Below are 72,089 nucleotides of genomic sequence, written 5' to 3' on the forward strand. Positions count from 1 at the left end.
TATGTAAATTATATCTGTAGCCTTTGTCTTTCAATTGTTAAGTGTGGGTCTGTATTGCTGAAGACACCACAAATTTAGAACACATGACTTGGATGCTTGGATCTGACCTGAAAACCTCTTTGCTGTGATCCAGCTTCCATGGCTCTGGAAAATACTGTACAAGCTCCTAAGGAGGGGAACAGTTAAGCAGCAGTCTTACCCAGCTGTAACACCCATGCACTATGAGGACTGCAGGCATGGCAAGAAGGATCACCACGTGTGAGTGGCAGCCAAGAGCTCTCTAACTGGAGGTGGGGTTCACTCAGCAGAAGGGAAATCATTCTTGGTACTGGAAGCCTAGTCAGCTTCCCGAGAAGAAGCAAACCAATAAGCAACACAAGGCTATCTTCTTAGCTCTTGAATTATTGATGATTTAAGATCTAGGTGTACCCCACTCTGAGAGGGTGCTATACATTTAGTTTTTTTCTAAGGAGGCTTCCACTTTTTGTCCTTTCATTTTTGTTTTTGTTTTGTTTGTTTTTGTTTTGTTTAGTTTAGATTTTTGAGCTTCTTGTGGTCTGTGAGTTGTTTCTTGGGTATTCAGGGCTTTCTGGGGCCAGTATCAGCTAAAGAGTTCTTATCTTTTGGAGGAAACATGTAATCTTACTTTTTCAATGTCTTGTTGTCAGTGCTGTGACTTTTGAATTCTTTGGGTTGGATATCTCTTCTTTTTTCTTTCTTTTTCTCCTTGGAGGAAGGGTCTTCTTATTGAGGGTCCCTCTCTTAAATCTCAATTCTCATTAGGCCCATTATGAAATAAACTGCTTTTGGAAATGGTGTCTGCACCAACCGCTGTGCTCTACCTTCTTCTCTGCGGGATTTTTCACACTGTGCTGTGTGCTCTAGTGTAGTATTAATGTGAGGTCATGAGGACATCAAGAAGGAAAGAGATGTCTTGAAGTGATGTGGTTATGCATCGGGTTGATAAGTGGTAGACTTGTGACAGCTATTGGTGAAGCGCCTAGCTCAATGTGATTACCACCTCTGGGCATGTGGATCTGTGTGATACACATCTTTTTTTTTTTTTTCTGCTTCCATTTGGCTTTCTTCTCCCTCTAGTGTTTCATGTATTCTGTTTTACCATTGAAAACTATATTTATAGAAGTTTAAAAATTATTAGAAGTCTGCTCGTTTTTTTGTGAGTTTCTACTGTAATATTTTCAAGCTCAGTGACTTAACCGTGCCTGGTTTATCCATATATCTTCTAGAAACATTGCTTATGTCTTCCACCGTGGTTTTGATTTCTAGTCTTTTCCTCTCTCCCCTTCACATAGAATTTTATCTCTACCTAGTTTGTCCATCTCTTCTTTCCTAGTATATGCTCTGTCTACTACAGCCTCTTGTATAATAACCATAGCTACTTTAAGACTCCAAGTTTTAAAGACCAACATCCCTAGCAAATTTGAATCCAATCTGTTTGCCTTTGCTCTTCAAGGTGCTTTCTTTTTCATTTATTTTGTCTTGTTATGTGTTTATAGAAGTTGTGTTTCTCTCTTTTGATATCTAGATAAAAGATTTTGGGGGAAATCTGCTGTGAATAATGAGGTAGTAGATGATGAAGAGGCAAGTGTTCTGTCCTACAGTTTAAGTATCATTCTTTTAGCAAGGTTGTGCCCTGGACTCTGAACTTCACAAGTACACCTCAGTCTCTCTAGTGCATACCACTTAGGTATTGCTAAAAGATGCAGGGTTACCTGCTTTCCTTCCTTGGTTCATTGGTTTATTTGCTTGTTTGTCTTGAGGCTGAGACTCTCAAATACTAAGCTAACCTTGAGCTCTCTATGTAAGAGGGTGACCTTAAATTCCTGATCCTCCTGCTCCCATTTTTCAAGCAGTGGCATTATAGGTGTGTGCCGCCATGCCTAGATTGGGCAGTGTAAGGCTATGTACATAGTAGGCAAGCTCAGTCCATTGGGCTTTTTAAAAATGTCAATAGTTTAGTTCTGGTTGATTTCTCCTGAGGGTAGACCTTGGTAAAAAAACAACAAAACACTATAGCACATTTCAAAAAAAAGAGCCTTTTCCTCTTTCACTGCTGAACTCTGACATGACCTTACACTCATATTCACTATGAGAACCAGATGCAGCCTTAAGAGACACAGTTTGCATGGGGAAACCAATGAAAGAGTTAGAGAAAAGACTTAAAGAGCTGAAGGGGTTTGTGATCTCATAGAAAGAACAACATTATCAACCAAGCAGAATCCCCAGAGCTCCCAGGGACTAAACCGCCAACCAATGAGCATACATGGAAAGACCCATGGCTGCAGCTGCATATGTAGCAGCGAATGGCATTGTCTGGCATCAATAGGAGGAAAAGCCCTTGGTCCTGTGAAGGCTCATCTCCTTAGTGTAGAGGAATGCCAGTGTATTAAGGTAGGAGTGGGTGGGTGGGAGTGGGAGCACCTTCATAGAAGTGGAAGGAGGAGGGTGCTAGAGGGGGAAAGGGGATAACATTTGAAATGTAAATACATAAAATATGCAATAAAATGAGAGATACGCACCCAGGTCACATAGTCATGGGGTCCTCTGATAACTTGGTTTCTTCAGAGGGTTTTGAGGTTGTTGTTGTTGTTACTGTTTGTTCGTTTTTGTTTTGTTTCTTTGTTTGTTTTCGAGACAAGGTTTCTCTGTGTAGCCCAGGCTGTTCTGAACTCACTCTGTAGACCACGCTGGCCTCTGAACTCATAGATCTGCCTGCTTCTGTCTCCTTAGTGCTGGGATTAAAGCTATGCTTCACTAGACCCAGCTTCCCTGGGTTTCTAAGGATGAGGTGAGTACACAGAATTCCTTCAGGAACTTGTCACTTCCATTTGAAGTTTTCTGGTGCAGTTTCATGAAGAGTTCTGTGTACCTGTCTCTCTGGTGTGTGTGCGGTGGCAATAGTCTGCTTTCAGTTCTCTTAGAAACATGCATTGATCTTTCAGTTGCTTTTGCTGTTGCCTTGATGTTCACATGGAATAAAGACTTCCAAGCTTCTTACACACCAAATATTAGAAGCCTAAGGTCCTATAACAACTTCTCATCTGCTTAAGCTGCTATGGCTGTGGGTAAGTGTACAGCAAAAGAAGCCACACTGAGAGGAATTCTTTCAAAATGCTTCTCTTCTCTGGAGAATTGGAGATGAGTCGGGTTCTAAAGTGCTTTAGCTTTCTACTCCTCCCAGTGGGTATGTAAATGGAATTTCACACCAACTCAAATAGGCAGAGCTTGAGCACGCTTTGGACTGGAAACATTGGCTCTCACGGCACAAATGCTGTAACACCATACACGTATGCCTGTGACTTGTCTGTGAATGATGTTTGTGGATATTAAGTAAAACCAAAATGGGGTAGGGTTGAGCTGTCTAAAAGCAGAAAGGGTATCAAGTGTGATTATTTTAAATTGATTTGAACTGGGGAGAGGGGTTGTGAGATTGACAGACTGGTCTGGTCACAGCTCTCGAGTGGCTCTGATTGCTAATTGGTTTGGAATAGGGCGAATTGTGGATTTTGAAATTTGTGTTTCCCCAAAGCCATTACCATCTTAAAAACAAAAGAGAGCATGGGCTTTAATGAAAGCACTAATAGCTTTTGGCAGAAATGGAATCTAAAACACACACAACCCTACTGAAAGAGCCTTCTCCTCACTGAGGTAAGGGCACCCATAGGTGCCTCCACCAGAACTACTGATGGGCATCCCTGGGGCAGGGAGGCTGCCAAGTTCCCTGAGGAATGGGCTGTGGAGGCCAAATGGGATGAATTTCAGGAGAGAGAAAACAATGAACATCAGGGACATGATTATGAGTGTTTGGCTTCTCTTCCTGCTTCTCCTAGTTCCTGATTCAGAAACCTCAGATGAGTAATAGGAAAGTACCTGGCACATCATGGCAGCCACTTCCAAAGTGCATTCTAGATATCTTGGGCCACACCTCCGCACTACACCATCTCCTGCCTCCGTTTCTACATCCTCACTTATAACCAAGTTCAGTCTCTAGTCTCCCTAGCACAGTTGAAATGAAAGAGGTCAGGTTGGAATTTGTTCCTCCCCCTTGTACCTGAATGGGTTTCATCTGGGAGAGAAGACAAGGAGAAAATATATGAGACCCTGGTTATCAACTGAGTATAACATGCTGATACGGCCCTTGCCTCACACATCTGAGCCCCTGGTCTTTGCAGGATTTCCTGCTCTGTATGTTCTTTGAAGCTCTTTGAAGACAGAGAAGCCTTCTATCCCTTGCTCGGGAAAGTTCCACATGCAAAGCAGTCCTTTCAAGTGAAATTTTAATCACCCCAGAAACAAGTGTGCCCCATGGTTTCCGGTATGTGGCTGGCATACACAGGACATTCATTTTTAAAGGTTGAAGATTTTATTTTTTGATTCATGAAGAGTATGTGTCGAGAGACCCCAGAAGGGAAGGGTTGTGCTGATAACCATATTAAAATCATAAAAATACCATTATGCCTTTCAAGGTAGAGTCAGGTTTAGTTCATCAGAATTGGTTTGCAAGACTCCATTTGTTTTCCATGTTTAAAATAGTGTCAGGTTGACAAGTCTTTTGTTCCTACAGTATCAGAGTGGCTTCTGTTCTAATCTGTGAGACACTGGAACAATACAGATAAGATAAACGTGGCTTAATCAATTCTGACTCCACTGATCTGACTGATATTTTCCCAAGGATTTTGATTAATCAGAAATGTATAGAATATTCATGCCTCATCTCCCAGTTATGACAGGTGCAGACTTTGTTTTCCTATGTTCAGAACGATGCCACAATTCAAAGTGTCCCTTTCATCTGACACACCACTAATTGAAGGATTTCTTTTGTGAAATAACAGAATAGCCTCCTGTCTTTGTACTTTTTGAAATGGGAAATGCGGTTTAGAGAAAGCTTCTGCAAAGCGTTAGAAAGCTAAACAAATTTGTAGTGATATGATTTTTTTTCAGTTTAGGAAAATTCTGGAGGATTTATTGACTCGATGATGTGAACACTAGGAAAACATAAAGGACTTTGTAGCATACATCTAAGGGTGGAAATCAGCGTGGATGGTGCACTTTGTTTACCTGGAGAGAAATCAGGACCTATTATTACAAATCTGTGGAAATCCCACCAAAGAGAAGACTGACATGTGGAATGACCAAACGAAACTTAGCCTCAAACACACATCAGACTTGTGATGTCAGTCTCACAGAGAAACAGGGGGACTTCTTACTTGAAGCATGAGCTGAAGGACATTATGGTTCATAAGAACAGCAACAAGCAACGGCAACAATATACAGCACATACACACACGAGTGCAAAAAGACACCAAATAGTAAGTCCATGGGCATTATTTGCCCTATTAGAGATCTATTAGATATAGCAGAGTTTGTTGGCCAAAATATTAGAATTCCAAATATTTTCTCCCCTAGATCGATGAAGCTGAAATCACCTTGATAAGGTTGGAGACATGGCTCAGTGCTTGCAAGTGCTCTTAACCTCTTGCAGAGAATTCAAGCTTGGTTCTAAGAACCCATATTGAACACTCATGCTCCATGTTTTCAGTTCCAGAGGATCTCATGCTACCTCGCACACACACATGGTACATATACATATACTCGTGTGTGTGCTCACATGTGCTCTCAAGTACACACATATAGAATAAGTCCTTTAAAATTAATTTACCTAAAATCATTAACAAAATGATTTTAAAAACCTGAGTATAGTTTCTAATGTAAATGATATAGAAAATATAGAACCTCTTGAGTGTCACACACTTGTATATTCCTTCTTATTAACCCCAGTGTGTGTTCTCGCATACAAAAATAATATTGGGTTTTGAGAAAGCATCCACAAAGGCCATGTTTTCTGGAGCTGAATAACAGGACTGTGGAAAGTGGGGCTTTCCATCAGTGTGATGCCTGCCTACGACCTCTCCCAAGAACAAATTCTTAAACTTATCAAAGAAGGACAGCAAGCACTATTACCCTTAGTTGCTGTGAAAACTCATTGCAGCCAAGGAACAAACAGATTATAGTCTTACCAGTAAGAGATTAACATGGGCTACATAGTGAGATGCAGGTTACATAATTAAGACCATCTCTGTCTCTGTCTCTCTCTATATATCATCTAAATCTACATCTATATATTTATATCTATTTATTTATCTCTGTTTCATATAACTATCTACCTATATCTATATCATTTATATCTGTCTGTCTCTTTATTTCTTTCTCTCTCTATATATAGATATAGATATATAGTTATATCATCTATGTCTTTGTCATTGATATATTTTAAAGTTAAAAACGCCAAAAATGTAAATAAACTCCCCTATATAACCACATCACATCTAAAATGCTAAAATCCAAAATGAGGGAAAGAGCTAAAAGTGGCTGGGAGAAAATAAATAACATTACATATTGACAAAAATATGAATTACACCAGATTTATTTTTGGAAACTATAAAACAAATATGTATTAGAACAATAATAATTCAAAGAACAAGAAAATGGTAGCCTAAATACTATCCTTGGAGAAATATCATTAAAGGATGAAGGAAAAATAAATATTTTTGATAATAAGAAAAAATGTATGGCATATTGCCAGTATATTTACCCTGTATGAAAAGTTACCAAAGGGCTTAGGCAGAAAGAATAGCGCATTAGACAAAAACTTAGATTTATACAAAACTAAGTGTTCTGGAATGGAACAATTTTTTCCTTTAAATTTCTAAAATGTAATAGAGTACCTAAAAGAAAAATAATAATTGATTGTCAGAATTAGTACTGATACTTTTAAAATTTTCAATATCTACTGTCATTTTTAAACTTGTGTTCTTCAAATACTAAAGGTAACTTAACGGAGACTACAGCTGGCAACGCAAGCGAAACTCAGACGCCTTTCTTTCTAAAATGCAGGCAGCAGGCAGCAGGCAGCAGGCAGCATCATTCTCATCCACACTCTGTATCACTAAAAGTTCTGGTGTTGCGACAACTGTTATCAAAGCATGAGACCAGTTCCGGCGCCTTACTGCTCCGTGCGCCCCTGGCTCTTTCTGAGCCGGACCTGAGCCGGACAGTCTGCCGACACTAGTTCCGGCTCCATCGGGTCATATGGAACTTGCACTCATTTATCTCAGCCGCTCCACGCTGACCCCAGGGTTACTCTGACCTGCAAGCTGTTCCAGCGTGGCGCCTTGCCACACAGCTTTCACTCAAAATTCCATTGGCGGGTTGTTACCACGCCAGGCTCACACATCCTGATTTCGTGGTGGGCTTGGTGTGTGTCCCGCCACTACACCTTCTCTTGGACTCAAACAAGTCACTACATGACAGAAAACACCACACAATAACCTCTGATCCAATTGATCTGATATAATCCTGTACACACCCATTCCTTATGAAATATTCATAACAACCTGTATCTATATGCAAAGAAGGATGCTCACATCTGCCTCTGTGCTGCTCCCAGATGCTCTTCCTAGCCTAGTTGGTGAGTTCTAGGTAAGGGATAAACTCTGTTTCATTGTTTCTCGGAAATGGTGAATAGTGCCTGAAGAATGAGAGTTGAGATTGTTTACTGCTCTGTGCACACACAAGCCACAAGTGCATGGTTGCATGCATGCATGAATGCACACACCAAGACACCAACAGGAGGATACCACCCATATATCTGTATGTGGTCACTTGAGGAGGAATGACAGTAGGAGTCTTCACTGAAAATAGTGCTGGTTCCTATGCAAATGGAGGATAACAGAAAGAGAATGGAAGAGCAAACCATGATCCAAGCTTACCTTATAAAATTAGGAGAGAAGAAAAGTTTTCATTACCATGCATCAAACCCAAATGCCTAAAAACAATAACAAAAGAATGCAAGTGAATATATTAAAGGACTTAATTATTTTTAAACTGGAAAACTAGGTCACCTTTAGGCAAACTGGCCCAACGATAGAATGAAAGACAATTCACCAATGACAAATGATGACACAATGGCACAGGTGAATCACAAATGTATGCTGCTGAATGAGAACTGTGACACTCTGGGACAGCAGTGGTTCCTGCAGAACAGGCCAGTGTTAGGAGCTGCAGAGGGCCGTGAGGGAGCAGAGGGAGGCAGTATTTTGCTGTTTGGAGGCTGTTCTGAGTCCCTGGTATTCTTTATCTTCAGTCCCGTATCCTCTGTACAACACTGCATTTGTCAAAACCCTTAGGTCGGTGTTCCAGGAAGATTGGATTTTACTATCCGAAAGCTTAAAAATAAAATTTGAAATAAAAGAATGCTGTAGCACCCATCACTGTTCTTGATGACACACCTCTTGGTGCTTCTCCAACATACCTGTGTTCCAAATCATGGATGTAAATTATGAAGTCCTGGGGACAAAAGAAGTTAAAAGATGCTACTTGCATGTTTATATTGATTATACATGAAATTACACATTGATGTATTGGGTTAAGTAAAATATGTCTACTTCTTGTCATTACTTTTGAAAATTTTAATATATTTGTTGAGGCTCATATTCCATTTCCATGGGACATCCATGGAAAGATTCTGAAGTGACCATCCAGCTCTGATTCTCCTAGACTATGAGCCAGGGATCTTCAGAATACACTGAAATTGGATCCTGTGGTTGCTTCTTGAATTGTGGATACTGCTTTCCTCATTAATCACCTCTTCCATTTTTCCTTACCCCTTCTCAAAAATACAGTAACAGAAGGAGTGATGATGGTACCTACCCTGCTGAGTGTTTCGTTGGAGTAACAGAGTGTTTGAATGTTTTCAATGGGAGACGGTCCTGTCCTCACATAACCACCTATAGAAATTCCCTATACAATGTGAGTCACTGCAATAAACCATATGCCAATCTTTTATGACTGTTTTGGCTCAAGAACTAGGGAAGAAAGGATTTTTCTTCATTTTGTTGGCAAAGGTTTCTTCTGGTCTCAGAAGGGCACGAGAGGTTGATGAGAAGAGGTAGCTAAGCAGCCATTATTCATTGGCTGCAGAAGAAATTTGAGGTCCTAAATTCCAAGTCAGACTGGCTCCTCAGCCTGTAGGGAAGATGTTCAGGGTGGGAAGTGACTTTCCTGACATGGTTTGATAGCTTCAGGGGCTGGTTCTTCCCACCCCCCACCTCTTTCTCTCTCTGCACCTGTTGGTGGCTGGTCTGCTGCTATTCTATACTCAAATACTAAATTCTGCACCCCACGATATGATTGCCCCAAGTTGTATTAATTCCTATGTATACCAGCCTTAGTTGTCCAACCCTTGCCCCCCCAAGTCAAAACTATTGGTTAAGTAAAAATGGATACAACTTATTACTGGAGAGAAGAGAGAGGTGAAGCTACCAGGCTGGGGGTTGTAGGAAAGGACCATGAGGAGATAGAGAGCAGGAAGAAGGAATGAGGAAAAGGGAAGATGAAATTAGAGGTCTCCATTAGACATGATTGACCAAAAGCATGAGCCAGAAGGAAATTGAGCCTGAGGACAGGCTAGTGGAGCAGAAAAAAATAAAAATAGGAAGACTCAACACGGCAACTGGGAAGTCGCCAGTCTAGCATATAGAAATATAGATCAGGGGTAACCCCCCAGAAATTGCTCAAAGCTAAATCAATAAGTCACAATCTGAGTCTCATTCATTTGCAAACTAGGTTGAATAAGGTATAATGCAGTTAAGTTACAGGCACAACTGCAAACAAACCTGCCTTTACGTGGATGCTTTGCAGAATCCTGCAGGACTCCAGCCCAGCACTTTGTCATCAGTCAACAAGTAGAGTCCCCTGATGTGATTCTCAAATGCCAGGGAATGTGTTTCATAAACACCTTCCACTAGCCCTCCCTGGAGCTACTTGGCACAATTCATTTCAGCCTGGCTTCATCTCTCCAGTGCTCATCTCCTGGGCTGGGGGAAGTTATTTTTACCCAGACAGTTTGTTACGAATTCATCTCTGCACAGTTGGTCAGGTACTGTGAGCATTTTGTGCTACTCTAGAGCCAAGTTCCTAGAAACATCAATGGTGGGTTGTGGGTCTTCTTTTTCTGTTCTAAAAGTCTTACATCTCTTAGTTTCCTCTCTGCATCTAACTTATGGTGGCTATCAAACTTGGCATATGACAGTGCCCCAACAAATACTATTTTCCATATTTTTTCCAAACCTGTGAAGCCCTGATTTGCTATTAAATTGTCACTCAAGTCACTGTGCAAAAAGGGAAGTCAAAATAGATGTTAAGCTGTATCTTTGCTTGACTGGCTGTCCTGTCTTCTTTATGCCATTTTGTGTCTGACGTTGGCTGATGAATGTTCCCGAACTACTCAGATTTACTACGAGGTGCAAGTTCCTGAACACAGAACACCCCACCTTGATCCTTAGAACCGTATCTTCACATGCAGTGTAGAACCAGTCTACCGGTGTCTCTTTGTGATTCCCACACCTAATTTTGCAAATAAAAATTTCTGAGCCAAATCAGATCTTTATCAAGATGAGACATGTTGTTAACACCTTCTAAATTTCTCCTTCGTCTACTCATAACTCAGAGGGGTGGGGCACTATTGGAATGGTTTGTTTCCTTGAAATTTAAGCCACATACTGTTTTAGACATCTCTTTCCTTGTGATTAGGGATGTACATGAGTGCACACAGGCAAATGCACATTATTGTGGTTGCAGGGATGCTTACATCATAACAGGATCTCCTCCTTCCTTCTTTCACAGGAGATCAGGCTGTGGCTCGTATTCACAGCACTTGACTTGGCATAGGCTCCCTAATTCCAGGCCAGGCACTCCGCCTGCATCTCAGCTATCACAATGTGACTCTTACCAAACATGAGACACATCCTAGGACCTTCAGCTACCCTTCTGAGCGATCCAAGCCCATGTCAAGGAGGTCTCTGCCCTCCCACGATTCTTTCCAGACACTCAGAGAGAAGCCTGAGATATTCTGGATTTTCTTATTACTGGAAATTCTCTTTTTGGAGATTTCCTGAAGATATACAGGGTTTTTTGAAATAAAAAGAAATGCAGAAATCAATTTAGAACAGAAGTGCTGTCTCATTTACATGTGTCCTGAAATAAATTGAGGGAAGGCGACTAGATATTTAACTTATTTTTATAGCTCATCTTTTAAAGACAGGAAATTGAGTTTATTGAGTATCCATCCTACTCAGCCAACCATTCTGTTAGCTCCCATTTAGTTCATGTAACCCTAATGTATGTTTTATTAGCTTCCATTTATAGACAACATTACAGACACTGCAGTTACACCATTAAGACCCAGGCCACAAGGCAAAGGGTGGGGCTGTGAAATATGTTCAAACTCTGTAACTTCAGAAACCTGTCATTTCCCCAATCCATGCTGGCTTTATTTGGAGAAAGTCCTTTCTACACCACAAATACATCTCATAATTACTGTGAGTCCAGCTGCCTCCCTTGTAGAGTGAGGAAGTTGGAATAGCTCATTGCTAAATTTGAAGAATTTGATTGAAAGATCATGTTGTATCTTCCAAGAGGGGGAGCAGTGGAACAGAGAAGCTGGGGAGAAGAAAAAGGTTACCCCTCCAGCCACAGCTACCCAGGAGGCAGAAATGGAAAGATGACTCAAATCCAGAAGTTCAAAACTAGCTTGAGCATTATAAAGAAACCCTAAACAACTAATTGAATGTAAAACTTAATGGCTTCCCAGGTGCTAAGTCTAACCTGGGGTCTCTGTAGTTGTCCAAGTAAGTTCTAAGAGACTTCCATGGAGAACTCTGGGTTTTTATCAATAACTTTTAAGGAAGGGGGGGGGGAGACGGAGACAGGGAGTGTTTGCATGTAGAGACTAGAAGTTGATATAAAGCATCTTCCTATGATGCTAGATACCTAATTTGGAGAGAAAATTGCTAGATATCTTATTTGGGGGGACAGGGTCATTTGTGTGTGTGTGTGTGTGTGTGTGTGTGTGTGTGTGTGTGTGTGTGTTTGCATGTGTAGAGAAGTTGATATCAAAACTTTTTCTACATTGTTAGATACCTTACTTTGGAGGACAGGGTCATTCAATGTCTTCTCCCACTCCCCTCTCTCTCCAGCACTGAAATTACAAATATATGCTACCATGCCTAGCTTTTAGGTAGGTGCTGGGATTCGAACTCAGGTCCTCATACTTACATAACAAGCACTGAGCTGTCCCCACAAGTCTCCCATTGAGGATTCTCAAACCTTTAGGCCTAGACTTCTGAAAGACAAGATTATGTCTCCAGAAATCATCACTGAAAGAATTTAAACTATTCTGTTATCCTCCTTGGTTTACATGCCTCTCAATTTACATGTACATAGCAGAACAGAAATGTGGTCATATGATCAGTTCCTTTGTTGGGAGGAAAGTAATCCACAGCTGTGAAAACTCTGATGCCTGAACTGAATACCTGCATTGTCAGTGCCCCCCCTTGCTCACTCTCACCCTCTCTCTTTTTCCTTCTTTGCCCTTGTTCCTCCCCCCACTCTTCCTCCCCCATCATTCCTCTCCATCTCTCCCTCCCTCTTTTTTCTTTCCTTCCTTCCTTCCTTTTTTTTTCTCTTCCTTTCTTCCTCATTACTCCTCCATCCTACTTTGGGGAAAGCGTGCAAGATGTTACTTCTAGAGCTGCTATTTCCTGATTTGTAGTTCATACAAAGCAGTAATGTATTTCAAAGAATTCCTTGGGTATCATTTTACATAAACATTCTCTGTATTTCTATGAAGTGACGTCAATCTGAATTCTGATGCCCTGTGGATGGAACAAGATGGAACCTTACACAGCTTGGCTGCAATTAAGCATTATCAGTTAAATTTCTGTGAATATTTTGAGGAATCGAGAAATGTACTATAGCTGGTAAAAACTCAGGACCAAATTATTCCTTCAATCACACTGTAAAATATATGTATTTCTGAACTCGGAGATTCACGTAATTGACTTGATTGAACTAGAAACTCTAAGGAAGAGCTTGATTTTTGGTCCATTACCCAGGCCACAGAGATTTGGTTGAGCTTCTATTAAGTACAGGGTTCCAGGCTTGAGAAGCTTCTCATCAACAGTGAAGGCATGCTGTCACTGACAGGCAGAGGGGCTTCTCTGTCTTCTCACCTCCACTGTCTGAGCCATTGGCCAGCAGGAGAATAGCATGGTAACAAACTGTGCCAGCCCATACACTCCTCGAATGTCTGCATGGCTGCTCCCTTCAGATTGCTGTTCTGAACCAGGAACACAAAAGGCTGGGAAATCTAAGATCACAAATACTACTGCATGGTTTCACAGCTACAAAGTGGTAGTTATGAGGTTGCTAGGAGTCTCCGTTTTCCTACCCTTGAAAAGGGAGTAATAGTTACTGATCTAGTGTAGTGGAAAAAATTAAGAAATTAAAAAAGGAGTAGTTTGTTGCAAAGGCTCAGCAGGTAAAGAGGCTTGCTGCCAAGCCCGACGACCTAAGCTTGAGTTCTAGGGTACGATGGGTGTGTGCATGGGCACCTCTCCCCATTCCTCTCTCTATCTCATTCCAAATGACTATAAATACTGTATGTATCTTCCATTATCAAAATATATGTCTTACTCACAAATATGGCCAGACTGTTTCATGTCTTACTAGTCAAATAAGACCATCTTGATTTCCAAAATGCAATGTCTCTATAGACCCAGCTCCCACTTTTAGTCCTTAAATATTTGTATACCCAGAAGTGATTGCTTGTTCTTCAGGATAGGTCCTGACCCCTGCATGTTTTCTGAGCAGCCATGTGTCCCCAACCCCTGCATCTTTCCTGAGCAGCCATGTGTGTCCCCAAGGCTGAAAGCTGCCCTGGAAGAGCTGCTGGCTGACCTTCTGCTCCTATTGCACCTGTGAGTCACAAGGCTCTGAAAAATCTCAATTTCCTGGGCCATTTGTTGCTTCAGCACTGAAAGTCCCCATCCCTAGGAGTTTCTTCAATCACACACACAGTGGAATGGTTTGGTCACCCCAGCAGAGGAACTAATTGGAGTGCTGGATCCAGTAACATTTGGAATTAAGACTGTGGCCTCTTTCTGATGATAGTTCTTATGGTTAAGCTTATAGTTGTTTTTATAGAAATGCGTCTCAGAATTGTTCTCCTCTGAATCTTCTCTCCACTAGGGTCATCTTCACCAGATTTACCTCTGAATGAGCACCTTCAAAAAGGGTTTTTGGGTTGAGCAAGCAAGGACCTAAGTTCAATCTCCCAAACCTTCCTCAAAAAGCAGACAAGACAAGCTGCGTGTGCCTACAACCCCAGTGCTGGGGAGGTAGAGTCAGCAGGTTTTTCAGAATCTGTTGGTCAGGTCAGCTAGTCCATTTGAGTTGATGAACTCCAGTTTCAATGAAAGACCCTGTCTTGAAAAGTTAAGACATAGTGACTGAGAAAGAAACTGACATTAGCCACTGGCCTGTGCACTGAAGTATACCCACACACAGACACACACACACTCAAAAATGAATGAAAGAATAAGGCTTTCAGACACTTTGTCTTCAAGGGGCTCTTTAACTCCTCAGTTGGTCTGATGTGGACCCCCTAAACCAGGAGTATGGGAGGCTGGATGTTGCCTGGTCCTGTTCATCGAACTTCAGAACTTCAGAATCCTGTTGCCTTCATCTAAACTGTACAACAATGAGCATCATTTCCTTAACCCTCTGTAAATGAATATGATTGGCCCTAAATGTAATTCTTTTTTTTTGATATAATACCAGTTTCCCTTCAGAAAGTCTATATCAGTATACTTTTGGGGGCTTTTTTTAAAACCTGGCAACATATGTCTAGAGCAAAATGAACGTTTCCTTGATTCTAGAAGAACGTACTAGAAAGTCCTTGCCTGGGGGACAGAAGAGACAGAATTGGAGGACTGGGAGGAGCAGGTCAAGAGCGGCCAGAACGGGCATGAAGCACCTTATGCTTGACATGTTTGCTTCCAGTGCAGCACATTCTCCTAGACTGTCCACGCCGGCCCTCCTCACAGCATTTCCTGTCACATCTAGATTTCCTGCCATCCTCAGCCAAGGCATTAGCACTTGGAAGAAAACTAAGAGACTGGGGAAATTCCACTCTGACTTCGTGCTGTACCCTAAGTATAAATGCCAAGAAAGCAAGGTCCAGGTCAGCACTTAAAAAACAAAACTGTTGTCTAGTTGGTTGCAAGCTGATTGAGATGAGATGGGACTTCTACATAAGAGGAAGTTCCAGAAACAACGGGGAGACTAATGAGGTGATTGGCATTATGTAACCTGCTCACCAGGCTTTCCAGCTGGTTGGACCCAGCTCCTAATGAAAAGCTGTCTTATACTTCCCAGGACTGGGAGTAGGTAAAAGCAGGGAGCATGAAGCATGCCAAATGATCTCACTACACTCAGCATTCTCAAAACACACTCTGGGATGAAACCCAAAAGGCATGCGCATTGTGACGGTTAGCACCGACTGCCAAGTTGACAGGAGGGAGAGTCGCTTGAGTGACCAACCTCTAAGAATGTCTGTGAAAGAGGTTTTTGTTGTGATTGTTGTTGTTTTGGTTTTTAACTGGGTTGAGGTGGGAAGGCCCGCCCTAACTGTGGCAGCACCATTTCAAGGCTGAAGAGAATGCTGAGAGCCAGCATTGGTCTTTCCCTGCTTCCTCACTGGCTCCCAGGACTGCCCCATCTTGATGGACTCTAAACTCAAACTGTGGGGCGAAAGAAACCCTTTTCTCCTTAAGTTGCTTTATTTGGATATTTTGTCACAGGAATAAGACAAGTTACTAGTTTATCAACCTCACCATTTTTCAGTTTCGAGTTTAAAAAAAAGGTACGATCATTTAAAATAGAGAGGTCACCAAGTTTGCACAAATTCTTTGTAACTGTGCACATGCAATGTCCTAGCAATAGCCTGCTCTCATTGGACGGTACAGCTAGCAGACCAATGTCAATATTAGATCAGGTATACATATTGAGTGTGTTCAATAAATATTTATATAATCAACTCTCCAAACTAACAACAACAAAATAGGAGATCTTATTCCCTCAATGAGCCTACAGATCCCTAGGTAGACAGGTCTGTCTAGTCATAGTCATAGTCCTGGCTGACTACAGTTTTCCAACTAAGAGGTTGAGTTGCTGGGATCATCAGATTTGCAAAAATCTATGTTGGGATGCCCTGGATGGGATAATGCTTTCAGGTGGCTGCCTAGCTCTCCTCTACCTCACAGGGGAAATTTTCATCATGAAATTGGGTCTAATCCCAATGCTTCTAATTACAGGTCCTGCTTTACTAAGACTTTAAAATTATGAAACTGAGATGGGGGAAGGGAAGAGATGGTTCAACAAGTAAAAGTTCCTGACACCAAGCCTGAATGATCTAAGTTTGATCCCTGGGACCCACATGGTAGAAAGAGAGAATCAACTCATACAGGCTGTTTTCAGACTTCCATAGCATGTTTTGGTATGCCTCACCCTCCACCCCCAAACACAAGCACAATTTTAAAATTGGAAATCAGAAATTAAACTATATTGCTTCACAAGATCATCCTCTTCTAATATCATCAGCAAAATAATTCTCACTAAATGAATAACCTATCAGGCCCTGGCAGTTCATGCCTTTGATCCCAGCAGTTTGAAGGCAGAGGCAGGGAGATCTCTGTGATTTTTTTTTTTTTTTTTTTTTTTTTTTTTTTTTTTTTTGAGGCCTATTTGGTCTATGTAGTGAGTTCCAGACAAGTTAGGGCTATAATGAGAATCTGTCTAAAAACAACAACAAATGAAGCTCAGTTTAAATCCAGAATTTGAATTTCTGCAGTTCCTCTGTAGAAAGTCACAGGCTCAAGTTCACTTCCAGCCCTTTGCGGTTTGTCGCCAAGGCTGATATAGGGTGATAGCAAGAGTCCTTGGACACGTACGAAACCATGGCTGACCACTGCAATAGCCAAAGGAAGCATAGCACTGCATTTCTGTAGCTTGTTTTATGGCTTCATGAAGGACAGATCCACTGTCCTTTACCCCTTCACTCTCTGTACTCTTCCTGTTTATGATTTCCTGAAGTATCTCTTGCATTTTCATCTACAGTCAGATGATAGATTGACTGCTACTTTCTCCAGACTTAGACCAATATTCTGCTAAAGGACCATCTGAAACGCACACATTTATTTATTGTAGCAGTGTTGTCTGGAATCCCAGTTCTTATGGGGTCAGCTTAGCATTTCTAGTTGTCTTCTTGTCTCTTGGTCATTTTGGCCAACTTTATTCTGTTTTTGAAACAGCAATTTCTGATTATCACCTCAATTTTTGGTTGAAATTTAAAAATTATTTAATGACTGTGCTCTTCAGAGAGGCATTACTTTGCAGCATTCTTCATTTGGAGGTTTTAGTTTGTGTGGTAGTATACATCTGAGTACAAATTCTCAAAGTTAATGCCCAGGCAGACAAATGACAGTGAGACAGATTCTCCCACTGACAGTGTAGCCCATGAAGGGTAAGGTTCTCAGCGTTCCTCATCTCCATACACATGCCTGCTGGCCATCAAGGACCTCTTTATGCTTAAGTGAGTGTTAGCTGCATTGCTTTTGATTTCTATTCAAACATTTTTCAGAACTTCTCCCTTCAACATATGGAAGCTATTATCCTCCTCTTGAATGAGATAGTATTAATGACTTGCTTCTAAGAAACAGAAAAGGATGGATGTGATAAGGTACAGCTTGGGTTTCCTCCTAGCTCTTCTCTCCCAGGGAAAGCCAGCTGCCACATTGTCAGGGCACTTCCTTGGCTCTTCTGGGAGATGCATGTGGCTTGAAGCCTCCCATCAGAAGTCATAAATATGTGTGTGCCATCTTAAAAGCATATCTTTCAGTACCAGTCAAACCCTCAGGACATTGTAGCCTGGTGACCTCAGTCCCTGAGTCAAACACCAAATAGCTTACAAAATCCTGACCCATAGAAACCTTGAGATACTGTTTACTGTCTCATATACCAAGTTTTAAAGTAACTGGTTACTAAGCACTAGCTTACATCCTAGAATTCTGCTTTATTGTTATTTCTGGTTCTAACTATTTATTGATGAAATAGCCTTGTGAGTTGGTTTGAATGAGAATGTCTCTCAAAGTCTCGGGCATTTGAACACTTGGTCTCCTTTGTTGGTACTTTTGGGGCAGGCTTAGATGGTACAGCCTTACTAAAGGAAGTATAAAGGAGCTTTGAGATTAAAGAGCCTTGAGCCACCTACTGGTTGCTTTCTGCTTTCTGCTTGCAGTTGAAGACATGTGCTCTCCGTTTTCTGTTCCAGCCACCATATTTATATGCCTCCCTGCCTCTTACCCCTGTAGAACCCTAAATCAAAACAAACCGGTGTCTTATCACAGGAACAAAAAGGTACCTAATTCACCTAATTTAAAAGAAAAGTTACCAAGTTCCTAAAGTTTTAAAGACTAATGAGTAGGAGATCTGGGCAGCAAGGGAGCAGAGAGATGTCTGCGGAGTGCACATGGAAAGCGAACCCCCGCCCTGCCTGATCCAGGGACCAGGAACACAGCATTGGAACCTCTGTTTCCACCCAGCTACTTTGGGGCACAGAACAGGGCTCGGACAATCTGCCACCTGGACCAGTGGAGATCCAGGGACACAGACCAGATACAAGGGAAAGGCAAGAACATATCACTGACAACAAGATGGAAAGAGGAAAGCGAAAGACTATATCCCAAGGAAACCAGGACAACCTGGCAACACCAGAACCCAGCTCTCTCATAACAGCAAACGTTAAAATGCCAAACACTCCAGAAAAAAAAGACGAAAACCTAAAATCATACCTCAAGACTCTGATAGAGATACTTAAACAAGAATGGGAGGAAAAGCAAAAAGAATCAGAAGCTTTTAAAGAGGAAACAAGAAAAACACTCAAAGAATTCAAAGAACTAGAGGAAAACAGAACCAAAGAAATGAAGGAATTTAAAACGGAAATTGACACAATAAGAAAACACTAAAAGAGATAACCCTAGAGGTAGAACACCTAAAAAAGAAATCAGGAGTCACAGAAGCAAGCATTTTCAATAGACTACAAGAGATGGAAGAGAGAATCTCGGGGGCAGAAGACAACATTGTAAACATAGACAAAACAGCCAGAGAAGATGCAAAAAACAAAAAGCTCCTAACCCAAAATGTCCAGGAGATCCAGAACACAATGAGAAGACCGAAACTAAGGATAATAGGAATAGAAGAGGGAGAAGAGTATCAACTAAGAGGCACGGTAAATATCTTCAACAAAATAGTAGAAGAAAACATCCCTACCCTTAAGAATGAGATGACCATGAGCATAAAAGAAGCCTTCAGAACTCCAAATAGATTGGACCAGAAAAGAAATACCTCCCAACACATAATAGTCAAAACAACAAGTGCCCAAAGCAAAGAAAGAATACTAAAAGCAGTAAGGGAAAAAGGTCAGGTAACATATAAAGGCAGACCAATCAGACTCACACCCGATTTCTCAACAGAGACTATGAAAGCTAGAAGAGCCTGGACAGACATCATTCACACCCTAAGAGAGCACAAGTGCCAGCCCAAGCTGCTATACCCAGCAAAACTATCAATCACCATAGATGGAGAGATGACGATATTTCAAGACAAATCAAAATTTACACAATATCTGACCACAAACCCAGCACTACAATGAATTATAGGTGGAAAACCCAATACAATGAGGAGAACTACATCCTAGTAAAAACAAGAAAACTCCTAAGGAAGAAAACCAAAAGAAGAAAAAGGAACAGACACAACTCAACCTACAAAAGCAATAATAGCAGGAAACAGAAACAACTATTTCTTGATATCTATTAACATAAATGAACTCAACTTCCCAATAAAAAGATATAGGCTATCAGACTGGATACATAAACAAAATCCAGCCTTTTGCTGCATACAGGAAACTCATCTCAGAGACAAAGACAGACACTATCTCAGAGTAAAAGTGTGGGAAAAAAACTTCCAAGCAAACAGTCCCAAGAAGCGAGCTGGAGTGGCTATTCTAATATCGAATAAAGTAAATTTCCAACCAAAAGTTATCAAAAAAGATAAGGAAGGACACTTTTTACACATTACCTGGTAAATCTGTCAGGAGGAACTCTCAATCCTTAACATATATGCTTCAAATAAAAAAGCACCCACATTCATAAAAGAAACCCTACTAAAGCTCAAAAAATACATTTCACCCCACACAATAATAGTGGGGGACTTTAATACCCAACTCTCTCCAATGGACAGATCATGGAAACAGAAACTGAAAAAGGACACTGTAAAACTAGCAGAGACTTTGAACCAACTAGAATTAATAGATATCTACAGAACATATCATCCTAAAGTAAAAGAATACACCTTCTTCTCAGCACCCCATGGCACCTTCTCGAAAATTGACCACATAATTGGACACAGAACGAGCCTCAATCTATATAAGAAAACTGAAATACTCCCATGCATCCTCTCAGATCACCATGGCCTATGGCTGGTCTTTAACAACAACAAAGACAACAAAAAGCCCACATACACATGGAAACTAGACAATAAAGAAAGCAATTAAGGATTTTCTAGAATTCAATGAAAACAAAAACACAACATACCCAAACCTATGGGATGCAATGAAAGCAGTACTGAGAGGAAAACTCATAGCCCTAAGTGCTTCCAAAAAGAAACTGGAGAAAGCATACATCAGCAACTTGACAGCACAGCTAAGAGCCCTAGAACAAAAGGAAGCAGATACACCCAAGAAGAGTAGACAGCAAGAAATAATCAAATTAGGGCAGAAATAGACCAAATAGAAACAAAAAGAACCATTGAAAAAAATCAACAAAACCAAGAGCTGGTTCTTTGAGAAAATCAACAAGATTGATAAACCCCTAGCCAGACTAACTAGAGGGCAAAGAGAGAGTATACTAATTAACAAAATCAGAAAGAAAAGTGGAGACATAACAACTGAACCTGAGGAAATGCAAGAAAGCATCAAATCCTACTACAAAAACCTATACTCCACAAAGTTGGAAAATCTGGAGGAAATGGATGAATTCCTAGACAGATACAAGATCCTAAAGTTAAGCCAGGACCAAGTAAACCATCTAAATAATCCCATAACAGTTAAAGAAATGGAAGAAGTCATTAAAAGCCTCCCAAAAAAAAAAAAAAAAAAAAAAAAACCCAGGTCCAGATAGGTTCAGTGCAGAATTTTATCAGACATTGATTGCAGACATAACACCAATACTCTGCAAACTATTTCACAAGATAGAATCAGAGGGAAGACTACCTAACTCATTTTTTGAGGCTACAATAACCCTCATTCCTAAACCTCACAAAGACCCTACAAGGAAAGAAAACTTCAGACCAATCCTACTTATGAACACTGATGCAAAAATACTCAACAAAATCCTTGCAAACCGAATCCAAGAACACATAAAAACGATCATTCATCATGACCAAGTAGGCTTCATCCCTGGGGTGCAGGGATGGTTTAATATAAGAAAATCCATCAACGTAATCCACCATATAAACAAACTCAAAGACCAAAATCACATGGTCATCTCACTAGACGCTGAGAAAGCATTCGACAAAATCCAACACCCCTTCATGTTAAAAGTCCTGGAAAGAACAGGAATCCAAGGCCCATACGTAAACATAATAAAAGCAATATACAGCAAACCAACAGCCAACATCAAACTTAACGGTGGGAAACTTGAAGCAATCCCACTAAAATCAGGGACAGGACAGGGCTGCCCACTCTCCCCCTACCTATTCAACATAGTACTGGAAGTCCTGGCCAGAGCAATTAGACAGCAAAAGGAGATCAAGGGGATACTAATCGGAAAGGAAGAGGTAAAAACATCACTCTTTTCAGATGACATGAAAGTGTACTTTAGTGACTCCAAAAATTCCACCAGAGAACTCCTACAGCTGATAAACAAGTTCAACAAAGTGGCTGTATACAAAATTAACTCAAACAAATCAGTAGCCTTCCTATACTCAAAGGACAAACATGTGGAGAAAGAAATTAGGAAAAAGATACCCTTCACAATAGTCACAAAAACTATGAAATACCTTGGTGTGACTCTAGCTAAGCAAGTAAAGGACCTGTGTGACAAGAACTTCAAACCTCTAAAGAAGGAAATCGAGGAAAATCTCAGAAAATGGAAAGATCTCCCATGCTCATGGATTGGAAGGATCAACATTTTAAAAATGGCCATCTTACCAAAAGCAATATACAGTTTCGATGCAATCCCCATCAAAATTCCAACCCAGTTCTTCACTGAGTTGGAAAGATCAATGTGCAATTTCATATGGAATAACAAAAGACCTTGAATAGCGAAATCCATCCTCAACAACAAGAAAACATCTGCAGGAATCACTATCCCTGACCTCAAGCTATATTCCAAGGCAATTGTGCTGAAAACTGCATGGTACTGGTACAGAAATAGGCATGTGGATCAATGGAATAGAATAGAAGATCCAGAAATGAGCCCTCACGTATATGGTCACCTGATTTTTACCAAAGGAGCCGTAAACATTCAATGGAAAAAGTACAGCCTATTCAACAAATGGTGCTGGACCAACTGGCACTCAGCATGCAGAATGAAAATAGACCCTTTCTTATCTCCTTGTACAAAGCTCAAGTGTAAGTGGATCAAAGATCTCCACATTAAACCAGGTACACTGAAACTATTAGATGAGAAAGTAGGGAAAACCTTAGAACACATAGGCACAGGAGAAAATTTTCTGAACAAAATACCAATGGCTCAAGTTCTAAGGTCAAAGATTAACAAATGGGACTTAATGAGATTGCAAAGTTTCTGTAAGGCTAAGGACATTGTCAAGAAAACAAAATGGCAGCCAACAGAATGGGAAAAGATCTTTACCAACTCCACATCTGATAGAGGCCTAATATCCAAGGTATACAAAGAACTCAAAAAGCTAGACACCAGAGAATCAAACAACCCTATTAAAAAATGGGGTACAGAGCTAAACAAAACGTTCTCCATTGAGAAATATCGAATGGCCGAGAAACATCTGAGAAAGTGCTAGACATCCTTAGCCATCAGGGAAATGCAAATCAAAACAACCCTGAGATTCCACCTCACACCAGTCAGATTGGCCAAGATCCAAAACTCAGATGACAGCAGATGCTGGCGTGGTTTCGGAGAAAGAGGAACACTTCTCCACTGTTGGTGGGGTTGTAAACTGATACAACCACTCTGGAAATCAGTCTGGTGATACCTTCGAAAATTGGACATAGTACTACCTGAAGACCCAGCTATTCCACTTCTGGGCATATACCGCAGAGACACTTTAATATACAACAAAGATACATGCACCACAATGTTCATAGCAGCTCTATTTATAATAGCCAGAAGCTGGAAAGAACCCAAATGTCATTCAATAGATGAATGGATACAAAAATTGTGGTACATTTACACAATGGAATACTACTCAGCCACCAGAAACAATGACTCAACCAAATTCTTAAGAAAATGGCTGCATCTAGAGAATATCATCCTGAGTGAGATAACCCAGTCATAAAAGAACAGACATAATAGGCAGTTACTGATAGTGGCATGCTAACCCCAGAGGCGCGCATGGCCCCAGAAACAACTCACAGACTGTGTGAAGTCCAAGAAAAAAAGAAAGCAAAACAAAACCAAAAAAAAGTTGAATTAGAAAACCTATAATAATTTTGGTCATATGTAGAAATGTGTATTTTTGATTCATTAGTTATAATTTCATTTCTATTTATTTGTTTCTTCTTTGCAATATTCATTCATTAAAGGTTATTATATCATGGTTATAAAAATAGAATCTGGTATGACATGTAGCTAGTCTGTCCTGAATATTTGGGGCTGAATTTATAGGTTAAATTTCATGCTGTATTACGTATAGAATTCGCACTCATGTTCCAAATATTTCTTCCAGTAGATTCACTTTTGTTAAGTGAAGTTCATAAGGCATAAATTAAATGTATAATAAAAAATGAATTTTGTTTTATATTTGAATAAAGTTATAGGATGGGAAAATTTATCATATAAAAAATTTTAAACATTTTTGCATAAATGTATACAAATAAAAAAAGAAAAGTTACCATTGTATATGATAGTTTTAGTAATTCTTTACTGAGTGTTATCTACTGATCTAGCCTGCCTCATCTCCTAAACCAGTATCTTAATAGTTTATTTAATCCTCTTACTAAGTCTACAGCTGATGTAGTAGACTCATCAGCCTCAATGTAGGAAGACCAAGGAGCCAGATCCTCCCTTCAAGGTCATTTTTTTTAGAAAGGATAAATGTGAAACCGGTACCCAGACATGGAAAATCCCAAAGTCTGAGCTTTTCTGACTTGACAAGCTATTCTTCATAGATGGAATTGAAAATACTGTTGTCTTCCAATCCAGTTGTTAATTCATTGGGGGTGGGGGTGGAGAGAGGAAGACATAAAGTCAGGCCTATGAGTGATGTGCTAGGCTATGGACTCTCATGAGTCTTGAGTGGACCTCCAGTTGTTCTTCTGGAAAGGGATTAGTATTATAAATGTCTTCTCTCCATGACAGCCCAGAAGATTCACTGTGAAATGGGGTCACACCGTCTCGAGAAGACTTGAACACAATCCTCAGTGTTCGTTCATAGGCAGCTCTATTTTCTTTACAGAGCCGCACCCCTCAGCCTTTTAGGGGCTCATCAACTGGTTGGATAATGAAGTGATGGACTTACAAGTTGTTCCACTCAGGGTTCCAGTCCTAAACTGATGCTCATCATCCAGAATGGAGTCAGAACCATCTATCCCTGCCCCCAAGTGTACTTGCTGTGAATACCAAATTCCATTCTAGTGATCAGTCCAAAGTACAAACTAATTAAATAATAATTACCCAGAAAGCTTAACAAATTCACTTCCCATTGGTTTGGGGGCATACCACGTGGTAGAGAAAGGATCACTTTTAAAATGTGTTTTGCGGTTTTACATTCCATTGTAATACAAATGTAATTTCTGTGAGTGAGAATATTCAAAGCCTTTCCTGCAGTCTCTACCAACACTGTGATTTCCACCATTAACAGAGCTACTTAGCTGATTGAGGGCTGCATGTTTGCAGATCAGATTTTAAGAATGGAAGCCCAGTCATAACCTAACAGTCTAAACAAGCCTGTAATTTGATGTAAAATTGTCTCCGCATTGTCTCAGTTCTTTCTGCCTTCTCTCAGCCAGTTACAGGGCTGCTTCCACAGGCTCTCTGACCATGGCTGTAATAGCTGGGACTTCAGGAGGAGAAGAGGCCCTTGGCTGATCACTCATTTCCTAGAGTGTTCAAAAAATTCTGTAGCTGTATTAGTTATGTTTCTGTTGCTCAGATAAAATACCATGACCAAAACATCTTATGGAAGAGTTTACTTTGATTTATGGTTCTAGAATGGGAGTTGACCATGAGGAAGGCCTGGCATCAGGCAACCAGAGCTGACTGAACACATCTTACCTGCAAACACAAGGCAGACAAAGTGAACTTGAAGTAGGATGAGGCTATAAACTCTCAAAGCCCACCCACAGTAACATACTTCCTCCAACAAGGCTCTACTTTCTGAAGGTCCATTACTTCCCCAAACAGTTCCACTGACTGGGGACCAAGTATTTATATACCTGAGCCTACGAGGAACATGCCTTATTCGAACTAGCACATTCTACTCCTTGGCCCCTAAAGGTTCATGGTCATGTGGCACTGCAGAATGTCTTTATCCACCCTTTAAAATTCTCCCATTGTCGTTAACAGTCCCAACACTATTTTATAGACCAAAATCTCTTCTGAGACACAAAACCGTCTCTTGAGTGTGACTTTCTATAAAGTGACAAAAGAAAGTTACATACTTCCAGTATGCAAGGTCACAGCATATAAATCTCCATTCCAAAATGGAGCAGAGTGAGGAAATGCTGGACCACAGCAAGACGAAAACTCAGCAGGACACAGGTCACATCCTGCAGCTCGGGGTCTGGAACTTCAGTCGTACAAGGCTAAGAAGGCTCCACGCCTCTAGAGTTTCTACCTGCAACATGCACACCTCGCCCTTGGGCTGGGTCCTCTGTGTGTAGCTCTTCTTAGCATATGTTTCACAGTTTTTGTACCACCAGCATCTTGGAGTCTCTACCTCAATTCATGGTTCGGTTCTACAGCTTCTTCCAAGAGTCCCTGTCCACCTTCCCAGGATCCCCCTCACCATGTATTGCTTGACCTTGGCAGCTCTTTGAATTCACGAAGGAAAAATCTATACCTCATTACTTCTACATTTCATGCCTCCAAAGCCAGTCAGTACTGCATAGAAAGCACTGACAGGTTCACTGCCATGTTGGAGTGGATACTTGTTCCCTTGAATCTTGCTTCTGGCAGTACCTGTATGTTGTTGTTGTTATTATTATTGTTTTATTTAGTAGTCAAAAACTCCTTAGGCCTTTTTCTCTCACAAGTTGAAAGCTTAGCTATGTGGGGTATCATCTTAAGGGCATCTTTGCCCTTGTTACAGTGAAGAACAGAAGGCCTTGCCTTGATGGTGCTAACCTTAGTACTTACAGGCTTTCTGTCAGCCCATGCATTTTCTACATTCATTTCTTTCCAAACTGCATCTTGTTCTTTTTTTCATTGTTGGCCTCCATAAGAGTTCTCAGTAACAACCACACAGACTCAACATTATGCTCTCTTCACACCTTTTAATCAAGGAAATTATCCCACTACTTTTAAATTTAGTCTTAGGTAAGTTCTTAGAACAAAAAAAGAAGGAGGCAAAATTCTTTGCCAAAATATCACAGGACTAACATTACTCTCAGTATTACTATCTTTTAGGCTCCTATAGAATGGCCCATTAAGCTCTACTCATAGTCAAACTACTTTTATAGTTCTAAATTTTTCCAAATTCCTCTAAGATGCAATACGGCTGGACCCTTCAGAGCAATGACCCCAAATCTCCCCGTCGACTCTACCAGTTGTTTTCAAATGCCAGGACCAAAAGAAACTTATGGAAGAAAGAGCTTGACTTGTGGTTCCAGAGGAGGCAGCAGGAAGCTGAGAGACCACATCTGGAGAGTAAACTCACAGTGAGACAAAGCTTTAATGAAGAAAGCCCATCCCAGTGATGGACGTTCTCCAACAAGGCTACACTTCCTAAAAGTTTTATAACCCCAACCCCAAACAGCCTCACTGACTGGGTACCAAATATTCAAACTATGAGGGAAAGTTCTCACTCAAACCACCATAAGCTGCCACACATTTTTGAAGCCTCACAATAGTGTTAAGTGTCTGGGGTTTATAGCATATCCTTTCACTAATGTGCTAAGAGCACTCACTCAGCTAAGCCCTGGGAATACAAAGGGAGTAGATGAGAGACTCCATCCTCAAGGGCTTATAGGTTACCACTAGCACACATAGGCAATGTCTTAGGGTTTTATTGCTGTGAAGAAACACCACGCCCAAAGCAACTTTTATAAGGGAAAATATTGAATTGGGGTTGGCTTCAGAGGCTTAGATCATTGTCATCATAGTGGGAAGTGTGGTAGAAGGAGACTGTGTGCCACACTGTGTGTAGCTTCAGTATATGAGATTTCAAATCCAGCGCCCAACAGTGACACACTTTCTCCAACAAGGTCACACCTACTCCAACAAGGCCACATCTCCTAACAAGGCCACTCCCTATGGCCAAGCATTCAAACACATGAGTCTATGGGGCCATAGCCATTACCACCACAGCAGGCAATGGTGAATTACAGTACATGGTGCACACACAGCAGGAAATGGTGAATTACAGTACATGGTGCACACACAGCAGGCAATGGTGAATTACGGTACATGGTGCACACACAGCAGGAAATGGCGAATTACAGTACATGGTGCACACACAGCAGGAAATGGTGAATTACGGTACATGGTGCACACACAGCAGGAAATGGTGAATTACAGTACATGGTGCACACACAGCAGAGGAATGGAAGCAAAACAAACAAACCCAAAGCAAAGAAACAAAAAGCCACCAGGGAAAGGTACTGACTTACAAGATGGGCAGGGGATGACATGGTTTTAATGGGGGTGATACTTGAGTTAACCAGTAAATGCTTCTCTGACAACTCTCATGTTAACCCACCTTGCCTTCCTAGCTTTAGACTTCTAATCTCAGGGTTCTCGGTCTTTTCATAGTTCCAAGTCCTTGTCAAGCATGTTCCTAGTTCCTTACTCATCTCAACTTTGTGCTCCAACACACACCCAGTGGCCATTTCTCCCTCTGCCTTCCTTCTTTGGGCAGCACTGGTCAGTGGAGCCAATAGAGCTTCACACCTGGACTCTTGTCTCCCCGTCATCTCCTCTCTTTCCAGCCTGTGTCTACTTCCACCTACTGAACACGGATCATCGAGAATCATCTCCCTCCAGAGTCAGGTAGATCATACTACGCTGTTCTTCTCATGCCCATAAAGGCCCCTGGTTGGCTCCCAAATCATATTTACCTCCTCTTGTCTACAGTTTCAAACCCACCACCAAGTATCACTGCTTCAATAGACTGACAGCATCCTCCCTGAGCCTCTAATGATCACCACATTCCATCAGCCCAAGCTCCCGCACTCCCATCCCCAACTGCATGGCTATCTAAAGTCAGTGTGTGTGTGTGTGTGTGTGTGTGTGTGTGTGTGTGTGTACTCACATCAGCAAGGAAAGAGTAAAAAAGGAGTAAAACCAAATTTTCTACTTTTCTACTGTGTTCTTAGACTAGACCGCCATGGGACATGAACTCCAGTGTAGAGGTCAAGGGAGCAAGAGATGGTGCTATAACTAGATGGGGGGAGAGATGGGCTGCCTGCAACCGTGACACATCACTGTCTTTCACTGTCTCTGACTATTTGTAATATGATTCATAAAAGCAGCAAGAATACAGTTAGCAATCGAAATAATCTTATGGCTGAGGCATCACCACAACATAAAGAAGTGTATTAAAGGGTCTCAGCGCTAGGAGGGTTGAGAACTACTGTCTTAGACCTTTACAGTGAATTTTATCATTCCTATCCCTCCCTATAGCTTTTCTCGGGGTACACAGCTCAAATTTTTTATTCAGAGACCATGGCCTGATGTGCCTTTCTCAGCAGTGGCGGCCTCACAGCATCCTCCTCCTCACTGTGTTCAGACACTGGAGTCATTGTAGGTAGTCCCTGGACTATTCCAAGTCCTTCCACTTCAGGGCCTGCACAGTTCCCTCCACTCAAGGTCTTGTTCATCCCCTTCCTCATCTGGCTGGGCATTGTCACTCTTAAGCTTCTCTGTCACCTTCTCTGTCACCTTCTCTGTTGTTCTCAAGACAACACTCTACCCACTCTTTTATGGTAAATGTGCGTGTGATTTGTCTTCTCTTCCACTGTCCACCTCTGTGATCTCTGTGAGATGGGCAGCCATTAGCCTGTCCACTGAGGTGCTCCTATAACAGGCCTGTCACAGCACAGCAGTTCAGTCAGTATTTGCTGGATGGCTAAGACCTTGCTAACTACACATCATCTGGGTTTTCCGAAGAGTGGCTATGATGTGATGTGATGTCTGTTTTCATTCAAAGGGAAATACTGTGATCTTTTAGGGACTTTACTCAAAAATGTCTTGCAATACCAGTTCACTGAGGTACCATGCTCTGCCAGCCAAAATCCATTTCAACATCACCTACTTGAGATATCTCTAAACCAGTTCTTTCTTAGGGAAATCTGGAACTTGCATCCTGAAATGTCTGCAGCGATCAAATGACTATGAAGTAGACTATAGGGGCTATCTCGAGTTCACTTCCCCCTTAGGGTAGCCAGTCTGGTTGAGCAAGAAGCTAGACTGGAGGGAGGAAAGTTTAACCAGGCATGGGTGGGTACAGTTTGGGATCTCAGACCGAGATGAGTGCACCAGCAATGAATGTCCCCCAGGAACAGCTTCAGAGAACTGTCCTCATGTTTGAGGTGTCCTTCTGGAACCCAGGGCTACTAGTGTCCCACATACAGGTCTCTGCTCAGCTCCACTAGATTTTTAAAATGCAAAAACAGCAGGCTTCTTATTGTTACATTTTTCCAACTTTCAAAGAGATGCTAAAATATCACCATCTTGTGAACCACCTATATTTTTTAAGACACACAGGAAGCATATTTCTATGATCTTTTATCAATCGGCTGGGTGATCAGCTTATCTGTTCTAAGGAATTACTCAGCAGTTGAGTTCTTATGTGGCAGCCCTACTTGCTGTCTCAAGTCCAGTGCTGTCCCCTGTAGCTGACACCTGGCTTGAAAACCCAGAGAGCAGAAATGGTACAATACCCCAAAGCAGTTCTCCATTGCTGGTATCCTTATCAGTCAGCTTTGTATAAAGACAGCAGCTCCTTGTTCAGTTTAGCTGGCAGATGCCTCACCTCTGAGACGCGAAGTTCATCTCTCACACTGGCTCACTGTGTCCACAAGGCCTCATTCCTCCACTGGTGACAGAAGGAACAACTTCCGTTTGCTCTCCTCTCTTTTGCCTTATGTTCATCATAACCAGCATCCTTGCCCATTCTCTGAATCCAAGTCTCTTTGGTGCTCTGCTTGTGCTGTTAGTTTTTTAACCAGGTGTAAATCAGTGAACTAGAGCACTGGTGTACTCACCCACCATCATCGGGAAATGAGCTGGGGCATGTGGTGAAATCATCCAGGTGATGAGGGCTGACTCTCATTTCAACAATCAATACTTTAAAGAGTAAAGAAAAACATCTCCAAATGTGTGAAATACCTCTTTCCTTCTTAATATTAAAATTATTTCTTATATTTTTTCCCAGGATAGAAACAAAAGGGCAGAGAGTAACCATTATCTTCTTGCCTTGACACCCCAATCCTCCAGTTCCCTGTTCCTAACAGAAGCCAGCAAGCAGCTCTGACATTACCAGGTCATAGTTCCTGTAATAGTCTGTGCATAGGTGTTACAGGGCAGCATGCCAAGACACCACCCCAGCCCTCACTTTGAAAATACTTAAATTGTGGTTAGCATCCTTGAACACTATGTGAAGATCAGCCTCCTAAATTCCATTGCAACAGTGTCATCTAATAAAGCAACCTTCTATCAGTAGGCAACAGTCCGTTCCCATCTTTTGCTTTTCTGAGATGTTCCATTGCTGATTTTTGAGGGGTCTTTCTGGCTTTAGGAGAGGATGGACCCATTAGCCATTTTAATAGCCACTGCCACATCACCCTCAAAGGGTCTTCCAGGCGTTGTTCTTCTCTGCCCCTGATATCTGAGACAACTGGCAACTAGAACACAGAGCAGCTGTCACATAACCAGACTTCTCTCTTAATTTTTTGTCACTTGGTAAGGAAGGATTATTAGAGTGTTCATATTTTAAAAGTATATTTTCATTGTAGAATGTGGCTTTTGTGAAATGTCTGTCTTTGTATCTTCTCATCTATTTCTGCTTGATTTTTTTTCACCTTGTCTGATATTCACATTGTGGCATTTGCTTTCTTGTCTATGGCTTTTCTTATAAGCCTCCATCTACTCCCCATTTTAAAACATTCCATTTTTAGATGTTCAGAAAGATCAAGCACAGGTAGAGAGGATCCCCCCATGCTCTGCCATTCTTATATTTCTTAAAATCTGTGGATTATTTGCATCCTAAATGAGCATTACAGATTTGTTTTCATGGGGAAGCCACTATATGTCAATATTAAAGTTCATGATTCACAGTAAGGTACTCTCTGGTGCTGTATGTTTTCTGAATTCGGATAACTATGTAACAACATGTTCCCATGACTATATGTTCATGGAGTATTTTTCACCACCTTCAAATGTCCCCCAAACTCTATCAGCTTGTCCCTCTCCCACATGTTCCCTCTGATTTCCTGGCAACCACTGATCTATGTACTCCTCCCATACTTTTGCCTTTTCCAGAATATCATGTAGTTGGACTCGTACAGTATGGAACCTTTTCAAACTGGCTCCCTTCACTTCGTGGTTACACATTTTCATGGCTTCATGCCTTTTCTTGGCTTGAGAGTTCATTTCTTTTTGGTGCTGAATAATATTCCTTTGTGAAGATGTACCATGATTTGTTTAGTCATATATACCTAGCGCAGCACACTTTGGCTGTTTCCAATTAGGAGCAATTATGAATAAAACTGCTATAAACATTCATGTGCTTGCAATATTCATGATGGATATAAGCTTTCAGCTCATTTAGATTAAAAAAAAAAAAAACTAGAAACATGTTTGCTGGATCATACAGTTTAGCTTTCTAAGAAACTGCCAAGCTGTTTTAGGAAGTGGCTGCGCCATTTTGAATTCCAGACAACTGCTGAGTGGGAGGGCCCTGCTGCCTTGCTCTCAGCAGCACTTGGTGCTGTCAGTGTGTTGGAATTTGGTCCCTCTGATGCAAACACAGCAGCATCTCACTATTGCTTTACATTTCCCCCCCAAAAACACTGGTCATCCTTTACATTTCTTTGTGACCTCAGGTTGGGTCTCAGTCATTGTTGTATTGCTGCGAAGAGACGCCGTGACCATAACAACTCTGTAATTGTTTTAATTGGAGGTTGGCTTACAGTTTCAAAGGCTTATCATCATGACGAGGGAGCGTGGCAGCAGGAATGGTGCTGGAGAAGTCATTGAGAGCCACACCCTGATACACACGCAGATGAAAACAGACACTGGGTCTGGTGTGGGCTTTTGAAACCTCAACCTCAGACCCAGAAATGCACTTCTCCAACATGGCCACACCTTCTGATCCTCCTAACCTTTTCAAACAGTTCCACTACCTAGTGTGACTAAGCATTCAAATACAAGACACTATGAGAGCTATTCTTATTGAAACCAGCACAGAATAATACCTATTCAGATCCTCCCCAAACTTTCAGCTTTGTTGTTCATTTCTTATTATTTCACTTAAGAATAATGTATACATTGAATACAAGTCCTTCACCTACTTTGCTTTGCAAATATTTTTCCAGTAACTTTTTCCTAACTCATTCATGTTTGATTTGACTTGCAGTTTCTTTGTGTTTTGTTTCATGAATGAAGTATGCTAACATAGAAAATGCAGCTCTTACCCCAGGGAACCAAAGACACTTTATTCTGGATTCACATATGTGTGAGCATGGCCCAGGTACATAGATTCAGGTTGTCCTGGATTTCATCTTCCAGCATTGTAATGGTTTATGTAGTTTACTTAGGAACAACAAAGAGAACCACAAATCAGCATACTTTTATGATGTGTTGGTAGAAACATTGGGTTATAGAAGAGTGAGAAACCCGTTCATTCTGGGCCTCAGATGTTATCTGATGACATTCCAACTTTTTGGGGTGGTGGGAGCTAAGGGCCTGCTCATATATTACAAAGGTGTTCACCTAATATTCACAGATATTAGGAAACACCCAGAGGTTGTCAATAAGTGGCTATTTATGGCAGCCCAAGATAATTGGGCTCTGGACATTCCAACCATACCACAGCTACTGGACTTCTAATCAACCGGCCTCAGCACAGACAAGGATTCTTCTCCCAAATTTAAGTTAACATGCAGAATGGCCTTTCAAATTTGAGTGCCCCGTGCACTTGTCTTCAAAACCTCTGCCTCCCTTTGCAACCTGCTGCTTATGATAATAAGAGTTTCTGATACTAAACCAATAGAGTTTGCTATAAAATTCTAGCAAGCTTGAGTCGTGAGCCAACTTCATGAAAATACTTGTGGGTTGTTATTATTATTACTATTATTATTATTACTATTATTATTATTACTATTATTATTATTACTATTATTATTATTCAGGAATGTTTACCATTTCCTGGTTCTTGACTTTCTTTGAAATTTTCAAAGTCCTCAGATAGATTCTTAGCTCTCCAACTGGCTGTTCGAAGATGCACATGGAAACCCGTAGTTATGAGTAGAGCCTAAAATATACGTAAGTGCCTTGAATACAAGGAATATGTTCTCGCCATCCATGAAGTGGAAATACCAGTTTATATTTGTGTAAAACTTCAAGCAGTGGTTGTGCAGTGGTGTTTTTACATGGGGACTCAGTTCAACTGCTATAGTACCTGAGTGTCTCTCTCTGCACACACGCGCATATGCATGTGTGTGTGTGTGTGTGTGTGTGTGTGTGTGTGTGTGCGCGCGCGCGCGCGTGCATGCACAAGCGTGCACTCTCGAACACGAGCACACGTGCGCTCTCATGCGTGGCTCTAAGGATCAATTAAATCCCTGGCTTCAGTGAATAGTGTATATGAGCTGCCTCTGTAATTGAAGTTCCCTGATCTGCTGAGGAGGTAGCCCCGAGACCTCCCATAGATGGCAGCACACACACTTTCTAGCGCTTTCCCTCTTCGTTCAGACTCCTTCAGGGAAAGAAAATGAATGCAGAGACGATGGAGTAATAATTAGCAAACAGACTCTAGTCATTTGAAAAATTGGCAAGAAGCCTTATTAAAGGAGGCAATAATAGTCATATTTTGCACGTGTAACAGGGCCTTTTATCTCTGGGCTTCCAAGTGCCTGTCTGAGTCATGCCGAGGGAAAAAAGAAAGGAAGAAGAAAAAAAACAGAACTGGGTCAGAATTCAGGAAACTGTGGATCTGTTGGACATTGTGTAGTTCTCTCATTTCAAAGTGAAGGTGCCCATGTCTTTCTTACATTTATTTTGTCCTTTTTTTTTTTTTTTACTCAGAGCTTTTTTGCATTTAAATACGAGGAATTTACCACATGGTAGAGAGGAGCAGGGAAAGGTGAACCTATGAGGTGAGCTGGTGCTCCTGGACTGATAGGAAAAACATGCTTTCCTCAAAGTTGTCCTCCTGTGAAAATAACAAAAAAGCCTTAAATGCCTAGCCTCTGACAAACATCATTCACTCTATGTGAGGCAAGATGAGGAATGTTAACATCCTCGCTCACAGATTGAGTGTAATTGTCGGCACAGCCTCATATTGATTCATATGAGGCTGGAATAAATACTTCTGCAGATGTGAGTCCTGTAGAGTCCCTATCATTCATGCCTTATCTTTGTCAGTACACCTCTAATGCAGAAGAAAATGACTCTGAACATGGGAAACACTGTAAATGCCTTAAATCTACATGATACAGCTGTTTCTGTACCAAGTTAAACCTGCATCTCCAATTTCTTGCAGAAACAGCACCAGATCTATTGAAATCTTGGAACATTAAAATTCTCCTTCGTTGTTGTCAAGGTTCAGTGACTTGACAACCTGAAGACAGACACCCGACTATTTGAGGGAAGGGAGGGCTGGAAATAGAATGCCACGTGAAAATTCACCTGGGGCTTAATAACTTGAACAACTTATAATGCCTGCCTTTTCTTTGGCTATGTTACTTTTACTTTGGGATAACTTGATTAGCCTTTCTGTACATCAGTTTTCTTACTTTAAGAATTTCTATCACCACCACAGAGTTGGTTTAAGGATTAAATGGATGGAACAAATTTTACACGATGCATATTACTTGGTAGATATTTATCAATAACTAGTCATTAAAATAACTCCATGAAGGGGTTAAGTTCTCTTGGGTTCCTTAGTGTTTCAGAAAATCAGGGTAGTTGGTTCAAATCCAGAACTTATCATTTATCCCTGGTGCTTATAAAAATTATACGTACTTCCTTACGATTTCTTCTAATACCTCCAAATACTTGAGACTTTTTAAGCATCCCAGATTGGTTTAGCACCCAGTCTGCTAGTGCATAGACCTCAACTCCTTAGCCATGTCCCCCATAAAAGCGTCCCAATCTCTCAAGATAACATTTCAGTCCGGAGACTCCACTGGAGGCCCCAAATCATCATAGATGAGGTCTCACTCCTCAGAGCTTTTGATCTTAACTGTTTTTTTTTTTTTTTTTTTCCTCTCCTGCCAATTTAATATCATACGCAGCAAGCTAGGCTGGCTAGTATTTTGTCAACTTGATACAAGCTAGAGTCATCTGAGAGAAAGGCACTTCAATTACAAAAATGACTGCCTAAGATAGACCTGCGGGCAATCATGTGAGAACTTAGTGACTGACTCAGGAGAGGCAGCCTGCTGTGGGCAGTGCCATTTTATAGCAGGTGATTCTAAGTATGAGAAAGCAGGCCGAACAATCCATGAGGGCAAACCAGTGAGCAGCACTCCTCCATGGCCTCTGCTTCAGTTCCTGCCTCCAGGTTCCTGCCCTGACTTCCCCCAGTGATGGAGAATAACCTGGGAATGTGAGATTAAATAAGCGTTTCCTTCCACAGGTTGCTTTTGGTATTTCATCACAGTAGTAGAAGCTCTACCTAAGACGCAAGCTATTCTCCCAAGGTTTGTGTAAAACTTTCCTTTAGGACGCTTATATAGAAAGTCTTTATTGGGTTCACTGCATTCCTTTCTGTTTGTTTTTCATCCAAAACACAATTCCCTTTTCTGGTGGCCGAAGTTGTCAGTACATGTAAGTACTTTGTCCCCTGGGGTGTTGACTGCGGTGCCCGTGGCAGTCAGACCACACACCCATGACTACAGATTCTTGCTCCTCTGGAGTGATTGTAATTTGTTCTTTTCCCCTGCCCACTTATCACTCACTTCTTCCCCTTCCCCTCTCTGCTCCTTTACCATTTGCAGATTTTAGTCTGACCAGTGGACACAGGCAAACACATAGGGTGATTTGGCAGTCAAAGCTACTGCTATGGACAACCGTATAATTATACTGTGAGCAAATGGACTGGTGTGGCAACTATCTTCTGAGAACATTCAGATGCACAGTGGTCCTTTTGCAAGGGGTCTCCTGGTTTGTGGCTGTTTTTGGTCATTATGTATAGAATATACCAGAGAGCAGCTGAGCTGGCTGGTCTGGGTGATGGTTAAATGTCTCAAAAAAAAAAAAAAAAATTAAAGATGGTGGTGGTAAACTTACTCCAAAATTTAAATAATTTATTACCTGTATTCATTTTTGTGGGAGGTGGGGTGGGAGGATAGGTCAATATGTCACAACATTTGTGTAGCAGCTAGAAGACAGCTCCATCATGTGGGTCCTGGATATCAAAGGCTTAGTGGCAAGCACCTTCATTCCCTGAGCCACCTCATCAGCCTCAAATGTCATCAGATTTTTAATGATATCCTGGAGCATACCCCTCTCGGACCTCAGGGAGTTTCCTAGGATGATCTAAATTCAATGTGTGAGCCATGAGGAGTAGAATGACTTGTGTACCAAAATGGAGCAGTCATCAACAGGTCCCAAAATGTTTCAGTCCCAAAGACATCTCATTTTGACCCATGATGGTTCATTTTAAGGAAAAGCACTGTTTGCCTTTTTCTCTCCGTCCCTCTGTCCATCCCTCTTTTGCTCTAGCTTTTGTTGTTGTTTTGTTTCTAGAGTGTTGTTTTGAGATGAGGGACAGTTTTTTTTTTTTTTTTTCATGCTAGCCTGGAACTCATTATATAGTCCATGATACCTTCAAATTCATGACAATCTTCCAGCTTCCACCTCCAAGGTTTTAGAATTATGTGCAGGAGCCACTACACCTGGTTTTGCCTTCCCCTTTATATCAAACCAGTAATTCTCCTTTCTATTGATAACAACCCAAACATAAATGTATGAAAATATTTCACATTTAGTCTGAGACGAACTATTAATGGATGCCAACAGCAAGGAATTTTTTTTCTGTTCTAACTTTGGGGATAATTATGTTAATTTGACCAAAAAGTGTTTAATCTCTAGCAGGATTTTCCCAGAGTGAACGTATTTCTCAGGAGTTTCACATTATTAACACTTGAAAATGAATCCCTTCCTACAGTTTTGAAGATATCCCCGATTTCTCTCTCACCGTGGGAGATTCCAGAGACTAAGACAGCCAAAAGGAATGTGCACCTGGGTGGTGTGCACATCCTCTGTGGCTGTAAAGCTGTAATGAGAAGATGGCAACACAAGGCATTCCTGAGACCATGCCAGATGTACATTAGTCATAGGAATGTCCTTCCTGTGGGTCATATATGCCATGTCTATGCTGTTCTTCATGCACAGTGTCCTGGCATATTAAATAGACACCAACCTACTTGTCAAAATTGTGCCTAAGGCAAATGCCCCAACTTCTCTTTGCCTTGATTAGATAATTAAATAGGTAACAGAAGTCAACAAAGCACTTGCTTGCAAGGACAAGATCTCAAGTTCAATCCCCAGTATCCACAAAATAATGCCAGGTGTGGTAGCATGTACTTTTAATCTCAGGGCTGCGAACTGGGACAGCAGAGACAAGAGGATCCTTGGGGCTTGCTGGACAGTTAGCCTAGTCTCACTGGTGAGCTTTTGGCCCTTGAGAGTGTCCAGTGACACCACAAAGGTGGACTGCATTTCTGAAAATGATATCAAAAGTTGTCCATCAGCCTTTCTATATGTGCACATGCATATGATGAGCATTCTCACCAAAACCACAACACACTTATACCCCATGTGCCCATACCACAACGGAGAGAATGGGGGCGGGGGGGGCTGTTAAAAATAGGTCCCAGCTTCTGTGGAAGGATTACATCTATGATAGTAAAAATGATAGATATTCTTAGAGTAGAGTCTAAAACACAATGTCACAATTTCTCTGTTTATTGTGTTGCTTTTATACCACAGCTTTATACACCCAGGAGACAGTATAGCCTCTCCTGGGTTTTTAAGAGCTTGGGTTCCATCATCATCCCACATGGTCTTAGAATCTACTCTGTCATAGCCTAGGATTCTGATAGTCCACAAGTTGCCTAACTATTCTGTCCCTGGCCCTCTCATCCAGGTAAAGGGTTAACAATAATAACTTCTCTATAGAGCTGTAAAAGGCATGTAAAGAGCCCACAGGAAGTTTGGCACATAGAAATTGCTCATGAAACATTAGCCTAGGATGTCATGAAGAAGAGTATGTCAAAGATGTGATAGTCTTCCTCTCTGTGGAGAACTTTTTAAATTCCCTTGTTTCCTCTGAAAACAGATGGAGGGGGCTGACCGTTTTTTAGAAGCACAAAATGCATGGGTCTTTTTCTGCTTATTTGGAGGCAGATAGAACAGCAGAAAGCAACTAAGAGTGGGGTCTTCCAGCAAGCCTTTCAGGTACCTGAGTTCAGACATGGAGGAGAGGAATTCCTGGAACGCATCCTGAGATCAGCTGTATGGCCCCTTAACCAGGGAAGCAAATTCTGAGTCCTGCTATATAAAATAGAATTCTGTTCTGTTTTATAAAATTGTCCTTTATTTCTTAATAATTTTTGGATTATATCTGTTTATATTCTCCTACCCTGTTCATTCTGAAATGCGCCTCTCTCTCTCTCTCTCTCTCTCTCTCTCTCTCTCTCTCTCTCTGTGTGTGTGTGTGTGTGTGTGTGTGTGTGTGTGTATGTCTCCCTCTCCCTCTCCCTCTCCCCCTCCTCCTCTCCCTCTCCCTCTCCATCTCACTCTCTCTTTCCCTCTCCTTCTTCCTGTCTCCCTCCCTTCCTCCATCCATCCCTTCCTCTGTCCTTGCAAAATTAACATTCTTAGGGAGGAAATTCAAATCTCTCTGTCCTCCACAGCTACAACAATACCTGTGTGGTATGGAGGGGTAATTTTGGTATTTAGTACTAACTGGGACATGCATTTTCACTTATCTGACACTTACATTTGCAACAAATTAGTCACATGGTCCATGATCTGTGCTCAAGCCTTGGTTTTCAGACCACCTTATGCATCTGTACATTGATACATTTTATATAAAACCGAAGGCCTCTTTATTTTCCCTTTGCCCAGCATTGGCCATAAGAGGTAGGGAGGTAGATGTTTAGATGTGTCTTTTTCATACTGCACTGGGGTCTCCTTGAGGTTTCCTTATCTTTGACTCTTGCTCGGTGGGCATGGATGTAATCTAGCAGAGCAACAGGGGTAATGTGAAGCCAAAGCCAAGGTGTGTCACCATCTCACCAGCACAGCCCTGCTAGGCTAGAGAAGTAAAGTCACTACTTTACAACTGCCACGTATGTCACTTCCTAAGCTCTGCCTCCTGACAAGAGTCTCCCGGTCCTTGGCTCAAGTTGCCCATGCTCACAGTCCCTTTAATTCTACTCATCTTCTGGTGACCTACTCCAGGTCACCCCTGACACCTGCCTCCCGTTTACTGCCCTCTGCCTTTTGGTCACCCTGTTCAGTGAATTGCCCATCACTCACACTGGCCACTTCAAGTTCTGCCACAGTGCCGTCCATCAGACACTACGTCCTATTGATTATTCCAACTAAATATTGAACCACCACAGTGTGTGTTCAGACAGAATATGGTAAAGGAATATAAATGAATAAGGCTCATCACTTTATATTCACCCCTGATACTTCCATCTTCAGCTGGGGCTTTCTTTGGCCTTTTTTTTTCAAATGTACAGAAAGTTGAAAGAAATTATAATGAAAACCCATATTCCACCCACCCTTCATCAACTGTTAGCAAGCCTAGGTTGCTTCTTTCTCTGGAAATGCATGTAAGCACACACACTTTTAGGACAGTGTGAGCCATTTGAAAGCAAACACAAACATTGTGACACACCATTTCTTAATATGGTGTGTGAAATTCTCCTTAAAGAGCAAATTCTTTGCCATGGCTCTCTTTAGAGTAAGCTACTGTAGACTTCAGACATATAAATATTATGGGTTAGTTCTAGGGAGCACACAAAATCATTCACAAAATTTTCATTGTATGAGCAGTTTTCTTGGGGCCTGGGATACCTGTGGGTCTCCTTCAGAGCCTTATACTGTCCAAACCAGTATTGATTCCCTCCAGGGTCATTCTCTTTACCTGGACAGCTATGTGATGAAGTTTGAGTTTTCAGCTACCTTACACTGATGATAATTTAGACATTTCTAAAATCACTCAGTGGCCTTTACTAGCTCCCAGAGAGGATTAATGCTCCTTAGAAAGACAGAGCTTTTGTAACCACAGCTCCATTGGTATAGCCAGTCTCTCTGCCACAGTTGTTGGTCCCCTAGACCCATGACCGACTACATTCCTTTTCTGAGCTCCATGCACCCTGCCCTGCCCCACTTCTTACTCCTTGCCTTCGAACTGCTTCCATTTTCTTTAAGCCCCACTTGCTGTAGAACATCCTCCCAATGCTCCTTACAACTCTCTCTGCCTCTACTGTGAACATTCATTTGTAACATTACTTGCTGAATTTACTCTACCTATTAGTTTATACAGCTTCATTCTCTATGACGTTGAGAAGCATTCAACATGCAATTACTAGATAAATACATAACAGAAAGATCTCACATCCCACCTAGTCATCTGAGCCCTCCGTGCCCACTCCTGACTCTGTTCCCTAAAAACGTCTTGTTCAGCCTCAAGCACCTCACTTCACTTTCAGCACAGACCTTTTGATCTTCAAGTAATGACTCACATACCTGCAATCCCAGCAGTCAAGAGATGGAAAGCAGGTGCCATTGCCATGATTTGAGACTGGCCTGGGTTTCTGAATGAATTCTAAGGCATCCTAGGCTAAAATGATAGCCTGTGTGCAACAAACAATCAAACTCAAAAAACAAAACAAGCAATCCCCCCCCCAACACACACACTTTTGGGTCCCTCCTCAAGTGACACTCTGGTCCTCTGGTTTTCACAGATTGGCCTATTGGCACATCCTAATGTGACCACTTGGATAGTCAGCCATAAGTCCAGGCATGGGGAAGATCCACACTACTCAGAAAGTAACAGACAGTCCAGAAAATGGACATCTGTCTAGGTGTTGGGATACTAAAAATGGCACAAGGGGGGATTAGTTTGACAGTCACAGGCTTACTCTGAAGACCATTACTACTTGGGATAGAATGTCATGACATATCCAACTGAATTCTAGAAGCCTTCATGGGGACACATGACCTTGAACTGGGAGGGAAGCAGAGAGCAGGAGCTCAAAGCTGTGTTCTTTGATTTTTTCCAGGTGACTTCAGTGTACCTTTCCAACATTGGCACAGACACTGCGAATCTAGAAATCAGATCCTGACTTGCAAGGCGGCAAGCAGCTGGCCCTTTGGCTGGCAGCCAGGTCTGCAGCACAAGTAGAAACTTGCATTGGGTTTAAAGCAATTGCCAAGGAAAACAGCAGCAGGTTGAGGTTGGGGTTCCTTCTGTCATGGGTCTCTTTGAATGTAGGAGGGGCTGCCCAAGAGAAGATTTTTTTCCCTCTGGGTGGAGTGGAGCCTGGGAGTGGGGGAGGGTTGGCTAGGTTTCAGAGGAGATGGGCTGGAACTTCCTGCTGAGCCTCAGATTCTCCAGGGAACCCCCTCCTCCCCCCAACACACAGTCATGACTGTGTCGGGAGCTTCGAGGAGAGGATGCTGAGCTGTCGGCTAATGTCAAGGCTGACCTCAGCTGGCAGCTACCCTCTCCTATTTCCCTGGTGATTTGGCCCCCGTGGGATGCTAGCCCATCTGCTTTTAGAAATGCGGCTGTCCCCAGCCTCCCTCCCACCCCCATCACTATCTCCTGGCTCAGCAGTTGGAATGCTGAGGCCACAGTGAGCAATGTCTCTGCACAGATCCAATCCCCCGTGCTCCAATCAGAATGTATTACCAGGCAGGGCGCGTCAGCACGGCGATTTGGCTTCCACAATAAATCTCCTTGCTTTCATGAGTTTAAATCAGACTTTAAAACATCGCCCTTAATGTTCTTTTAATGCAGTTTTCTCCTGAATGAGTTCCCTTTAGGTCCGGTCCTTGTCATTAATACACTCTCTTGGCAAAGGAAGGAGGGCTTCTTCGAAGAAAATCCTGGCAGTTTAGGAAACCAGTTGAATCACCCTGGCGATGCCAGGAGCCTCTTTTGCATTTTATAAGGACACTTAAGAAAACAAACTCTCTGACTGTAAATTTAATTTTCTCTTGACAGCTTCAGTGTCTCTGCAACCCCAGACGTTATCCATTACTTCTCTCTTCTGTAATTAAAAATCAAGGGGGGGAATGTACAGGATTAACAACTTCTAATTTTCATTGATGAACTCTAAGAGCTTATCAATAATGGGATCAGAAAAGCCGCCTCGCCTAAGCTTTATTTTTCTAGGTCGGCTGGTTTTAATGGAGGATCAAGCCCAGGGTGAAAAATATTCTGACTTTCTAAAGAGTCCCAGTGCTAAAGTTAGAGGGAAGGGCAGGGCAGACCACCAGAGCCTGCGGCAGGAGGGAGCTGAGGAGCAGGCTGGCCCTGCCAGTTTCACAGACTCAGCATTCAGGCTTTGGGAGCTGATTACAGAGGAAGATTAAAAGGCTGTCATTCACACACATGTTCCTCTGCTGTGGATGGCTTCAGCAAGAGAGGGGCTCGCACGTATCTGCTTAGGCGGAAGAAGGATATTTCCAATTAAAAGAATATTGGTGGTAATTCCTTTTGAGTTATACATTTGTAGATAACGCTCTATCATGGGATGAGGGCATCCATCCTGTTTATTACCCACAGGGATGTAGTTGAGCATGGGTTTCTCAGAGAGATGCTGAGCTGGTCGATAGTATCTGACTGCACCATCTCAAATGCTGTGACACACAGTCTCACAGCAATGGTGACAGGCATTTGACAGGAATGGCTATTAACATGCACAGATTCCATGAAACTCCCAACAACAGGCGATGAATTAAGATTTCCTTTTTAAAGGTAAAGCGTAGATACCGTGAAGCTTTGGCACACAACCTTTAGGTTCTTCTGTAGCAGACCGGCCAATGTCGTGTGTAAACGGGCTGTGTTTCTGAGGTTCAGCAGAAATTGGGTGATCTGGCCCTATGGCTTTCTCGTTCAGAGATGGAAAGTTCAGAGCATCTCTAGGGACCCAGAATGTACAGGACAGCAGAAAAAGCCAGTAGTCTGAGATTCTGTCAGAACCATGCCGACTTGACTGGCATCCTTGGGAGAGTCTTAAAGCAAGCCTAGAAAATCTCAGACAGCTGGGGTGTTGCTTTCTACAGGTCCCCTGTGCTGGGCATCCTAACATCCTCCTTAGCAGCTGATCCACAGAATCTAAATGTCGACAGTATCTGCAGCAGTAAGTAAGACCAATAGAGATGGTATGTGAGTGGGCTGAGGGTGTGGACTAGCCAATGGCAAGCCTGAATGCCGACCAGTCTCTTATAATCCACATAACTCTAGCATGGCAAACTGTGAGCCTCAGCACTCTTTTCTGCAAGATGAAAATTACTTTAGTTCCATCTCATGGGGGTTATCATAAGTCTTACATGAGTAAATTTGCCTAGGGTAGGTAGAACAGTGGCCATAATCTAGGAAAACCCAGTCTTCCTGCCTCTGTCTTTCAGGTACTGGGACCACAGCTTCTGTGACACACCCCTGATGCATCTCAATCATTTTTAATCAGTGACTTTGGAGGAAGGGATTGGGCAGGGTAGTTACTGCGGCATATGAGGTGATCCTGTGGGGAGACATCTATGGATGGTTTTCATTTTAATTATCGTACATTTATATATAATAAGAAAAGGTATGTGCCTATTATTTCCCGGACACTGTTGATTAGAGAGATAGATCTTCAAAATGTGAACATATTGAATTTGTGCAATTGAATTTGCAATGGGCAAATCACAACACAAACTGCATCATAAAGGAGACTGGCGTGGGCCTCCAGGTGATGTAAGAAAAAGGCGAGACTAGATAGCAATAATGATTATGGGGCATATATTCTTAACAATCTATTGTAAAAAGGGGCAAACCTCCCCTCTAGCCTACCACCCACCAGAGGTAGTAGAAAAGAAAGGTTATTAGTGGGGAGTGGACCTGTTTAGAAATAGTTCTTGGGGGCGATTCCAATCTGCATTGTTCTCAGTTCAGTCCACTAGTGAACACCACATATGAACCAGCAGCTGCAGACTAGTCCACTCGGCAGACACCACACATGAATCAGCAAATGCAGTTCAATCTAGAAGAACTTGCTAACTGTGCCTGCACCTGTGGAAGGAACCTCACAAGAAGTACTTTGGTGAATTTCTCCCCATGAAGTCAGCACAAGGGAAGCTCAGTAACACAATATAAGGCAAACCAATACATATGTGTTCTTAGTGAATACTAGCGAATGAGGTGGAGCAAAGCAAACCAAAGCTTGAGCCCCCACTGTTCGTGAGGTCATATTTATATTCCTTCTAAACACCATGCGTCCTTTCTCGTGTCTGCTATAGCAAAACATCCTTTCACCTGTGTGCCCCAGCAAAACATCATTTGATATAACCAAAGTTTCCACTTCAATGGACAGTGTGAAACAGATGACATCAAGACATCTTTGAAAGAAAAGATGCTGAGTGCTCAAGCTGAGTCATGAGTGGATGCTGTACAAGCAACCAGCCCAGGCATGTAGAAGTTGAGGTCAGAGGGGTGATCATTAAGTGATGGAAAAGAAATCAATTCAGTTTCAAGGACTCTGGTTGGGGAGCCTGCAGAGGCAGAGGATGAACACCAGCACGGCCTTTTGAGCACCCAACTCTTAAGAGTCCTGGATGTGAACATCATGTGTCTTCGTGCAACTGGACCTCCTGCTTTGATTTCTGCCTGGATTTGTCCCCCAGCTCTCTCTGCCTACTCTTTCTGGTGTTCCTTTCTTCCTGCATTAAGCAGCTCTTGCTTGAGTGCTTACAATACATTCTAGAAGCAAAGAGGCTGATAAATCAAAACAGACAACAAGGAAGCATCTATACTACCAGAAGGAAGCAACCAACAAAACAAAAAGGAAACTGTCCAGTGTGTAAGGTGGCTAAAAAGCCAAGTAGGGTGAGAAAACAAGGACTCCTGAAGGAGTGAGAAGCAACGACAACTAGGAGGTCAGGAAAGACATAGGTGTGATCATGGTCATTTGTAAGCAGGTGTATTGGATTTGAACAAGTCATGGAAGTATCATGGGGAAATCACTTCAGTGAAGGGGATTGTCAAGGCAAATGCTGTGAGCAAGGAAGAGTCACACTGTCCAAACGAAGCAACTGGAGTCTCTAGACTGTTGCCTGTGGCTGTAACATATACCAATTAACCCAGAATATATAACACAATTTTAAATTATCATCTTGCCCAGTATCTCTTTCCTCGAGTTTCTCATCAATTTGTCCCAGCCTGTTCCTACCCTGAGTACCCAGCTTTCTCCAAACCTGCAGGATTACAATTCTGGCTGCTTCTGAGTCTGCAGTAGAGTAGGGTGATGTTCAAGGCCTGCCTGGGTTACCAAGTGAACTCAAGGCAGCTTGACAAGACCCTCTCTAGAAATAAAGGACAGAGGTGTAGCTTGGTGACAGAGTATTTGCCTGGCATGTGCAAAAACCCTAAGTTCAATTACTTGCCTACAAAACTACAATTCTAAAATGAAGAGAATTACAGGGAACACTCAGAAGGATGCAAGACCCCATCAATCTCTGGAATTGGCTGCACTATTTCTAGCTGGGTTTTCAGTTGGAAGCCAGATTTGAGAGTAGGGGAAAGGCTCCGGCAGTAAGGTCAAGCTGATTGTTTTCAGGATAAAGAACAAGCCAAATTTCAGTTTCAAGCCAAATTCCAGTTTTAAGGGGGCAGGGCAGCTGTTCTAACCCTTCCTCCTGGAAGGGTCTGTGTCCTGTAGACACAGCCAGCCAAGAAACAAGTGGTAATGATTTTAAAACAAATGTTGCCCAGGTCAATTCAGAAAAGGTCTGGAAACAGGAAGCTGAGTTAAGCATGGATATGGCTTTAAACGGCATTAAGCAAACTGCTGGAAATCCAAGTTCTAGACACAAGGAGTCATGACAACGCATGTAATGCAGAAGAGACTTGGGTCCAGCCAAACTAGATCAGGTTTATCTCAGTGGTGAGTCAGAGTGTTGCTAACCTCACATTCTTGGAATTCTGCTTAAGGAAAAGTTCAGACTGGGGCCCACCACAATCATAGCAAATGGCTCAGTTTGAGAATCTAGTAGTGCCTACAGCCTAGAACCCACACAACCTCTAAAAATGTATCAACAATTTGGTTGTTGGCCTCAGTCATTTGCCATTTCCCACACCATATCTATGCCCGTGCCTCTTCACAGAGGAGCCTTCCCAGTCTCCTGAGTTTGGGCTTGGCAACATACTTCGGTGTGCTATAAATAAGTGGACAGAGCCATGTCCCAAGCCAGCATTTCATACAGCTAGAAATCTGCCTTTGACCCTGGCCTGGTGAGCTTCAGCCAAAATCACAGACGGCCCCCACCTTAGGATCAGTGGTGAGTGTCATCTGCTTTAGATTTAAAGACAAGACCAAACAACTTTCAGGCCTGCCTCCAGGTACCTAGCTCACTGCTCTGCCCTCACAACCTTAAAATTAATTTGTTCATTTCGTTTGAGACGTTCCCTGGAAATCTACCACCTATCTGGGTTCCTTATGGCAAGAAACCTAGATGTCTCCACGCAGCTGACAGATAGTGAAAAGCGATGGGGCTGTTTCTGTAGACACCAGGGGCGATGGCTGAGCTTGCAGTGTGTCTGCCAGTTGCTGCATCACAGTGTCTGAAGGAGAACACTGAAGGTCTACAGTAGTTTGGGACTCACAAAAAATAATTCATTATGCATAATGGTGATGTTGGCAGTGCATGCCAAATGGTTAAATCTAATGTAGCATACAGTTTCATTAAGGCACAACAAAATTAATCTATCCCTTCCCACCAGGAGGTTTAAACAAAAGCAATGGGGAAGGAGCTGCATATAAAAAGCTGCAATTCATTAATGAAATGAAGACATGTAAAATAATTAGGCTTATAACAAGAGATCAGAGAACTAAATTAACCCTTGTGTTTACTTTGCACAGATGCAAAGGAGAACTTTGGCAAATGTTAAGTTATTATGGAAATGTCACTTCAAAGGATTAGCCTGGTGGCCTCCCATGAAAGGAATGACCTGTGTTGATCCCTGCCTAATAACTGCATGACAATAGTCAAAGCAATATCTGCCAGGCATTTCGTGTGGGACCATGAGGCAAGAGAGAATGCAGGTACAACTGTGGGAAAGAATGAAACAGTTAATTCAGAAGAAGTCAGACTTGGATGTTTATGTGGGGTTTGCTAACTTGGCTAATTAATAATATCGAAGCAGACAGACTAATCTAAATCGATGGTGGGCTAAAGTTCTCCTTTGCCTGTTTAGTAATGATAAACCAAGGGGGACAATCGAGCTTCCGTTCTTAACTCACAAGTTCTCATCTGCAGGGAGGATCGGAGAAAACAGGACCCTCCACACTTGACGGGAACAGAAATCCAGCTCAAGACAAAAGGAACTGGGGAAGAAAAGTGTTTCGAACAGAAATAAGAAAACGGCCTACCCCGATGAGCCACAAGGGAACCTCTCCATGGAGGGGGGAGATGAGTCTTTGGAGGGACTGATTTCCCAGGGGAAGCCAAAAGGGACAACTTAGGCTGGACCAATGCCTACAGCTCCTGGACACCCTACATGTCACACTGAAGGTTATACTTGCTCCCGTGTGCTGCATAGCAGTGACATTGTCTCTGTGTTAGCTTGCCTTACGTTGGTTAAAACACCAAACCAAACAAAACAAGAATAACATTAAAAAAAACACCAATGACTAACATCTATCCTGTTCATTGGCCCAACAATCAGGCAGTTACACAAAATACTGTGGGAATCAAAACTAACATTCACTGCTTGCTTGCTTGCTTGCTTGCTTGCAGAGACAGGGCATCCCTATGTAGTCCAGGCTCTCCTTGCATTCCAGAACTCTTGCCTCCACCTCCCATGTGGTGGGATTACAGGTTTGCAGCACCACACTTGGCTTATAGTTTGTGATAAGCCTTTCTCTAACATTTTCTTGTTTCATCATCCAAAGGTAATAATACATTCCATTTTATAAATCAGTAAGCCAGAGCATATTGGCTAAGAGATTAGCTTAAAATCATTTTTTTAAATGTTCAAATAAAAAAAAAAATGTGTGTTTGTGTAGGTGTGTATGTACAAGTGCATGCACAACCCAACATACACGTAGAAGCCAGAGGGTAACTTCCAGGAGTTGATTCTCTCTTTTCCCGTGTTGAGGAAGGGTCTGTTGTTTGTGTCAACCTTCTGGTCAATTCTCCCATCATTGCCTCCCATCTTTATGGGGTGCTGAGATTACAGAGAATAAGATGTTGCTGTACCACTCCATCAGGCTCAGAATCTGTTGAGCTACTTCACTCACACTGATGAAATCATCTTAAAGATAACTACGATATTTGAAGATTTCACAGATGCCCAAATCTTTACCTATGGCACTCTCCCAAAGTATCTAGATAACTGAGCAGGTGAAATTATGTATTAAAGAGAAAAGCCTCCAGATCACTCAGAATGACTCTTACTACCTCTCCAAGCACCCTGTGGAGTGGAGAGCCAGAGCTCATGTCCTTATACTCTCCTCCCCGGGTCTAGTCCCCTACCATCACCTGGGACAAGAAAGTAGGTGACAGTATGAATAGACGAACTCACAGGGTAGCCGAGACAAGTCTTCATGGCCCAGTTTCCAGAAGAGAGCCAAGTGAACAGTAACGGTAATATTCGAACCTTAGTGTGGGGCACTTGCTTCAGCATGCATGCAAGTCCTTAAGGAAGAGTATTCACAGCTGTGGCGTTTCTGTTGACACAGGTGATCTGTTAGGAAGTTCTATCAATGTGAGGTCATTCAGTGCAGGAAGACCGCCAGCAGCTATCACATCAGCACAGGGTTTTCCATATAAGCCCCAGCCCCAGTGAAAAGAGACAAGTGAGGGGGTGGGACATCAGTTTTCTTCTGCTCACATGTTTCTCTCTCCCCTGCACCAGTTGCTTTCCTAATCACCCACTTGTTCATCAAGGGCTAGTCTGGGCACAAAGCACTTCGTTCATCATATCTCAATTGATCATTACACTAACCTGGAGGGCCCTGCTTCCTCTTGCTTAAAAATGAGCAAATTGAGGCCCCATAAAGTTGAATGATTCCTCCTACCATGAATACTACCCCTAGTGTGAAACCCACCTTATGGACCCCTGGGGTTCCTTTGTGCCTTCCCATAGCTTTGCTATTTTCCCTACCCATTATTTACCTTCTAATCTTGCTAGAATTCTGCAGTGACTGTTCTCAAGAGAGAAGGCATTTCCTCCATTATCCATATATTCCAACTGAGGTCCCTGGATCATTCTGGAATAAATGAGAACTTAGAACCCCTTAGACTGTAGTAATCATTATTAATTGTTAGTCATCCACTTTGCCTGCTAAGCCACACTGTAATTTCCAGTGTTAAGTGGAGCAGTCCCCTCTTGGGAGGCTGTGTCCTTGATAGGACTTCATAGAAAGAAATCAGTTCGCACGACTCTACAGACCCAAGTTCAGAGCTTAGCCCGTGTCCTATGCCAAGTGCTCAGCAAAGACTTCGCTTGAGTGAATAAGTGAATAAGTGAATGAGTGAATGAACGAAGAAATGAATTGTTCTCCAAGGCTCCCTTGGCTTCTCTGATACTCTCAGATTGTGGATGCTGATGCACACTCATTTGGCGGGTGGATAAACAGCACCTGGGCGTGTCAACAGCCTGCTCAAAAGGTAGAAGATGCAGAACCAGAGTCCCCAGCACTTTGTGAAGCATCCTCTACTGGTCCGTTCCTGCAGAGCACGAATTTGAGATTCCCCTCGAAGCTCTGTAGAATTTGTTTTTAGGATTACCCGACAAGCATTAAAAGCAATTGACTTCAGAGCAAACATGAAGGAGTAACTTTGCTTGTTGCCATTGATCTGGTGGAGAACAAAAAGAAAACCAAGTGCAGCTTTATTGCTTTTAAGGAAAAATTGTTTTAAATATTCGGGAGGAGACATCTTTATCCTACAGCCTATTCTCTGCATAATTATATTTAAATAAAATTGAGTGCTATTGCATAGCTAGGAACTGGCAAATAGACTTGAGGAAACAAAATGTGTGTAAAGTTTTCTGTTTCACAAACAAATGAATGACAGGCAATTAATAAAGATCTTTGGTGTCCGAGTTAGTGTACTTTAAGGTCCCAAGTCAAATACAGGGTGCTTTGTTTAGTTTTGTTTGTTGGGTTTTTTTTTTTTGTTTTGTTTTTTGTTTTTGTTTTGTTTTGTTTGTTTGCAGTTTCCCCCTCTATAACCTGTCTCCCCCCCATCTTTCCTAGCCTACTCCACCCCCTTTGGAATTTAGATTACTAACACCCAAAGAAATGTATTATCAAGCATGTCCATAAGTAATTGTCACTAGCCTCCCTGGTACTCAGAGTCCCTGTATTTTTAGGGTGGGTTTGTTTCTGTCTCTGAACACATCTGCTTGGTACTCTAGAAACATTTACTAAACCCTGAGGACCCCAGACCCAAAACAAACCCCACACTCTGACCATCTCCACTTCTACTGGCCCCAGACCAAAGGCTCCCACTTCAAAACTCGCTTGTTTTAGTTTTAGGAGACTTTCCCTGTCTGTGCCTACATTAAGCTTTGGATAGGAAAACTTCCCCTTAACTCTCCAGGAAAAGAGAAAAAGACCCTCAAAGTATGATTCAAGAGGAACCAGGGAGTCTTCCGCCATGCCCAGAGTACCTCCCTTGGGTGCCTGTGTCAAACTGGAGGCACTTAGAGGAGTGTGACATGTTCTGTTTTACGTTGATAGTTTTGTCACCCATTTTCCAACTCAGACTTTGGAACATGCCTGACAGAGGGAAAAAGATATTCTAGCTCTGAAAAATAATCTCAGGTGAGTTTGAAGGAAATTTTGAGCCATCAAAGAAAGCACTGAGGGCCTCCAGAGTGACTGTTTTAAAGGACAATATTTCCTAATATGGAGCATTTGATATTTTTAAAAGATAGATATGAGTTTTTGCTGTCTTTGATATAAGATGTTTTGTTTGATAAAGGTTGTCAGGATGCTACTGTGCCTAACATGAATACTTGTGTATTAGGTTAGCTTCCAAAATTCAACTTTTAGTAGTATGTTGTGGAACTCTGCATGTGTGCACACGATCATGCATACCCACAAGCATACATGTATATATTTAACACACACACAAAACACACACAAATAACAATTCTGCTCATTTAAATTGGAATTATAAAGCTGATGCATCATCCTGATAGGCTAAATTCTATTAATTAGTACAAGTTCTCTGAAATTAATAGATATGTACAAATTTACTACCAAATTTCCTTGTTGCCTAAATTTTCTTAGAAAACAAGTAAATACATTTTATATACCTAAATGCATTAGTGTGAATACATATACATACAGATATAAGAAAAATATGTGATTCAAAAGTAAGTTGTAGAAACCTTCATGACTAAAGACCAGGTTGCCAGGATACTAACTGGGTTTGTACCTGTGAGTATGGGGATGGGGGGGGTACACAAAGCCTCTCCTGTTTATGGTTGCTGTGTCAACACTCCAAAGTGTAAGATCATGCTCTAATATTAGACTTTTAGGATCTCTATCATTACATCTTCTTTACCACATCTTTGCATTCAGTTTGTCTCTTTATTACTACATTTTGTGAAACCTACCTCTTGGATTCCTCATTAAAACTTTGAATCAAAGATATTTAAATGGCATCCAATTGGATCTCCTATTGTTTTGCATGGTCCCGTAGGCACCATTTAATGAGACCATGCCAAACCGGTTATATTTTATCATCAATACAGTTGGTTGTTTACATACGATACAACTGAATGTTTACATATCACCCTGGGAAACTGGACCAGTTATTGAATTGTCTCTCAACGCCTCCTTCAGTACTAAGCCCTGGGGGGCTATTGTCTCCCTAGTTCATTGCTAAAAGGGCTCTAACAGTATTTCTGATGTCCTCAAAAGGAGTTCAGAAAGGATCTCCCAGGTGCAGGCTGCTGGGAAGTTGCTCTCGTAACCACATGGTTTAGTGGCCCCACTGAGCAGGATACTTGGTTAGCTATAGTTGCTCTCTTGGTTCTTTTTCTCATTCCTGTGACAAAATTCCTCCCACGAAGCCATTTAAAAGCAGAAGAATTTATGTTGGCTCTTAGTTTGAGGCTGTGGTCCATCGTAGTAGGGAAAAGCATGACAGCAGAAACATCTGTGAATGATTGCCTTCTGCTCTTCAGTCTTCTTGTATTTCAATCTGGCACCCCAACCTAGGGGATGGTGCCACCCAAGCTTAGTGAGGGTCTTCACACCTCAATTAGCCAGTCTACAAACTCCCACACAGAGATTCTCAAGGATACGCTACCAAGCAGATTCCAGATTGTACCAAGATGATAAACAATAAAAACCATTACAGCCTCTCCACCACCTTCAGTTTTTTTATGTGGCAGACAGGTAGCTCCATCAGCGCCAGGAAGAAGGTAACAGTCTATTAATTTCTCTAGGCTTATTTTCTAGAAGCCTCTTTTCCTGTGTTCTCTGTCTTTCCAAGAGAAGCTCATCTGTGGTTAACTCCAGCCTGCTTGGGGGAAAATAAGCTGGTCGCTTACAGTGGAATTGTGATCTTTGGCCACGGACTGCTGGTAAATAAGTAAAGTAGGGCACAGGGAAAAGCATAGAGGTGGTGCAGCTAACTAGTATGACATCTGGGGCAGGGGGAAGTTGTGCAGTAAGCAGAGCAGAGGGGCTAGCGGTGGCGAAGCAAAGGAAAAGGCAAATCGTATTCTGTTTTATTCTGAGCGAAACCCATTTAAAAAAGAAATCACTTCCTTCTTCCTGTGACTCAGACTTTGGACCAGGCTATTGTCCTTGATTTTTTTTTCTTCCTTGAAGTGGTTTCCTCTGTCCTTTCTGAAAGCCCTAAATCAGTTCTTTGCCACAGAACCACCAGACCTGCCCTAACAGGGATTCGTGCAGCTTGTAAGATGCCTCTCACTACACCATATCACTGCCACTTTGTCTTCCTCCAAACACAAGCCAAGCTGGCATGGGCTGTCTGGAGCCCTGGAGGCGCCTCGCCATTGCCGAAGGGTTCAAACCATGTCCTCTTAGCACTCAGTGGAGAGCAACCAGACAATGAAGTGGTAGAACGGAACAGTGGTGAAGCCTTGTTGAGCTTGCCAGCCCTATTCCAAATCCCATGAAACATATTAAAACACACCCACAGTGAACTCTAAAAATACTATTTATACCGTAAAAAATGGAAGGAAATCTTTTATTTTCTTTTTATTACATTTTAGGGCTTCCTTACAATATTTTCATACATATGCATCATTGTTCCCCTTGCTGTGCTCTCCTGATTTCCTTCCCCCAACCTCTGTTCTCTCTTGTGGAAAAAAATGTCTGTCATGCCTTTGTGTTTTGAAATTGTTTTACTCCAAATATCTCATGATCATTTATAATCTGCGATTTTGTTGTTTTTAGTGCTATGTCTCACTGTTTAGGTATGGCTGCTTCAAACTCATGGGAACTCAACTTCCTCAGCCTATATGATCTTTTAAAAATAGCCAGAGATCTCAATAACTGGTTGACCTCTTTTTGCACTGATTAATTCTATCCAATAGCATCTACCACATATGAGAGCTGCCTGTCCTCTTGGTAACCTTTGTCTGTCTATCTGCACCAGAGAGAACCTCTTGGCTTGCTCACAGTACACTTTCTGCCATAGTCACCTTCTTCTTTGAAGTTGCCTTTTTTTTTTTTTTTTGGACCATTCTATAGAATTCATTTACCACTTTCAAAAATGTCATGTTTCAGTTACAATCGTATTCAACATAACAGCTGGAAGAGGGTCATTTTCTTTTTTATCCTTCAATAAAGTTCTGTGTACATAAACACTTGCAGATTTTATGCTAATTTTGTTCAACAGTGCCCAATAGCTTTTGTATTTTATATTTATATTTTATATTTATATCTGTTTAAATCTGCAGCTATACAGGAATATAATTATTTCACTATGTTTGTCTAAATGAGTTCTTATAGGTTTTAATAGTGTATATCATAGATAGGACCAGGTCTTTCTAAACATGTAAAAAGTGACACCTTCCAAGCACATGTAACCAGCTGCAGACCATAGAGCAAGAGAAACAATGATATCACTTCTGGGCAAAGACAGTGGGAAACTCCTGAGTGATTCTAAAGCAGATTTGGATGCCCTCTATTAGGTGGTAGATCTGAATTGATGAATCACACCATAGCAGAGAGTCACTCGGAACTCATCCATGAGAAAGAAATAAACTGTCTTTGTGGTGACTTACTTACATTTTAGGGTTAGATGTTTTGTCAGACTTCAATGACCAATATCGTTTCTCCATAAATTCTTTTGGAAATAAATATACACATGTTTGTGCACACACATGTGCGTACATGTGTGTGTATAAATATAATTTATATATATATATACATATATATATATTCTATTAACCAATATAGTTTGCCTATAGACTCTCAGAATACACACACACACACACACACACACACACACACATATAGTGTGGACCATTAGAGTAGCAATGAAAAACACTGGTTGTGTTTCTTTTGTTCTAATTCGTAGGTATTTAATTTTTTTTAAATACTAAACTTGACAATTAAGGAACTTGACATGGTGTTACAGTTCGCTGCTCTTTACCTCAGGGTTTGTTCATTTTGATTTGCACTTTCCCTGTGTGCTCTTTCAGACATTTGCAGAGGCCTTACAGAGCAGATAGGCCATGAGCTCTGTGCTGAGACTATCTAAAGGTTAACAGGGCCCTGATTAGGCTGGCCACTGTCATATAACATCGGGGAAGATGGGCATCTGCCATCAAGGGTGAGAACAATGTGGCAGGCACCAGGGGCTCTGGCTGAAGTGAGTCACTTGCACTTAGACCCCAAACAATAGCACTCGCTGAAGGGAAGCTCACAGATTGATGCTGGCAAGTCTCCCTTTTGTCTCCTTCATCTTCCCTTTGGGAGCAGGACTACCAGTTTGCACCTTCCTTCTCTTCCCTCTAGACCTTAGAGGAGACTCTCAGTACCTTCTTATTGTGGCTTCAATGTGGTAAGTATGCTGCAGCTCAGAAAAGTCCAAAATAATAAACACTGATCTTATGTATACATATTTATGTGTATATATATTTGTATATGTATATATGAATATATAAAAGGAGGATGGTAACTTGTTTTAAAAAAAAAAAAAAACTTGCTTAAAAAAAAAAAAAAAGGTTCCTTGCCCCATAAAATGAATTCAACTTTGGTCTCCCTAAAATAGCCCACTCCCTTGGTGCATGTTAAATATAATTCAATTTACAAAAATTCGATTTGCATATAACCTTTTCTGCAGCACATCCATTGTGCAAAGCAATGTACACTTGTAATTGGCTGCAAATTGCCAGGAGACCACGCTTGCACATATTGTTCCTAGATGTGCAATTTTTTTTTCTTAGTCTCCATGGGATGGAGGGGGGTGGAGTGGCTGGAATTCCAGTTGTTCATCTGATCCCATTGGCTGTGCCGAGAGGGAGGTTCGTCAGTTACTCGGAGACAGCACGTGCTATGGGTAAATCAGTGCTGTGCATTTAGAAATAGGAAGTAGGAAGAGGCTAGGCGACTGAGCCCGCGCTGCCTGGCTGCAGTTGGTGACAACTGAAGATGTGAGAGAGCCCTCTTTATCTCAGTGCCTGACAGGCATCAGGAGGAGAAAAGAAGCAGAGGACAACTCACAATAGTGGCTGGGCTATCAGTCTTCCCCCATGAGACACCGACCTTCGGAGAAAACAGCAGAGCTGAGTCCGGTGACCTGCGTGTGGAGAAAGCGAGTGAGCCCCAGCTGAGCAGCTCCAGTGTCCTGCCTTGGGAGCCTCTGGCCACAGGAATGTAGCCAAGACATTTAGCAAAGTCTGGAGCGGAGGTGGGGGTGGGAGGGTGGCGAAGGTGAAAGGGTGTGGCATTTTCTCACGCGCGCGTCGGCATAAGGGACACAAGTAGCATCTTTGTGCAGCAAATTAAAGTAGATTATTACCGATGATGCCAAGTCACATTTAAAACCCTTTTCAAACTGAATATTAAAAACCCTGCCTGGGACATCCTGCTCTTCCTTCCGAGATAATTCTCAGCTCACACACTGCTGCTCCCGGAGCCTCACTCCCTGCCTCTTCTTCTGATTAGGCCTCTCCTCAGTCTCCCAGGAGATAGCATCTGGGAGGCTAACAGCACTGGTTCCCCAGGCTAGCCTCCAGGGTGTGTCAGGTACCTAGGAAGAGTCAAGCCCCTCGCTCTGGAGACCTGGGCCGTACCCTCCAGAGCATGGGAGAAGCACTGAAAGGAGCCTAGAGATGCCTACCTAGACCTCATTTTCTTGGTGCTTTTTTTTTTTTTTTTTTTTTTTTTTGCTGGAGGGAAGAGCTCCTTAGGCCCCCGTGTAGCTGAGAAGTCTCTCACACTGCAAGTTCAACTCCCTGAAGGCAATGCTTGGCTCCTTCTGGTTTTAAGGTAGGTGTTATAAATTGCCTGCCATAAACTCCCTGGAAGCAGATGAGGTACCACAGCAGCTAATATGCAACAATGACTTGCAAACTGGAGTTTCTGCTAAACCAAGTAAAAGCACTGGAAACTTACATGAAACTGTGCTTGTGATAGCTGCCTTAATGGTTTGTTTAGTAGCAGTAGTAGTATTACTTCTGGAGGGGTTGTTTTGTTTTGTTTTGTTGTGGAGACAAAGTCTCATTCTATAGCCTGAAATTCACTATGTGGCCATGACCTTAAACTCACGGCAATCCCCCTGTCTCAAACTCTCATGTGTTGAGAAGCATAAGACACTATCTCTGATTCCCTGGGAAAGCTAATCTCAGCCTACTTCCAACATAAAATTGCTTATTTGGCCAATTTCCTTTTTAGTGAGGTAGAGTACCATACAACTCCTGTGCCATTAGCACAGGTCCTCACAATGGTGCTCTTAGAGGCAGATCACACAGTGTACGGTTGCCCTAGGCAGTGCTGGCTCTGGGAAGAATGGGGCTAACATGTTTTTAATTAAGTTTGATTTCAAGAGAAGGAAATGGCTTTGTGAGCAAGCCCACTCAGTTCTTATACTGATTTAGCTCCCTGGGCTCAACACTATCCTAGACAATACACACAGCTTCTAAGTAATTGTCCTGCTCTGACTCACAGACTGAGAGTGGAAACGAGATCACAGGATGAGGTGGCAGTGCCCAGTCCCCTGTCGTCATAGTAAATGTGAAGTCCCCTTCCCTGCCAGTGCTGCTGATACATGGACATGGACAAAAGCCAGGCAGGACAGGTCAGCAAGGGTGACGTGTAAAACTAACAGACGACCAGAGCCACTGCCATGGGCCTTTGTGTGAAAGGCTGCAAGTGCTAAGCCTCGGGCAGATGCAGCCACCCTGAGCCCCTCTCAGCATAGAATGCTGTCTTCCTCCTATTCACATCCAAGCCACGTTGCTGCCACTGAGAGTAAGAGTAGCCAGTAAGCTAGGACAGTGAGTGGCTGAGGAGGAGGCTGAAGTCCGGGAGGCTACGTGTGTTCCTTCTGTTCTCTGGAAAGAAAGAAAGAAAGCAAGAAAGAAAGAAAGAAAGAAAGGAAGAAAGAAAGAAAGAAAGAAAGAAAGAAGGAAGGAAGGAAGGAAGGAAGGAAGGAAGGGAAGGAAAGATCGATCGATAGATATGTGTGTTTATGTGTGTATAAATATTACATATATTTAGAGAGAGAGTCTATTAACCAATGTAGTTTGCCCACATCCTTTCATATGTATTCAACGAAGCCTGCAAGACCTAAGGGGAAGAGCCTGGCCCAGCAGAGGTCACTGTGTGATGAAGCAACAGTGACCAGGTCAAGGTCTTCCGCACAGGTCATAGAATGTGGAAAGTAATCACTGGCCCTTTAGGTGCCCTCTATTTCTCTCCATTAGGAATATAGATCCCAGAACCTTCTGGGTTAAGTCCTTGGAATTTAGTTTGAAGAGCCTCCTTTTTCTGTCTACTAGATATTGTAGCCACAGAGGCATGGTAAATTTTAGAGGCCTCCTCTAGCCTGCTTTCTTTTGGAGAGGCAAGGGGTAGAGCCACAGAAAACTGGCATGATGACCCATTGTGGCTAGTGGAAGGTGCTGCTTCAGAAATTCTTTTCTTTTCAGGTTCCTTAGACAGCCTTGAATATCAGGTTGTATCTACTCAGATCCCAAGGTCACACACAAGGGAGAGAGAGCCCTGATAATGGAACACAAACCTACAGAACTTCACGGCATTGTCAAAGTAGCTTCAGCTTTAACCTTCTTCAGCTTCCCTCTGCCACTTACCTGGTCAGAAGCACCCTACTGTTCTCGTTTCAATGTTTGCAGAGCTCAACCACCCTCTTGTCTCTTTATACACATTGACCAAAAAAACCCCCACCAAGATCACCTAAGAAGTGCCCACCAGGTAGGGTGAATTTCCCTGAGCTACAAATAGTAAGTGAGGATTTTTTTTAATGCACAGGGGATGGAGGTTAAGGATGCAAAGACCTCAGGTTTGGTCCTCAGTGCTGCAAAAATAAATGAGTTTTTTAAAGAAGTGCCTGAGATAACCAGTTTCCCTTATTAAAGAATTCAAGTCAGATATAAGCATAAAAGCATTTTTAAAAAACTGTAACACACCACACTGTAGTTTAGCCATGCGTTGAGTATTCCCCAAGTTTTAGATATTAGAGACTTGGTTCTCAGTGTGGCAATGTAAGAGGTAATAGAACCTTTTGAGCTGATTTTAGTTACGGGTTGCTAGGGGTGTTGTCTTTAAAAGACACGATTGTGTTCCTCTTAGATGCTGCTTGTGTGAATACTCATTGATCAAGTCACCAAGTAGCAGCTAGTGAAGCACCAGAAAGGCATTCTGTTTAGTTATGGCATTGCCACCCCAAAGCTCAAAAGCTTTACATCATTTGCCAATATGTCTGACAGTTCTGTGGTCAGCTGACCTGTGTTCCCTCAAGCTGTAGCATCCCACTGTGGCGAGATGGTAGTTGGAGGTGGAGTCCAAGGATGAGCACTGGTGTCAGCTGTCAGCTGGAGTTCCTGTGTATGCTCGAATTGGGTAGTTTGGGCTTTTTACTATTGGCAGCTCATTCCAAAGAAAGGATGTTCTAGAAAGGAAACTGGTATCATGTGTGGTCAACAGCAAGCCACAGAATCTTCTAGCTCACAGAAACAGAAATTACATAATGCTTGAATGATGAGAGATGTGACTCAGGGCAGGGGCCATCTTTGAAAATGATCACAGACAGGTCTTAGTGAATCTGGTCCCAATATCATGACTTACCTTATATATATTGAGGTTTTTATAACAGCTCTTCTCCCTTCAGCTTTCCCAAAGGTAAAATGTTAATTAGATCATATGTGAATTATCTGATAAATTAATTAATGCCTCCTTATAAAGAGTGCTATTATTATTAGCCTGTCTCCTCATTTCCACCTGGGAGTCCACAGAAAACAGGCACAATACTGCATGTATCTTAACAACAAAACTCCATTAAATTTATTGAAATAACACAGACATTCAAACTGAGTACAGATAAAATCCTATTACAAACAAATTGCATTAGGTTGTCTCCAAAAATCCAGTGGAACCAGATGTTTTCCAAACCCTCCTTTCTTCAAGCAAATGCTCTGTGTAAGCAATGTGCAGGTCTGGTGCTGAAGGGAACAACCCCTGAAACCTGCTAGGGTGAGAATTAGGCCCATTTAAAATCTAAACAATGTTTGCAAGACGCCTATGTGTGAGATACTAGGAAACAGTTATATTATAGAAGCTGCTTCTTTTTTCTCCCATCAGGCTTATCTTCCGGACCCTAGGGTGGGGACCCTTTGCTTCTTAGGCAGGGATTTGGTGCGCCTACTGAAAAAGCCTGACCTACAGCTGGAAGCTTCGCCCACAACAAGAACCTTTTGCACTGCAAGAATAAATTCGAAATAGAGGAAGGGTCTCAAACTGCCTGAGCGTATGGATGGCTGTAAGTCAGCTCCTTGTCACTGTGACAACACGTGTGAAGAGCAACTGACAAAGCAAAGATCTCATTTTTCTCGAGATTTCAGTCCATGGTCAGCTGGTTCTATTGCTGAGGACCTGAGGCAGAGCTGAAATCTCATGCCGTTCTCCACAGTTTCCAATATCTGCCTAAGGTTATGGGTCCGTCAGTAGATCTAATCCACTGATTACATCACAGGAGATCTAACTACCCCAGCACACTGCTGTGTTAGTATCTGAGCCTTCGGAGACATTTTGTATCCAACGTAGCAAATGAGTCATTTCCCCAAGTTAGGCCCCTGCTTTATTTTGTGTAAGTATGTATCTTCCTTTATTATTTTCTACTTACACTTGTTTCATAGTCCTAAGAGGTTAGGTCACAGCTTTAAATACTGTCTAATGTCATCACACTTGCAGATGGCAAGCCATCACGAAGTGAAAACATTCCTAGAAGTTATTCCAGACCTTCCCCCACCCATCGAACCTCAGCTAACGTCTCAGTCTTGTGTCAGATGGTATTGCTCTTTCCCAGTGAAGCTCAGAACATTCCAGCATTTCCCTTTCCCCCACAGATCTTACTTCCTTGCCTTTGGCCAATACATACATGGGCAGAAAAGAGAAGGTGTCCTTTTTTTTTTTCTTTTCTTTTTTAATAGTAAGTGGCCAGACATGAATCTGCTTGCTCACACAGGTTCCCAAAATATGCCACATCTAAAACTGGAGCTCTTCAAGACAGACACCATTTGTTTAAGCTATCTTCATGTTATGTCCCTTATGAATTCAGCCATTTCTATCCCTGTGTCTTTCCCCTCCATTACAGAATCCCGTTTCTTCCCCTCCTCCTTAGTTCACTGCCAATTTAACCTCTTTCTTTCTACCAGAAGTCATTTAATTGACTGTTTTGCTTTGTCTCACAGTTAGACACCATATGTACTACATTATTTGTGTTTGGGTTTTCTCTGATTTTGTCTGAAATGAGGCAAGCGTGGCCTGGGAATCTGCTCAAATACTAAGATTCTGCAAAGCTGGAGACATTCTGAGATACACACAGGAGACAGTTGGAGACGGTACTTTCCTGGATGGGCATAATCTTTCCGGCCTCTCTTCTACTTACCCAGAGTATCCCAGTAGATTATCAGCACTTGAAAGATAAGAATCAGGCCTCGGCTCCCGTTTGACACTGGCCTTTCAGCACAGCCAGCACAAGGCTCTGCTAATGACTGATTGGCCAATGGTCCCGGACACCTAGTCAGGCCAGAGGCTCCCTTCCTTTGGAGGGATGGCTCTAAGTGTTGAGCACATTTACCAAGACCCTCTGGAGGTCAATGATGATACTGGTCCTGAACTTCCAAAATCTATCATACAAGCACTAGCTACCCTTACGTTCAGTGAGAAGTTTGCATTTTAAAATTGTTGCTTCAACATCAACCACATAGGAGATCTATGACCTTGTTTCTAGTGCCTTTCTAATCTATTCTTAAGTGACAAATCTGACTTTAAGATGTTGGGCAGGTTTAAGGTTGCCACTGTTTATTCAGTACGGCATTACAGCTCAAGCTAGTGACAACGAACAGAATTACACTTATCTCTCTTCTACACACTGAGCAGTCCGATGTCCACGGGCTGATTTGCTGTGTAGCGCAGGCATAGTCTCCACTCCCGAGGGGATGCTACTGTATCCTCTGAAGGAGAGGAATGCCTCACATGGCACAAAAGCTACAGAGAAAAGCCATGATGTTGGTGCTTATTTTTTTAAAAACTTCTTTTTATAGATGTACTTTATTTTTATCTTATATGTATGAATTTTTGCCTGCATGTATGTATGTACACCACACACATATTTAGTGTCCACAGAGGTCATAAGAAGGGGTTGGACATTTTGGAACTGGAATTACCGATAGCTGTGGGAGACCATGTGGTGCAAGGAATTGAACCTGGGTCCTCTGCAAGAACAAGTGTTTTGAACCACGAAGCCACGTCTCCAGCCCCATAAGCCATGTTATGAAGACATTAAATGTGTCCATTAAGGTGGAGTCCCCATGGTCTCAGCACCTCATCCTAAAGGCTATGCCTTTATTACTATTGATAATTAAATGTCATTTTCTCTGACATTGTGTGTGTGTGTGTGTGTGTGTGTGTGTGTGTGTGTGTGTGCATGTTTGTACCTACCTTGGCACACATGTTTGTGAACATCAGCAGACAACTCTTGGTTGACACCTTAACTCCTCCTCTTGGTCATCTTGCCAGCCCCACAGCAATTCGATTTTAGTATCTGTTTTGAAGAGTTCACTCAGTCTAGAGTGTTGATTCACCTTTTCGTCAGCTTAGAATGACTTTATCATGGGCTGTTGGCTTCAGAATCCTGAGTAGAAACGGTTAAGCAGCAGCTTACGCAGCTGGCCTGGCCCTGCGGAGAGCAATAGTTCATCTTGGCAACTATTAATTTTCATAAAGAAAGCTTTCTCGCTTTTTTTAAATCCATGTTTTCTTGAAGTACATTTGGCTTGTGAACCCCGTATTTACATGTGTTTGGGGAGAAAAGGATTGACAGACCTGACTTTAATATGACCTCTTGCTGAGATGACTCTGTAATACAGAACAATTGGAGGGCCTTGATGTGCATTTCTGAATCCCTTCTACTGGTATGCCAGGGCCTCTGCAAGGTGTGTATAGTTTCTGTGGTACATATTTAGGAACTTTTGCCCTGCTCAAAACACAGCAGAGCCTCTATATGCTAGTCTCGGGCTATGGCAAACACTTCCCTTTTAACGTTGTTGTTTTATTGATCGTGGTGTATGACAGTAATTGCCCTTTCAGCTTTATGCATTTTAATTACTCGATTTTCCTCCTGTCTTTGAATCTCCGTGTGATGAGATCACCGAGGGTGTAGCTCGAGCCATTCCAACAAAGAAAGGAGCCCGATGCTGGCGCGCTGGCCCTCTTTATCTGGCCAGCTCCAAAATGAAAAGCTTTCTTAAGAGGGGAAAATGGAGCTCACATTTTGTTGGCTGTGGGGTGGGCATAAGACCACTGAGCAAAGCCAGGAAGGCCACAGTGTGGGATGTGCATGTGTGTCTGTGAGCTAGTGCTCCTGAATGCATGTGTGCAGTCCCCTCCCAGAGACAGCAGCACCAAGGCTTTTGCCTTTATCCGGGGCCATCCAGAGTGACAAGCAAATTAGAGCAAAGGCTGTCTGTTCTCCAGGCTCACGAATGAGCTGCCATGTTTACAGAGCACTTCCCTTTTCCCCTTGTATTACTTTTTTTGTCCTGTTGCTGTAACAGAACAAGACCCCAAACTCACAGGAGTAAGAAGAGCAAATTTGGGACTTGGACTTGTGACCGGAAGGTTTGTCCCTTCCAAGCCACATGTGTGCATGTGCATGAATTCGGATGTGTGTCTGTGTGGTGAGGTCAGAGGTCAATCTGGTTGTTGTTCCTGGGTCAGGTGCCTACCCAGTAGGCTTGACTGGCTTGGTCACCGAGCTCCAGAAATCTGTATGATTCAACTACTCAGCTCTCAATTCCCTACTCCTGGGACTTTTGTGTGGTTTCTGGGGATCGAACGCAGGTTCTCATATTTGCAAGGTAAGCACTTCACCAACTGAGCCACCATCCTGGGCCCCAAGGTTTTAAAAATCAGGTTTCATCCACAACTGTTTTCTCCGTTTCACCAAGAATCCACATGTGACTCCAATATGTGTTACACAGTCATTTTCTCCCTTGAGACTGTTACGAGGCATCCACCAGAGAAGATCCTGTGGACACATGTTCAAGCCAATAGAGAGTCTGTTGGATGAACAGTGACTACTCTGGGTGTTTGGGACCAGTGTGCAGTTCCACGCCTTTCTCAGGGTGAGCTTTAAAGCACAAAACCCCCACTCTGTGTTGACACAGTACAGCTGGCAAAAACCAGTTATCCAGAAGCAGAACTACAGAAGCCAAAAAGCAAGGTTAGCACAATAGGAACTTTCCCAGAACCGCCGACTCTGATGGATTAGCCCTGTTTCTGTTTCTGTCCCAGGGCCTGACTGGGACTCCCATCAAGGTGTTGGTTGTGCTAGGGTCTGGGGGTCTGTGACAAAAACTCCACCTTAGAAGCTGATTTTCTTAGATAATTTTGGGAAGGCAACTCATTACACTGTGAGTAGAGCACATGTGTGTCCACTGAGTATTTTAGTCTCTGAGGCTAAGGGGAGCTGAGCGAAATGTCAGTAAGGCAGGATGCTTTGTAAAGGGCCCAGGTCTTAGATGCACTGACAGCTTCTTACACACAGGAAATGTGGACGGCTTTTTTTGCAGTTGCCATGTTTCTGGCATGTTCGGTATGTTTGGTGCATATATTCTCTGTATGATGTGAATGGTGATGCTGATAATGACTATTCCAAGTTTACAGATTAGAAAACTGAGGCCCAAATCCTGTTGCTTTGTCGATGTTTGGCAGAAATTTATTTTTACCCAAAGCTTGTATTTTCCTTCCTTTCTTCCTTCCTTCCTTCCTTCCTTCCTTCCTTCCTTCCTTCCTTCCTTCCTTCCTCTTTCTTGTTTCTTTCTTCATTTCTTCCTTTCTTTCTTCTTTTGATATAAATTCTTTGACATTAAGAGAACAACAACAAAACATCCTAGATTTATCAGCACCCAGAATATTGCCCTTAAAGTCAAAGCCTTGAGCCAAAGACTCAAAAATAGTCAGGAGTTGCCGATTCAAATGTACAGGACTTTGGGCAAGGAGCCCTCTTTGCCTCTCTGGGCTCCCATTGCCCAACTGTTTAAGGCTTTCTCTGAAGTCTTCTTATTCTGTGATTCTTGGAGCACACCTATGGGGCCGGACATGTTCTTGTTCAGAATAGTTCTACCACCAGGAATCTTATGAAGCAATAAGGCTCAATTCCCTGCAGCCACAGCATTCAGCTTCCCCACTTCCCAAAAGCATATGGCACTGTGGATGGCTGCCAGGACTCTCTGTGAGCGGAAGTGGAGAGCGAATGAGCAGCAGCAGCCAGCATGTTGGGTTTGTCCCTCTTGTTCTCATGACTGCAAGTCAGCAATACCGTGCTCCCGCGTGGGAGTCGGTGCGGTTTGCCAGTGATTTCCTGGACAGGCACCTCGGGTTTTGTATGGCTAAGGATTTCTGCTGCCTCCTTCTGCCCTGCCCATTACCTACACTGTTCCCTGCCTAGTCTTCCTTTTAGTATCTCCTACTTCCCTGTGCCCCTATATTTACTACGCTATGGAGAAAAGTGTGGGAGAGAGAGGAAGGGAGGGAGGGAAAGAGAAGGGGGGAGACACGCATGCACACTCACACATACATAGAGAGAAGGGGGTTCTAGTGTGGCATACTGACCCAGTTTCAATGAGAGAAGCTGTAAGAACCGTTGACCTACCTCATGTGTAAAGAGGAAGAGTCTATGGAGTGAGGAAAAGGAAAGAATGTGGAGACATTTTTATTTTTATCGACTTTTCAATTCATTTTCAGTCTTCTCCAACTCTTATTTTGCCTCTTATTATGAAGCTAAAGATCTTGATGAGAAAGAGGAGGATGGGAGACAGGGCAGGATTTATGATAAATTAGGTTAATTTCATGAGCAATCATTTTGTACATCTCCATCAGTATCCCAGCGTTCAAGATAAATGCCTGAATTCCATCTCTAAATGCCTAGGCTTTTGTTTTGGCTATTTGAAAGGTAGTGAGTCATTTTTTTTTCTTTAAATCACAGGACATTATGTGGGCACAAACATTGTTCTGTTGCCAGACTGTGGTACCCCAGGCCAGGGGGAGCCAAGCACAGACACCATCCACACAGTTGGTAGGAAGGCAAGATAAGGCTGATGAGTGCTACTATACTCTGGATTGTCTTTTTCTCTGCAGGGAAGGTGGGCCCATCTCAGACTTTGCCAGTGTCACAAGGAGTTGGTACAGCAGAAATTCCCTCCCCAAAGCTTTATCAGAGGATGGGGTAAGGGAGATGAACAAAACCTTGATCTGTGACTAATCTAATTAACGATGCTAACTGCAGATAGTCTTACCAGCTACAAATGACACTCATCTCAGTAACACCAAATGTGTAAAGTGTTGTGTGTGTTGTGTTGTGTGTGTGTGTTGATTTGAGGCATGGGGGTGAAGTAGGAAGGATAACTTGCTCCAAATCTATAAACCAATGACCTGCGTCTTAAAGCAGGCAGAAGAAACACAGCACAATGTCCAGTACTGTAACAGTTACCTGCTATAGTGAGACCAAATAAAGTTCAAGGGACTCTTAGAATGCAGTGGTCATGGCCACAATTTCCATAAATGATCAAACAAAAAGGAAAGGAAATTGAATTGACGGGTCTCTTCACCTTGGTTGCGTAATACTGGCCTGCTTTCTTATATTTCCTTAACTGATGTTTGATCACTGGGATGAGTTTGGTCTCTGGTCCCCTTTGGTTTGACTTGACAGCCAGTGTTTGGAGGGAGTCCTGGAATATGCGACTATTATCCAACTGTTTATATTTTGATAATGGAAGAGTATAGTAACAGAGAGAGGAAAACCAAAACAAGGTAACTAGAAAAAGTGGAGCAGGGCAGACCGGCTGAGGGGTGGGAGGGGCTGTAATTGAAATTGTAGCAAAGAAAACTTTTGAGAATCATGGTTTCTGAAGCTCAGCTCCTGTCCCAGGTGTCTAAGGAAAATATTTTGAAGATTTTGTGACTTTCATGGAATATTTAATAAATGCACATTTTTAATATTACTATGTCCCATTTTAAGTTGAAAAGGGCTTATGAAGGCTTAATAGGATATTCGCTCTGAGTCAGGGGAAGGAATGTGATAAAGATAGCGATTTACCTGAGGTCTGAGACAGACCCCTGGGAAGGCACTTGCCTGCTGTGTGGGATTAACCATCCTCTGAAATCTCAAATTCATCTGCATATGTTTTGGAGAGGCACCAGCTCCATTCTCTCCTCAGAGGCTCTATTTGTTCAGTGTGATGACCCCAGACTCTGGGGCTACTGTCCGGATAGCACTTAAGGCCCATTTGAATTAGGTGGAACATCCTTTGAAATAGTCTTAGCCTCATTTTTCTCAGAATGTGTACAATGAGGCAAATTCATTTCCTTCCTGTCGAGAAAAGTTAATGATAATTTTTCATTATATTAAAATATTACCCATTGTTATGACTTCAGTTTAATGTTCCAGAGTTTAGCTGTGCCAAGGCCAAGCCACCCATGTGTTATTTTAGACTTCCTCAAAAAAAGAAAAAAAAATAGATTGTTTAAGATGAGTTATGATTTAAAAAAAAAAAAAAAAAAAAGTCAAGTCACACCATTTGGAAAGAATTAGTAGGTAATTATATATTTTTTAAAAAATCACTTTTTAGCACGAAAGCCCAAATTTTAACAATGTTGACTCCAGAATATAATTATAAATGCCATGGTGAATCTCTGGACCAGAAATAAGAGCTTTCTTCTCAGATATAATAAATGCTTTCCGCATTGGGTACCGCTTCTCTTTCAGCAGCAATGAAAAGAGAATTATAGGCTACCATTGTATTGTAATCCCTCAAGAAGTTTATTTATTTATTTTTAAATTTCTATAATCTCCCAGGGGTAATTTGTGTCTGAACAAGATATGGAAAGTTTTGGAAGGAACACCCTGAAAGGACCAGTGTAGCCTCAGGAAATTTACAATGCAGGATTCAGGCAGTGATTTGGCCGATGCAAAGACAACCAGAGGCACAGTTTCAGTCTCACACTCCTGAAACAAAGAGAACAAGCGGGGGATCCTCACAAAGAGTGAAGGGCTTGTTGGGAAAAGGCAGAGCAGCCTGATGCCCTCCAGCATCTAATGGATGCAGGACCCCCACCTTCATCTCCTCCTGGACCAGTGTTCAAGCAGTACAAATTTCCCTCTATCAGCTTTTAAGGCTAATGTGGAGATCAAGGTGTGGCTGGGGGGACTGGTCTCCTCTGAAGCTCTGTGCCTGGCCAATGGACAGTCACCTGTAGCTGTCTCTGTGCTCGGTTTCTGCGCCCTGGTGTTTCTCTTTATCACAAAGACATCAACTACACCAGGCTAATGTCTATTCACTGTCTCAGTCTAACCTAATCACCTTCCCAGAAAATTATAAATCCAAACAAACAACTTCATATCTGCCCACAGAAGCTCCCTTTTCCTTGGTTATATATTTTTACAGGCACGTGTTCTGAGGCACTGGAGTTGGGTCTTTAACGTGAGTGTAGAGGAAACACTTTAGACACACCTATCACTTTTCCGAAGCTGCTTTAATATGTAAGAAAGGGCTTGAAGTATGAGTTACAAGAGAAGAGAGCTAACCGCCTAGATATGCTTCAGGCACTGGGAACAGTAAGAAACTAGTTTTATTTTGGCTGAGCTGTGCTTTAAACTGTGCCATGAGAACTTCGGGCATGCTTTCAATGGAGAGAATAGTACAGCCAGCTGCCTCTGCTCCTGGGCTGGATTCAACAATTGTGCTTCTCAACCTCTTGTTCTGTCCTTCATTCTTCTTGCAGTTTTTGCTCTTTTAACACAAATGCTAGTGACTCTGTCATTTTATCCCAATCCTCTTCGATATAAATATTTAATTAGACTATTAAAACACAAATGCTATCACATATGACAATAACGCCATTCACATGCCTTAAAAATGAGTACTAATTTCACACTTTAATCCCAATTCAAATTTCCCTCATCTCAAATTATAATTGATTGCATGAAGCAGGCGTCTAGACAAAATCATTATGGCCGTTGGTTGTTAGTAGACCATTTGTTGTGGGAAAATGGTACCTTCCAGAGACATCCACTTAGTTTGTCCTGTAAGATTGGAGTTTTAGTTGCTCGTTTTTTACTTGAGAATGGTCTCAAGTACCAAAATAAATTCATGTTCTAATGGCGTAGGCCCGGATAGGACTGTGTATTTGTTTAGCCTTGAGGGCTGCTTGTTGACCTGGTGAATGGCAAACCTTACCACAGGGAGAATTAAACTAGCCTTTTCTCTAGCTTCTCCATTTCAGTGTCATTGTAGTAGAGTCTAAAGTGTTTCCTCTCATTGCAGGTGACATTTCTAATACAAAGCACACAAGTAATTGACAAGCTTCCCTAGGTCTGTTACTAAGTTTAAGCACACGTGGCCTGGGTTTTAACTGCCGTTTCCACCTGTCTTTAAGATAACTTGTCTCAAAGCCAGTTCTGCCGCTCAAGGCCCCCGTCCTTTCTTTGAGTCTCCCAGGATCAGTTTCCTCTTGGACTCCATACACCTGTGATCACAGAACTGCCTGTTTCATACACAGCAACTGCTCACAAAACCAGCTCCTTCAGTGCTATGGTGTCACAACCATTCGGCATTCTGTGAGCTTTGTCACTTTCAGTACCCAGAGGAGAACCAGTAAGATGGTTGTGGTGGGAAAAGGGCACTTGCTGTACAAACCTAAGGACCCAAGTTTGAGTCCCAAAACAAATAGTAGAAGGAGAAAGGTGTCTCCCAGAAGTTGTCCTCTGACCTTCACACCAAGTGACCTATGCACGTGCACGCACGCACGCACATACATAATGACACACTTAGTAAAATGAACTGGGTCACGACCTTTTGCCTCTTGCTGGTTTCTGGCTCCCACACTTTCTAACCTACTTCCTTACATTTTCTTTTCAGTCCCTCTTTTTTGTCTCATTCAGAAATAATGCCTAGCTTAGTCTTCCTCTACACTGCAGATGTCTTGCTAAACTCTTTCCAGTCCTCCTATATTCAGGGCTTACCTTCAGACAAGCTTTGATGAATGAGCTCTTCTCCACCTTCTTAGAAATAGACATTGACCAGCCCCTACTTCCAAGCCAGGTCTCATGTCCATTGACCACCAACCTGTACGGTGCTGTGGCTTCTCTCCTCCCATCTCTCCTCTGACTGAGCAGGGCACTAGGAATGATGCTTGCCCGGTCCATCTGACACGGTTCAGAAAAATAGTATCAGACTAGTGAAAAAGGATGCTCATACTCCTAATGGCTTTTCACATCCTGTTGAAACAACACGCCCCGAGTATAGAGCTTCCCAGTTTTACCTGTGTGCAGCTCTCAAAACCCCACTGCAAACCTACAGCACAGATCAGACTCCTTAAACCTGGCCCTTTGACGAAGCAAACTTTCTCAACTTCTCAAATTCCTGCAGCTGAGCAATTCTCTATTGCAACAGAAAAAAACAAACAACAACAAAACTCAATTCTCCAAAGAATTGTGCCTCACCCAATTCGGCATGGCACAAAGGCTAGTTGGACATGCTCTCTTTGGACTTGGCTTCAGGAAGATGTGCAACAACACCAAAGATCTTGGCTACAAGGAACCATAGAAACCATCAATGTGAGACTCAATTTTGGCCACGGGTATCTTGAATCTGCTTATAATCTCTTCTCTCTCTCTCTCTCTCTCTCTCTCTCTCTCTCTCTCTCTCTCTCTCTCTCCCTCTCTCTCTCTCTCTCTCTCTCTCTCTCTCTCTCTCTCTCTCTCTCCTAGATATGGTTACAGTTGTGTGTGTGTGTGTGTGTGTGTGTGTGTGTTACGGGTTTGGACATGCTCATATGTTGGTGTTTATATGACTGTGTAGACTGGGAGTAGACAGAAGGTCTCTTTCTCAATCTCTTCTCTCCTGATTTTTTGTTAAAGAAAGGATCTTAAACTGAACCTGGGGCTTACTGACTGGCTAGGCCAGGATCTTTCTCTGTCCCTCTCCCCAATACTGGGGTTCCAGGCACATGCCATGAGCTCCGCTTTTTATGTAGCACTCGGTAAAAGCAGTTTACTGAGGAGGCTATCTTCCCCGGGCCTGGCATCTTTATGATGTGCCCCTTCTTCCATGCTCCTCTGTCACCTGCCTTGGCTTCCAGTCATTTTAAATGTCTCTCAAGAACTCAAACAGTAGCTGCTAGTCCACCGTCTGAAGAAAGCTCTTCATACAAGTGAGAATATTGACCATGAGTATGAGTGTACTTGAGCTATGTAGTGTTTTCAGCTCATCCAAACTGCCTAACACAGAGAGATGTGCCTCGTGGAACGGATGCGTGCATATAACAATTCTGGCATGGCGCCTCCAGGCTCCCGGGAAGCCACAGTTGCTGGCTCCTGGCACTCAGTCCTCGAAATTAAAGTATCACAACATCTTAATTTCCTCCTTTCTAAGTCATGGAGTTGGTCATTCTTGCTATACACCTAGAGTTGGACTATGCATCTCCTGGGTCGGTTTGCAAAGGGTGTAATGGCTGTAATATTTGAATCGCTCTGCATTTCCTATGCACCCACCTCATT

The sequence above is a fragment of the Micromys minutus genome, assembly GCF_963924665.1.
Source record: "Micromys minutus genome assembly, chromosome: 20".
Lineage (NCBI taxonomy): Eukaryota > Metazoa > Chordata > Mammalia > Rodentia > Muridae > Micromys > Micromys minutus.